General features: G+C 44.5%; 2 protein-coding genes across 2 annotated transcripts; both read right to left on the reverse strand.

The window, feature by feature from the left end:
• Positions 1-16,273: 16,273 nt before the first annotated feature.
• LOC133764169 (pepsin II-4-like) lies at positions 16,274-24,605 on the reverse strand. Its single transcript, XM_062197845.1, has 9 exons — positions 24,550-24,605; positions 23,993-24,152; positions 22,126-22,243; positions 21,520-21,638; positions 20,581-20,780; positions 18,111-18,227; positions 17,478-17,622; positions 17,275-17,373; positions 16,274-16,423 (listed from the first exon to the last, which is right to left on the reverse strand). Exons 1-9 carry the CDS (start codon positions 24,603-24,605, stop codon positions 16,274-16,276), a joined length of 1,164 nt encoding a protein of 387 aa, XP_062053829.1.
• Positions 24,606-46,674: 22,069 nt separating this feature from the next.
• LOC133764171 (pepsin-3) lies at positions 46,675-54,334 on the reverse strand. Its single transcript, XM_062197846.1, has 9 exons — positions 54,279-54,334; positions 53,770-53,929; positions 51,798-51,915; positions 50,942-51,060; positions 50,077-50,276; positions 48,592-48,708; positions 47,929-48,073; positions 47,729-47,827; positions 46,675-46,824 (listed from the first exon to the last, which is right to left on the reverse strand). The coding sequence occupies exons 1-9, from the start codon at positions 54,332-54,334 to the stop codon at positions 46,675-46,677; spliced, it is 1,164 nt and encodes a 387-aa protein (XP_062053830.1).
• Positions 54,335-71,246: the final 16,912 nt, after the last annotated feature.

A 71,246-nucleotide genomic window follows, 5' to 3' on the forward strand; every position in this document is an offset into this window, starting at 1 on the left:
GTGAGCATTTGGTTATTTGGGGATCAGGACACACATCCCTGTCTTGATGACTTCATTTGGATGTGATATTATGGGACCTGAGTATATGTGAATACATTTGGTTTCTGCTCCCTGGTTCCTAGTTCATCACTAACTTCTCAAGGCACAGAATCTTGACTTTTTCTTCCCCTGGTGGGTCATAGTAACTCTAATCTCACTGCCTTTTGCCAGCCATAATGAAATTCTCTGCTATGTGATTGTAACACAGTAGGTGCTAAGACCCACCTCATTCTAGAGGGTTCCTGTGGCTTGGGTGGAGGGAGTTTGAAGAATCCATGCTGAGATGTCCACTCTGCCTACCAATAATGAAGCCAATGAAGACCCAAAAACTTCCCCAAATATAGTGTTTCAGGGTTCTGGACAATGGCTTATTAGGAGTATGTGAATGTAAACAGAAAGTTATCCCCCTGCTGGGAGGGGGTTCCCCAATCCACATGATTGGGCCTTGGGCCCCTTCCAGTCCTTGCCTTCTCCATCTTCTCATCTGGCTGCCTATTTTTATCCTTTTAGGCCCATGAGCCAATGATCAAATTACTGAACCTGAGGAAGAGGCTGTGAGAACACAAATTTGTAGCTTGTCAATCCTCAGCCTAGCTCTGAAGTTGGGCTGGCTGGTGCCTTGACCCTACTCATTGGATCCTATGCACTCATTGGAAGATGAGGGTGGAACTGAATCCGCTTGAATGGGAGGTCACCCAGATTGTGTCAGCTGCTGCAGAACTGGTTTTGGGGGTGTGGAGGATGTCTCTGTACATCTGGCTTCACTGTGAGCTGTGTCTAGAGAAAGCTCTAGGAAAAACCAATTTGAGATCTTGCGAGGGTCTTTTGTGGGCATTGTCTGTACACAGTTGACGTCAGTAGAGGGGTCTACAAGACTGGCCTTGACTCAAAAAGACTAAGGGTTTGGGAGGTCAGAAGGTAGGGGGAGGAACATGTGGTTTCTGGGTTGCCACACACTCACATCGGGTTTGGCAGCAGTTCTGTCTCAGCAATTTCTGGATGTCAATCTTATTGGAATTTTATGGTGGAACCAATCCTTGCAGAGCTGGTTCACTGGATGTGGAAGAAAGTGCAAACCTAAAAACAAAACAAAACAATTCTGCACCATCCTATGTTTATTAATCTCTGTAGTAGATCAGAATAACAGGTAAGAGACTCATGTTTCACAGGTCACTCATATTCCTATGGCCTAGCTGGACACCACTCACAGTCCTTGGAAGAGCTTGCCCCAGAGAAACAGGCTCCACCCCAGTGTCCTCATCACATTTCCCTGACTCTGAGTCAGCCATGAGGAAGACAGAGAACCACACACCTGTGTTCATTGTGGATGTTGAGGCCAACAAACACCAGTTCACACTGGCTATGAAGAAGCTGGACTGTGACACTGGTGTGCCAAGGTCAACATCCTCATGAGGTCTGATAAAAGGAAGAGTGCACAGATTCCACTGGTGATGATTATGATATTTTTATGTTGCCAACATAATTGGCATCATCTAAATGGAGCTCTGCTGGCTTATGATAAATACATGTTGTTTCCCTGTAAATCAATGGTTTTAGAGCAACACTAGATGGCTAGAAGTCCCCAAGGGAACTCTTACAGGTCATCTGACATGTGCACCTGTGATAGGACATGGGATGTGCAGTTTTCAGACAAGCTTTAGATGAAGTTGTTTCCTTTACCTCAAGTTGTTATGGGAGCAGATATGATATCTGTCTGGGGAACAAGCCCTTCCCTTATGTGGCATTGTTACCCAGAACTTGGTGATGAAGTTCTGCTGGAGGCTGTGGCCAGTAATGTGCAGGTTGCTGGAATCAGAACAGGCTCCCTGCAAAGTGGCCACCTGACTTTGGTTGACTATGTTATGGGATGGATGTTGGTTCTGACTCTCTAATGTCCCTTACATTGTGTTCTAAATCAGGAGGCAGGGAAATCTGCTCTTCCAGAGATTCCACTGGAGGTACCACCTGGGAGCCAGAAACTTTCCTTGAGCCCACAGAGTGTGGCTGAAGTGCTGTGCTGGAGGAATACCCTCCCTGTGTGTTGTTTCCATGTGCAGCCTCAGCTGGAGCTAGAGGCAACAGCATAGGAGCAGCTCCAAGCACCTTGTTGTGGGTTTTGACGGAAGCTACCACTGTGACTATTACTGAGGAACCTGAATGATCTTGACTCCTAAAATGCTCTAAATGTCCAGGATGATGTCAGGGAATCTATAATACGGTGGCCAGGAACAGAAGGTCTATAGTAATGTGGACATGCTTTGTACAAGGTCAGGCTATAGTGGTAAATGTATGGAAATCTTTACTTTTATAGAGTTGGTCTTCTGTATATAAAGATAAGTAAAATGAATCTTAGTGAAGAATGGGATGGGAAAGGGAGTAGGAGGTGGGATGGGAGAAGGGGTGAGAAGGTGGGTATGGGGGAGAGAACTGCTATGTTCCTAAAGCTGTACCTATGAAATTTGTATTCATTAAATAAAAGCTTTCTAAAAAAATAAGTAAATTACTGTTTCTGCTGTATCACCATCTTGTAGTTGAGGGGATAGTTGGTCAGAGCAGGTTCTCATAACCAAGTGTGAAACTGTCAGGACTGGACCCTGGGTCTCCGAAGAGCTCTGTCCTTGGAAGAATGTCCCATCTGGTCTGCCCCCAGGTTAGAATGTATTTGGGCATTATGTGATGACCACACCAGGAGCACCCAGAGAAGCTGTCTCCATGGTCCTCTTACTTGAAATCTTGGGAGACAGAGAGGAATCCTGATTCTGGGCCATCTGATTCACCTCCAGGGTTGATCTAGTGTTGGTAGCAAAAAAACCACCCAATCTCACTGTACCAGGCTGGCCCAGCAAAGAGATAAGACAAGAAAGTTTACCTTGCCATTAGCCCTGCCTGGCACTCAGTGTGCCAGTGCCATTCCTGGCCTTTGGAGCACTGAGGCTAGAGTTTCTAATACAGGCCACCAATGCCAACATCCCATGTGCTCAGCAATGTTCCATGAATGTTTCAGGTTACGCAAAGGAATGAGGTTGAACAAATCATTCCTGGCAAGGCTGAGATGGAGTCTTGTGACAGGTACTATGGAACTTAAGTGATTGGCATTGCAACAGCTGGTCCCTGGCACTTTCCATCATGTGCTGAGCCCAGGGCATGGTCTTCCAAACACACAGGAGCACTGTGTTCTCTACTTCTCAGCCCCAAACCTTCTGCTCTTACAGAGATGCAGGCAGGTGTTATGATTCCATTACAGGGCCATTTGCTTTGGTTCAAGTGTGCACATAACATGAAGGGACTTCTACTAGTTCATGGAAAAATAGAAGTAAAGATATATTTATGCCAGTCAAAAAATTTTGAGTTATGTGTATAGTTTTTCATAATACAGTTTTCCAATAATATGTTTTATTGATAAATAAAAATTGGGGGAGCAGATGTTTGAAGCAATGTTTAAGATGCTGCTTGGGATGCCCAGACCCCATATTGCAGTGCTTGGGTTCCAGTTCTTGTACTCTCAATTCCAGTCTCCTGAAAGTGCACAGCCTGAGAGCCATTTGGTGATGCATCAAGCCCTTTGGTCTTGCCACCAGTGTGGGAGTCTCTGATTTCTGGGTTGCTGTCTGCAACCACACTCTGTGAACCAATAGAAGAAGGCTCTCTCTCTCTCTCTCTCTCTCTCTCTCTCTTGCTCTCTCTCTCTCCATGTGTGTGTGTGTGTGCGTGTGTATGTGTTTCTCAAAACGACTCTTTTTGAATAATTAAAATATATTTAGCACCAATGCTGTGACATAGTGGGTAAATCTGCCACCTGCAGTGCTGGTATTCCATATGGGAATTGGTTCGAGTTCTAGCTGCTCCACTTTGGCTACTACTCTCTTTTATGGTCTGGGAAAGCAGTGGAAGATGGCCCAAGTACTTGGGCCCCTGAGTCTGCCTGGGAGACCCAGAAGAAGGTCTTGGCTCCTGAATTCAGATCAGCTCAGCTCCAGCCATTATGGCCATTTGGGGAGTGAACCAGCAAATGGAAGACCTCTCTCTCTGTCTCTCTGCCTCTGCCTCTCTGAAACTCTGCCTTGGACAAATATCATATGTTCTCCCTGAGGGGTGACAACTAACCAAGCACAAAAAAGCAAACCTGTTGAAGTGAAAGGGACACTACGAGAAACAGTCAGAACTTGTCCTGACTGTTGATGAACAATTTAATACTTTATCCCTTTGAGTATTTTTTTTGATCTTCTTAATACTATTGGTTGAACTCTGTAATTAACACAGAATTATTCTTCAGTGTTTAAATTTAACTGAAACGTGATCCCTGTTAAATATAAGAGTGGGAATAAGAGAGGGAGGAGATGTACAATTTGGGACATGCTCAATCAGACTTGCCCCAATGGATGGAGTTAGAAATGTGTCAGGGGATTCGAATTCAAACCCATCAAGGTGTCATGTACCAATGCCATCTCACTAGTCCAAGTGATCAATTTCAGTTCACAATTGATCATACCGATAGGTCTAAGAGTCAAAAGGATCACATGAACAGGACTAGTGTCTGCTAATGCTAACTGATAGAATCAAAAAGGGAGAGAACGATCCAACATGGGAAGCGGGATACACAGCAGACTCATAGATTGGCAGATGTCCTAAACAGCACTCTGGCCTCAGAATCAGCCCTTAAGGCATTCGGATCTGGCTCAAGAGCCCATGAGAGTATTGTAGGCATGGAAAGCCAAGACACTCTGGAAAAAAAAAAACCTAAATGAAAGATCTCTGTGAGTGAGATCCCAGTAGAAGGAATGGGCCATCAAAGAAGGAGGTACCTTTCTCTGAAGGGAGGAGAGAACTTCCACTTTGACTATGACCTTGTCAGAATAAGATCGAAGTTGGCGAACTCTAAAGGCTTCCATAGCCTTGGCAACTCACGACTAGAGCCTAGGGAGATTACAGACGCCATAAACAAGAGTGTCAAATTGTTAAGTCAACAACAGGAGTCACTGTGTACTTACTCCCCATGTAGAATCTCTGTCCTTAATGTGTTGTTCAATGTGAATTAATGCTACAACTAGTACTGAAACAGTATTTTACACTTTATGTTCTGTGTGGGTGCTAACTGATGAAATCTTTACTTAATATATGCTAAATCGGTCTTCTGTATATAAATATAATTGAAAATGAATTTGATGTGAATGGAATGGGAGAGGGAGCAGGAGATGGGAGGGTTGCGGGTGGGAGGGAAGTTATGGGGGGGGGGAAAGCCATTGTAATCCATAAACTGTACTTTGGAAATTTATATTTACTAAACAAAAGTTTAAAATAAAATAATAAATAAAATTTGAAAATATATTTAAAATATCTTTTTAATAAATCCATTAAAATTTATTTTCTCAGAATTCTGTCAGTGATCAAAAATCTAGGGGAGCTTAATTTGTGTTCTTCAGTTCAAAGATGAAATCAAGTTGTCAGCAGTCCTAGGCTCTTATCTGGAGGCTGTGTGTTTGTGTGTATGGGAGAATCACTACATGCTCACTAGTTCTGTGTAGCATGGCTGTGGTCTCTGTTTCCTTCCTGGTTTTCAGACTGTTAGCTCCTTAAGGTACTGTATTGCTCCTCCCCATACTCCTTTCATCTTCAAGCCAACTATGGTGCCTTTTATAGTCTTTCTCATGATCTGAATACCTTTTTTCCACAGAAAACTTTTATTTAAGGAATACAGGCTTTCATGTATTTCATAACTACAACTTTAGGAACATGGTGATTCCTCCCACCATACCAGCCCTACCACCCATGTACCCACCCCACTTTCTCCTCCCTCTCCTATTCCCATTCATACTGTTTACTAAGGCCTATTTTCTTTTTTTAAAGATTTATTTATTTATTGGTTTTATTAAAAACTTTTATTTAATAAATATAAATTTCAAAAGTACAGCTTTTGGATTATAGAGGTTTACCCTCCATAACCAGTCCCCCACCTGCAAACCATCCCATTCCTTCTCCCTCTCCCATCCCATTCTTCATTAAGATTCATTTTTAGGGACTGGAGCTGTGGCACAGCAGGTTAAAGCCCTGGCCTGAAGAGCCCCCATCCCATATGGGCGCCGGTTCTAGTCCTGGCTGCTCCTCTTCCGATCCAGCTCTCTGCTATGACCTGGGAAAGCATAGAAGATGGCCCAAGCCCTTGGGTACCTGAACCCACGTGAGAGACCTGGAGGAATCTCCTATCTCCTGGCTTCTATCAGTGCAGCTCTGGGCGTTATGGCTAACTGGGGAGTGAACCAGCGGATGGAAGACCTCTCTCTGCTCCCTAACTCTCTGTGTAACTCTTTCAAATAAATAAAATAATACTTTAAAAAAATAAAAAATAATAAATAAAAAGATTCATTTTTAATTATATTTATATAAAGATGGTCAATTTTGTATATACTAACAAAGATTACAACAGATTGCACCCACACAGGCACACAAAGTATAAAGTACTGCTTGAAGACGAGTTTTACCGTTAATTCACATAGTACAGCACATTAAGGACAGAGATCCTACATGGGGAGTAAGTGCACAGTGACTCCTGTTGTTGATTTAACAATTGACACTCTTATTTATGACATCGGTGATCACACGAGGCTCTTGACATGAGCTTCCAAGGCTATGGAAGCCTTTAGAGTTCGCCAACTTCGATCTTATTCCGACAAGGTCATAGTCAAAGTGGAAGTTCTCTCCTCCCTTCAGAGAAAGATACCTCCTTCTTTGATGGCCCATTCCTTCTACTGGGATCTCACTCACAGAGATCTTTCATTTAGGTTTTTTTTTTCCAGAGTGTCTTGGCTTTCCATGCCTACAATACTCTCATGGGCTCTTGAGCCAGATCCGAATGCCTTAAGGGCTGATTCTGAGGCCAGAGTGCTGTTTAGGACATCTGCCAATCTATGAGTCTGCTGTGTATCCCGCTTCCCATGTTGGATCGTTCTCTCCCTTTTTGATTCTATCAGTTAGCATTAGCAGACACTAGTACTGTTTATGTGATCCTTTTGACTCTTAGACCTATCGGTATGATCAATTGTGAACTGAAATTGATCACTTGGACTAGTGAGATGGCATTGGTACATGACACCTTGATGGGTTTGAATTCGAATCCCCTGACACATTTCTAACTCCATCCATTGGGGCAAGTCTGATTGAGCATGTCCCAAATTGTACATCTCCTCCCTCTCTTATTCCCACTCTTATATTTAACAGGGATCACGTTTCAGTTAAATTTAAACACTGAAGAATAATTCTGTGTTAATTACAGAGTTCAACCAATAGTATTAAGAAGATCAAAAAAATACTCAAAGGGATAAAGTATTAAATTGTTCATCAACAGTCAGGACAAGGGCTGATCAAGTCACTGTTTCTCGTAGTGTCCCTTTCACTTCAACAGGTTTGCTTTTTTGTGCTTGGTTAGTTGTCACCCCTCAGGGAGAACACATGATATTTGTCCCTTTGGGACTGGCTTACTTCACTCAGCATGATGATGTTCCAGATTCCTCCATTTTGTTGCAAATGACCAGATTTCATTGTTTTTGACTGCTGTATAGTATTCTATACAGTACATAACCCATAATTTGTTTATCCAGTCCACTGTTGATGGGCATTTGGGTTGATTCCAGGTCCTAGCTATTGTGAATTGAGATGCAATAAACATTAAGTTGCAGACAGCTTTTTTGTTTGCCAATTTAATTTCCTTTGGGTAAATTCCAAGGAGTGGGATGGCTGGGTTGTATGGTAGGGTTATGTTCAGGTTTCTGAGGAATCTCCAGACTGACTTCCATAGTGGCTTAACCAGTTTGCATTCCCACCAACAGTGGGTTAGTGTCCCTTTTTCCCCACATCCTCTCCAGCATCTGTTGTTGGTAGATTTCTGAAGTGAACCATTCTAACCGGGGTGAGGTGAAACCTCATTGTGGTTTTGATTTGCATTTCTCTGATGGCTAGTGATCCTGAACATTTGTTCATGTGCCTGTTGGCCATTTGGATTTCCTCTTTCGAAAAAAGTCTATTGAGGTCCTTGGCCCATCTCTTAAATGGGTTGTTGAATTTTGTGCATTGATTTTATATCCTGCTACTTTGCCAAACTCTTCTATGAGTTCCAATAGTCTCTTAGTAGAGTTCTTTGATTCCCCTAAATAAAGAATCATTACATCTGCAAAGAGGGATAGTTTGAGTTCTTCCTTCCCAATTTGTATCCCTTTAATTTCTTTTTCTTGCCTAGTAGCTCTGGCTAAAACTTCCAGAACTACGTTAAATAGCAGTGGTGAGAGTGGGCATCCCTGTGTGGTACCAGATCTCAGCGGAAATACTTCCAACTTTTCCCCATTCAATAGGATGTTGGCCGTGGGTTTTTCATATATTGCCTTGATTGTGTTGAGGAATGTTCCTTCCATACCCAGTTTGCTTAGAGTTTTCATCATGAAAGGGTGTTGTATTTTATCAAATGCTTTCTCTGCGTCTATTGCGAGAATCATATGGTTTTTCTTCTGCAGTCTGTTAATGTGGTGTATCACGTTGATTGATTTGCGAACCATCCCTGCATACCGGGGATAAATCCCACTTGGTCTGGGTGGATGATCTTTCTGATGTGTTATTGCATTCTATTGGCCAGAATTTTATTGAGGTTTTTGCATCTATGTATATCAGGGATATTGGTCTGTAATTTTCTTTCAATGCTGCATCTTTTTCCGGCTTAGGAATTAAGGTGATGCTGGCTTCATAGAATTTGGGAAGATTCCCTCTTTTTTGATTGTGCTGAATAGTTTGAGAAGAATTGGAGTTAGTTCTTCTTTAAATGTCTGGTAGAATTCAGCAGTGAATCCATCTGGTCCTGAGCTTTTCTTTGTTGGGAGGGCCTTTGTTGCTGATTCAGTTTCTGTCTCAGTTATGGGTCTGTTTAGGTTTTCTATGTCTTCCTGGCTCAATTTAGGTAGGTTGTATGTGCCCAGGAATCTATCCATTTCTGATAGATTTCCCTGTTTGCTGGCTACAAGTCCTTGTAGTAATTTCTGATGATTCTTTTTATTTCTGTAGATTCTGTTGTTCCATTTCCTTTTCATCTCTGGTTTTATTGATTTGGGTCTTTTCTCTTCTTTTTTTAGTTAGTTGGGCCAATGGGGTGTCGATTTTGTTTATTTTTTCAAAAAACCTGCTCTTCGTTTGGCTGATTTTTTGTAATGTTTTTTTTTATTCCATCCTATTGATTTCTTCTCTGATTTTAATTATTTCTCTTCTACTACTAGATTTGGGTCTGGTTTGCTTCAATTTTTCTAGATCCTTGAGGTGCATTGAAAGCTCATTTATTTGGTGCCTTTCCAATTTCTTGATGTAGTCACCTATTGCTATAAACTTTCCTCTTAACACTGCTTTTACTGTATCCCATAAGTTTTGATATGTTGTGCTGTTCTCCTCATTTACTTCCAGGAAGTTTTTGATTTCTCTTTTAATTTCTTCTATGACCCAGTGTTCATTCAGGAGCATGTTGTTCAATCTCCATCTGTTTGCATATGCTCTAGGGATTCCTGAGTTGCTAATTTCCAACTACATTCCTCTATGGTCTGAGAATCTGCATCGTGTGATTCTCATTCTTTTGAATTTGCTGAGACTTGCTTTATGGCCTAGTACATGGTCAATACTAGAGTAGGTTCCATGTACTGCTGAGAAGAATGTAAATACTTTAAGTGTAGGATGAAAAGTTCTGTAGATATCTGTTATATCCATTTGGGCTATAGTGTCATTTAAATCTACTGTTTCCTTGTTGATCTTCTGTCTGGTTGTTCTGTCTATTTCTTAGAGTGGAGTATTGAAGTCCCCCAGTACTATAGTGTTGGAGTCTAAGTCTCCCTTTAAGTTCCTTAACATATCTTTCAAATAAACTGGTGCCCTGTAATTAGGTGCATATACATTGATAAGCATTATGTCTTCCTGTTGAATTGATCCCTTAATCATTATATAGTGCTCCTCTTTGTCTCTCGGAACAGTTTTTGTGTTAAAGTTTATTTTGTCTGATATTACGATGGCCACGCCCTCTCTTTTTTCATTTCTGATGGCATGGAATATCTTTTTCCAGCCTTTCACTTTCAGTCTGCATGCATCTTTGTTGGAACGATGTGTTTCTCGTAAGCAGCAAATAGATGGTTTTTGTTCCTTAACCCAATCAGCCAATCGGTGTCTTTTAACTGGAGAGTTGAGGTCATTAACATTCAATGTGACTATTGGTAAGTCGTAACTTTGCCCTGCCATTTTCCCAAAGAAATTTTCTAATGTATGCTTTGAACTTCCTGTGATCTTTTGCTGTGAGGTTTCCTTCCTTTACCTTCTTTCATAGTGATGACCGTGTTTCTGTGTTTCTGTGTGTAGCACATCTTTAAGCATCTTTTGCAGGGCTGGACAAGTGGCGACAAATTCTTTCAATTTCTGTTTGCTGTGAAAGGTCTTTCTTTCACCTTCATTCACAAATGAGAACTTTGCATGATATAATATTCTGGGCTGGTGGTTTTTCTCTCTTAGTACCTGGGCTATGTCTCGCCATTCCCTCCTAGCCTCTAGGGTTTCTGATGAGAAGTCTGCTGTGAGTCTAATTGGAGATCCGCTGAGAGTAATCTGACGTTTCTCTCTTGCACATTTTAGAATCTTTTCTTTATGCTTCACTGTGGTGAGTTTGATTACAATGTGTCGTGGTGAGGATCTCTTTTGGTCATGTTTACTAGGGGTTCTATGAGCTTCCTGTACTAGGATATCTCTGTCCTTCTCCAAACCCGGGAAGTTCTCTGCTAGTATCTCACTAAAAAGGCCTTCTAATCCATTCTCTCTCTCCATGCCTTCAGGAACTCCTAGAACCCGAATGTTGGGTTTTTAAAATAGTATCCTGTAGATTCCCAACAATATTTTTTAGATTTCTAATTTCCTCTTCTTTTCTTTGGTTTGCCTGTTTCCTTTCCTGTGCTCTGTCTTCTAAGTCTGATATTCTCTCTTCTGCTTCACTGACTCTGTTTTTAAGGCTCTCTAATGTATTTGTCATTTGATCTATTGAGTTCTTCATTTAATTTTGATTTCTCTTCACTATCACACTTTCCTGTTCTACTAGTGTCTGTGTTTCATTTTGACTCCTCCTTAAGATTTCATTTTCACAAGAGAGATTTTCTATCCTGTCCAGTAAGGATTTCTGTAGTTCAAGGATTTGTTTTTGAAAACCTCTAAATTTTCTTATAATAAATTTATTGAAATCCATATCTTGCATTTCTTCCATCTCATCATCTTCATAATCTTGGTTTGGGGTGTCTTGTTCATTCGGGGGCATCATAATGTCTTCCTTGTTCTTGTTTCCTCAGTTTCTGCGTTTGTTGCTTGGCATTGTGGAGATATTCTTTGGATTCTTCTTCCCTCGCTGTGGTGTTTTTCTTGTAATACTATGACTGTATTAAGTGGACTGTCTGCTTTTAATGGAGCCTTAGAGGCTTGAGATGGGTGTGGCCTGAGAGTTCTGTTTGGTTCCTCAGGGTTAAGGGTGTGCCAAAGGTGACACTCCCAGGTTAGGCGTGGTAAATCTCTCTTTCTTTTTTTGATTTAGAAGGGAAGTAATTCTGCACAGCTGAGTGGAATTGAAGGTCGTCAGCTTCTGATCTCTGTCTCCTGTGGGTATAACATTAGCTTGCTCTTTCCCAATGGCGACACAAAGTATCTGTGCTGCCCTCAGTGTGGGCTAAAATTCTCCTGCAGTCTCCCACTGGGTTGCCAAGGTTACCAAATTGTAGCTTCTCTGGAGAGTACTCACGTGAATTCCGTGAGTTCTCTCCCCCACCGTCTCTTTGCTCAGTCTCAGTTCATTAGCTCCACACATTCACTAGGTCCTAACCTCCTGTTATTTCACCCCCCCAGAGTCAGGTTTTTCTGCTTGGTTGAGGGCGGGCACAGCTCTGAGGTTGCGCAGCTTTTACGTATGTCCAAAATGGTGCCTGCTCTTTGTCTTGCTCGTGTTTGAGAGGTGAGTGGAGAGAGAGATACTCGTGTCCATACCAGTCCCTTTTTTTTCCTTTCTCCTCTAGGTAGCCTGGTGAACTTTCCCCCACTGGGCTGAAGCCTCGTTCCTTCTAGGCTCCTCCTTCACTTTCCCGCTAGTGTCTCGGGCTACTGAGGTTCAGCTCACCTTGCGTTCCAGTGCTGGTGGGTAGATTCCATGGCTGGTGTCCTGAGCCATGGGCTCCCGCACCCTCCACTCAGGTCCACCCTGAATCACTAGTTCTGGAAGAGTTTCCTCTGCAGTTTCTTCCCCTACTCTTCCTTGATCCTGCAGTATCTCCACTTTTATTAAACTGTCTCTTCCCAGACTATCAGTGTGCTCCCTTCCTATTCCGCCATCTTGAACTTAGCCTATTTTTTTTTTTGACAGGCAGAGTGGACAGTGAGAGTGGACAGTGAGAGAGAGAGACAGAGAGAAAGGTCTTTCTTTTCCATTGGTTCACCCCCCAATGGCCACTGCGGCTGGTGCACCGTGCTGATCTGAAGCCAGGAGCCAGGTGCTTCTGCTGGTCTCCCATGTGGGTGCAGGGCCCAAGCACTTGGGCCATCCTCCACTGCACTCCTGGGCCACAGCAGAGAGCTGGACTGGAAGAGGAGCAACCGGGACAGAATCTGGCACCCCAACCGGGAGTAGAACCCAGTGTGCCGGTGCTGCAGGCAGAGAATTAGCCTATTGAGCCATGGTGCCGGCCAGCTCAGCATGATTTTTGCACATATGACTAACTCTATACTAAGAAAAGAGTTCAAAAATTGTATAAGAGAAAAAACTGTTCCTTGATAGTTGAGACAAGAGTTGTTGAAAGTCATTGCATCTGGAAGTGTTAATTTCATTTCCATAGACTACCTTTCAGGTGCGCTGTTAGTTATCACAGATCAGAGAGAACATATGGTATTTGGCCTTTTGGTACTGGCTTATTTCACTAAGTATATTGTTTCCAGTTTCATGCATTTTTTTTTGCAAATGATAGGATTTCTTTTTTTCTACTGTGTAGTATTTCATGGTGTACATATCCTATAGTTTCTTTATCTAGTCTTCAGTTGATAGGCATTTTGGTTGATTCCATGTATTAACTATTGAGAATTGAGCTGCAATAAAGATGGGGGTAAAGATAACTCTTTCATATGCAGATTTCATTTCCCTAGGGTAAATTCCCAGGATTGTGAAGTCTGGGTCATATGGTAGGTCTATATTAAGATTTCTGAGGTATCTCCATAATGTGTTCAACAGTGACTGTACCAGTTTACATTCCCACCTACACTGGATTAGGGATACTTTTCCCCACATCTTTGCCAGCATTTCTTGTTTGTTGATTTCTGTATGAAAGCCATTCTAATGGGGGTGAGGAGAAACCTCTTTGTAGTTCTGATTTGCATTTCCCTGAGGGCTAGTGATCCTGAGCATTTTTTCATGTGTTTGTTGGCCATTTGGATTTCCTCTTTGGAAGAATGCCTTTTTAAGTCCATTGCCCATTTCTCAAGTGGGTTGTTTGTTTTGTTGTTGTTGAATTTCTTGATCTCTTTATATATTCTCATTATTAATCCTTTATCAGTTGCATGATTTGCAAAAAATTTCTCCTATTCTTTTGGGTGAATATTTCTTTTGTAGTGCAGAGGCTTCTCAATTTGATATAATCCCATTTGTGAATTTTGACTTTGATTGTCTGTGCCTCTGGGGTCTTTTTTTTTTTAACAGAGTGGATAGTGAGAGAGAGAGACAGAGAGAAAGGTCTTCCTTTTTGCCGTTGGTTCACCCTCCAATGGCCACCGTGGCCAGCACACCACGCTGATCCAAAGCATGTAAGGTGTAAGGTAGGGGTCCTGCTTCTTACTTTTGCATGTGGAGATCCAGTTTTCCCAGCTCCATTTGTAGAAGAAACTGTCCTTGTTCCAGGGATTGGGTTTAAATCCTTGGTCGAATATAAGTTGGTTGTAAATGCTTGGATTGATTCCTGGTGTTTCTGTTCTGTTCCATTGGTCTATCCATCTGTTTTGTTTTACCAGTACCAAGCTGTTTTGATTGTAACAATCTTGTGGTATGCCTGGATATCTGGTATGGTGATGCATCCAACTTCTTTTGTTGCTGTATAAAATTGCTGTAGCTATTCGAGGTCTCCTGTGTTTCCATATGAATCTTGACATCATTTTTTCTATATCTGAGAAGAATGTCCTTGGCATTTGATTGGTATCACATTGAATCTGTTTCTTCCAATCCATGAACATACAAGATTTTTCCATTTTTTGTGTCTTCTTCTATTTTTTTCTTTAATGTTTTGTAATTCCCATAGTAGAGATATTTTGACATCCTTGGTTAAATGTATTCCAAGGTATTTGAATTTTTTTGTAGCTACTGTGTTGGGATTGGTCTTAGAAATTTTTTTCAGCCAGGTATTGTCTGTATACAAAGGCTATAGATGTTTGTGTATTGATTTTATATCCTTCCACGTTACCAAACTTTATATGAGTTCCAATAGTCTCTTAGTGGAGCCTTTGGATCCCCTATCTACAGAATCATGTCATCTGCCAATAGGGATAGTTTGACTTCCTCCTTCCCAATTTGTATCTCTTTGATTTCTTTTTCTTGCCTAATGGCTCTGGCATCCTTGTCTGGTTCCAGTTTTCTGTGGGTATGCTTCCAGCTTTTCCCAATTCAGTAGGATTCTGGCCATGGGTTTTTCATAAATTGCCTTGATTATGTTGAGGAGTGTTCCTTCTAGACCAAATTTGCTTAAAGTTTTCATCATGAAAGGGTGTTGTATTTTATCAAATGCTTTCTCCGCATTTATTGAGATAATCATATGATTTTTATTGTGCGGTTTGTTAATGTGACTTGTCACATTTATTGATATGCAAATGTTGAACCATCCTTGCATTATAGTGATCGATCCCACTTGGTCCAGGTGAATGATCTTTCTGATGTGTTGTTGGATGCGATTGGCTAGTATTTTATTGATGATATTTGCCTCTATGTTCATCAGGGAAATTGTTCTGCAGTTCTCTTTCTCTGCTATATATTTTTCAGGTTTAGGAATTAAAGTGATGCTGACTTCACAGGAGTTTGAGAGGATTCCATCCCTTTCAATTGTTTTGAATAGCTTGAGATGAGACACTTATGCTAATGGACATCACTCTAAAACCAAAAAAACCTACCCAGGAGTGGAATCATCTGCTTTATGTTTTTTCTTCCTACTTTTCTTCCTGTTGTTTGAAGGATTGGAGAGAGAGAGAGAGACAGCTACAGAGAGAGACTGAGCTGAAGATACAGAGACATATATTCCATCTGCAGGGTCCCTCCCCAAATGCCTGCAATAGCTGAGGATCTTCCAGAAGGAAACCTGAAGCCTGGACCTCAGTCTGGTTCTCCCCTCTGCGTGCCTGGGACCCAAGCACTAGAATCACTACCCGGTACCTCCCAAGGTGTGCATTCGGAGGAAGCAGCAACTAAAATCATAGCTGTGTTTTGGACAGGCACTCCGCTAGGGGATGCTGTATTGCAAGAGGCATCTTACTATTGTACCAACTACTCACCACAAACTGTCTTCCTAAATTACAGATGAGAAAATGATGAGTTTGTGGTCTTAGACCTGGAATCTTAGAGGTTCTCAGTTGTTCTCAGTGCTCATTTCAAAGTGTAGCCTGGAAGATCTTGAGTGTCAGCTCCTATACTTTCCTGTATATGTCTAAAAGACAGCACAGCCTCCTCCTGCCTCACGGGGAACATCACCATTGTAGCTCCTCCCCTGACTTTCCACTTTTCCTCATGGTGTCTGGTGTCTCTGTGAGAATAAGCTGACTCCCACATGCACAGGCGTACGTGCTCTCCTCTATGTGCAGAAAATGAGCCCAGGCTTTCTGGTTCCCAGGTCTTTTTCTGACACTCCCAGCAGGACCAGCTAATGCCCACTTGTCGTCCTCCCCTGGTATGAAATGTCACTGTGGTTGACCATGTCTAGTGGACCTGTTTGTTTCTGCATGTCTGACTGGTGTAGTGACCTCAGTGATGTGAAGGAGACGTACTAATGAGGAGGGGTCACACCCACATTTTCACTAGCTGTTTTTATTCTACTTGATGGGAATGGGTGGGAACAGGGTCAAGCATCTACTATAATGAAGGTGACTGTGTTTCCGGAAGGGCAATCAGGAGAATTCTGTCCATCTAAGGGGCGCAGGGCTGGGGCCAGATGTCTCTGGATGCGGCTTCAAAGCTGGAGGCTTAGACTGCGGCAGCCAGGCCCAGCTGGTTGTTGGCCCGGTCAAAGACAGTGAAGTACTGGCGGATGAAGACGTCGCCCAGGATCCAGAGCTCGCCAGTGGAGGTGTCGACGTTCATGCCTTCCAAGCCACTGGTGCAGTCGTCATCTTCCTGCAGAACAGAGACAGCACAGTAGTCAAGAGGGAGGGTCAGGAACAGGGGCTGGGTATTAAACAGCATGGCCTCCCTGGTCTGACTGCAAGGCCGAGGCAAAGGAGGGCTTCCCGGCTCAGTGTCCCGGGCTGTGGTTGTTGCAGACCTGGGGTGTAGCAGCAGCAGCTGCTTACTGCACTACTGGTGCGCATGGATTGCTGGATGTTATCTGGTGCCTTTGGAAGACACAAAATCTCTGACCTTAGTAAAGGAGTTTAGGGAGAAGTCAGATTCTGCTAAGGTTGTTTGTGAACACTGATGATGCGGCTGCTTCTCAGCATTCTCCTCCTGGCCAGAATGGCCTGGGGAGAGGCCTGCTGGTGAGTCCTTCTCACTCAGGCGAGGCAGTTCACTGGGAGGACTGGCTTTGCATGTCACGGTAGAGTGGATGGCAAGGAGAATTCCTGTGGCTCGTTGGATTACAACGTGGTCACTCTCATGCAATTACTGCAATTGCCCTAACCACACTGTGAGGGTGGACTGAGCTGACATCGCTAGTTTTAGATGAGGAAATGAAGGATGAGAGATGTTGCAACCTCAGAAATAATGGACTAGACATTGAGACTCAGGGTTCATACACAGTTTTGTAGGTGGCCATAGTCTTTTTTTCATGCCGTCCTCTTGTGCCTTGGGTTTCCTTAAGAGGCTTTATCAAAATTATTCATGTATTGCTTGTGAATACACTGTTTCACACTTCAGGCCATGTTTTGCAGGTATTACTCTGCCTCTTGGCTTTCTCTCATACAGAATGGCAGTGTGTGTGCACCTGGAGGTGGGCCACTCCTGGGGCTGGCCCAGGGCCACCTTACCTTCAGGATGTAGGCACTGGCAGGCAGAGGGTACTGGATTCCGTTGATGGTGAAGACAATGTCAGGCAGGGAGCTGATGGCTGAGCAGCTGATGACATTCTGAAAGGTGGGGGGGTGGGGGTGGGAGGGTTACCAGGGGTTCTTTCTGCTGCATGGTACTCCTACCACTTGATCTAGAGAAGAACATTTTAGACTTGACTTGCCTCGCCCAATAAGTTCTTGGAAGCTCCAATGTAGCTCTGGATGTTGGAAATGGCACTGGTGGGTCCAGCCAGCAGAGAGGTGCCTGTATCCACAATGGCCTGGCAGCTATCAGCACAAGCGATGGTCTCTCCATTGATGCTGACGCTGAGGGAGAGATGCAAGGAAGCGTCCCCTGAGTCCCCAGGAGTTACACCTGTGACCTGGATTGTCACTCCTCAGAGGACAAAGCAGTTGGGAAGTCAGACTACAACAGGGCCTGGCAGATGGTCATTTGTTCCTAATCCTAGTCTGCACTGACATTCTTCCTAGAGAGTGACGTTGTGTGATGCTTCATAGGTTCCCTAAATGCTGAGATGTATGGATATATGGGTTTGCTAAGCCTCCCCATGGGTGCTGGGGCCTGCCTCCTGGACCAAAACAAAATGGCTGTGTGGTCCTCATAGGAGAACTGGGCATCTGGTCAGCCCTCTCTCTCTTCTCCTTCCAGAGGTGACTTTCCTGGGCTCTCTCTGGCTTGTCCAATTTCCAGCTTCCTCCTGTGCTGGATATTCCAAGCAAATCCAGACAGGGCCTCACCTATAAAGAATGGGACTAGACCCAGGACTGGATGTCATGCAGCAGTGTGGTCTCACCTGTCCATGGTGATCTGCCAGTAGCCCTCATAAGAAACAGGCACCCAGTTCAGACTTCCAGTGTAGTAAGACGAATCAATGCCTCCAAACATCACCACACTGCCCTTCTCATCATCACTGTGGAAAGTAGAGGGAGACAGACAGGAATGCACTCATTCATGGTTTGCATATCTCTTATGTACAGCCTAGGAGCTACCCTGGATGAGACACTCATCAGTGCCAGGAGCTGTGCTGAATGTTCACAGACATGGGTTCCTTTCAGGTTATACCAAGTCCACACAGTGGTCAGTATTATTATTTGCACTTTACAAAGACTCTGAGGGTCAAAGACATAAGGAACCTTGCTCAGGTTCACACAGAGGGGTACGGCATCCAAAAGCAGAGCCTAGAAACTGTGATTCCCAAATGTATAGTTTGTACCTGGATACCCACTTTACTTCCCATGGGGACCACCACAGAAATGAATACAGCATAATACCCTGTTCACACCCAGGGCTGATGTTTCAAATGTCTGGACAAATTTCTTATTGTCATGGTTGTGTGGGAGTAGAGAGGTTACTGTAAGGGGGCATGGTCAGGGTCAGGGATCTGCCACACACTGTAAACAGAGCATAGGTCAGCCTGGACAATGCTCTGAGCCAAAATGTCCATTTTGCTGAGCTGGAGCAGCCTTTGTCTGATGGGAGATTCACTGACCCACAAGAAATAATTTAGCCCTCATGGAAGCAGGTGATATTTAAGAGAAACTTGAATACTGAGTGTCCTAGAGCCACAAAGAATAAAAGAGCCCTCATATTGGAGGCTTTGTTCCCACAAAATTAATTTTCTAAATGTCCACCATTTCAGAGTAGATCAGGATGCAAATATAGAGGTAATACGAAATTAGTCAACGACTGGCCACTTATGAAACACAATCCCACTGACTTTAACCCACTGAGCTGTGCTGTAAACACGTGAGCATGTAGTCAGCATGTAGCAGATTAGTTACTACCTGAAGGAAAACATGAATGGTGGCCAACAGTGTCAAGAGGAGACTGTGAGTGGTAGAGAAAGTTGTTGACAGCCTTGAGTCCTGCGTAAAAGTCTACTCAGCCAAAACCTACCTGGTCTATTCTTTGTTCATTCTTTGACCTACATTTGGATAATAAAAAAGAAATTTGCTGCATTACTTTACAATTTCTTTGTTCAAGATATACGAGAGTGCATCAAAAAGTTCTCAGGGGGCAGCTCTGTGGTGTAGTGGGCTAAGCCCCTGCTTGAGGTGCCAGCATCCCATATGGTGGCCAGTACATGTCCCAACTGCTCCTCTTCCAAACCAGCTCTCTGCTTATGTCCTGGGAAAGCAGTAAAAGATGGCCTGAGTTTTGGGGTCCCTGCATCGATGTGGGAGACCTGGAAGAAACTCCTGACTCCTGGCATTGGATTATCCCAACTCTGGCTGTTGTGGCCACCTGGGAGTGAAACAGGGAATAGAACATCTTTCTTTCTGTCTCTTCCTCTGTTGGTCCATAACTACCTCTCAAGTAAATAAATAAAATTAAAATTAAAACTCCTAGAAAAAATAATATTAAAATACTCTATATCAGTGCAAAGGAATTTAGAATCTGTTCACCCAAGGGGTCTGCATAATATTCAAGAAAACTGGTGTTATAAAAAACACTATGCAGTGGTTTCAGAATATTTGTGCCAAAGTTAACTTTTTTGATTTGAATGTCAGACTGTTAGGGAGAGACTTGACAAGGATCATCCACTTGTTCAGTCCCCAGTGTCCCCAACTGCACACATTCGCTCAGGTGGAAACCAAGACACCAGGGCTCAATCTGAGTCTTCCAGGTTGGAGGCAGAGATCTGAGCCCTTGAGTCATCACATACTGCTACCCAGGTGGGCAGTAGGAGGAAGCTGAAGCCCAAGCAATGGACTCTGGACTCACACCAGGTACTCGATATGGAATGTCCCCAAAAGCAGTGACATAACCACTGGAACTAACACCGACTCTCTAAATGCATCTTTGAGTTTCATTTTCCATAATTTTTGAAATCCTAAGTTGCAATCAAGTCTTGGTATATTTCGCTGTGAATCTTGAGCCCTGTGTTAGGTGGATTCACTCTACTTCACATCTTTTGAAGACCAATGATGAGGGAACCAATACCAGAGAGCAACTGGCTATGACACTAGAGTTCAGTAAGTCCAGGGACAAGGATATATGCTGGTAAATAACAATGAATGAAGACGGTTTGAGAAAGAATGAGAGCAAGAGCAAGAGTGAGAGAGAGAGAGAGTGAGAATGAGAGCAAGAACACATGTGGGCACAAAATTTCTGCATAAAGCCAACTTTCTCCAGACTTTGGGGTTGACTTTGGAACATCTTATTCATCTAAGAGCCTCCCCAGCCCACTCAGCCCTGGACAAGTTCCTTGCTAGGCCATTGAAATTGGTCCATGTGGGAGAAGCCCCAGATAGCCAACCTACGAGCTCAGGTAGACGGAGAAGAGGTCCTGGGACACCAGGCCCTCATTCCACATGTTGTCAAAGACGGGCGTGGCATCAGAGGAGGAAATGCTGGGGTAGGCCAGACCCAGGATGCCATCGAAGGGAGCAAACAAGAAGGTGAGGCCGGGCTCTGTCTTGCTCAGGCCAAAGATCTGGTTGGTGTCTTCGATGCTTCCGACCTGTATAAGGGGGACAGAGAAGATGTCCACCATGAGAGCCTGTCCATGGAGCTCTGCTGGAACCATAGCCATCCTGCTTCATTTCTTGGAAGAGTCAACATTCAAGGCATCAGGATGGAAAGCAGGGAGAGGAACTTTCCCCTGGAATGCTTGAGGCTCCCCACTGGAGGGGTCCTGGGAACTGATGTCCAGATAGCCTCAGTGTGTGACTTGCTGTGAGAGGCTTCTACAAGATGAATGGTGACTGAGAATTTGCTCATCATTAGATGAGCAGATGCAAAGCAGACCCTAGCAATTAGGGCCTGTGACCATTTTGCCTGCCCTGTAGGGTTTGCGGAACTCATGTGACCAGTGAGAGGTGGTGGAAGAGGAGAAGATAACAGGCATTTTAGCCTTTCTGTCACCATCCCTGTTCCTTCCACGACATTCAGCGCTGAGATTTGCAGAGGTCTCCAGATACCACTCCCTTTATGCACAGAAGGTTCAGCCCACATAGTGGGCGACAGCTTTGCCATGGCACTCCTTGTACCACTTAGTTAGCCTGTGTGATCTCTTAACCCATCCTGCTGAAATGAATTTGCTCTGGGGATTCACTGTGGTTCTCCATGTCCTGGAAACTGGGCCTAGGACTGGGCAGTGTGAGGGGGCAGGGACTGCAGGTGCTCACTGGTCCCCAAAGTCCCTGGAAGCTCCCCCTAGGACTGGGCAGTGTGAGGGGGCAGAGACCACAGGTGCTCACTTTCACAGTATCATATCCCAGGATGCCAGTCATGCTGCCGGTGCCATAGGTGATAGAGAGAGTCTCACTGGTGGCCTGGTAGGTGGAGGAGTCCTCAGGGTTGAACCGCTTGTGGAGGGCTGCAAAGGCAAGAAGCCACATCATTAACCTCCAAAGGACAAGCAAGCAAAGTGGGCAGGTAATGTCTTCTTTGCATTGTGTTTCTTGGCTCTGTTTGGGGTTTTGGAGCAGAAAGGTGACCTTTGCCCCAACAGGACCTTTAGAACCCTGGTCCTCTCCTGACTTTGTTGTCAGCACCATATCATGGTGGACAGTCCCAGGCTACTCCATGTCCTTCAGAGATTCGTCCAGCAAACTCTGAGTACAGCAGCCAGTACTGTCAAATCCATCTGAGCACATCTATTCACCCTTTCATCCCACAGAGCACATGTCCCAAACACTTTGACCCTAGTATCTGCCCAGAGAAGGCATCTTGTGTGAATGTCTGAATGGCTGCAACAGGCTGAAGTTGGAGCTGTGAGAAGTCCCTGAGTGGTCAGGGTTCCCAGTGTCAGCTGGTGCTTTGCAGCAAAGGGAAGGGCAGGCCAGGCAGGCCCAGGTACTCACCACAGGCAAGACTGGAGCAGTAGGTGGAGGGCACCCACAGGTTGGAGGAGCCGGTGTCAAAGATGACAGTGAAGTCCTGAGGGGGGGTTCCGATGCTGATGGTGCCAAAGTACTCAGCCTGCAGGGGTCAGGACAACACAGCTCAAGCACCTGGTCACCCCATCCATCCTCCCTGGGGGCCAGCTCCTCAGTCAAACTCTCCATCATCTCCTCTATTCTAACCTCCTCATCCAGTGCACTCTCCTTCAAAGCCCAGTCCTGGCCTCCATTCCCTCCTTGAAGTCTTCTCTGGTTGCTCCCTGATTGCCTCTGACTGTTCTCTGCTAAAGCACATTTGCACCCTCTTAGCCGGTGCCCTGCCTGTGTCATTCTGAACCTTCTAGAGAGTAGATCTTCCTAGAAGATGAGGCGTTCCCTGTGGACACCCAGCCAGTCAGGCCTCACATGCTTGCTCATTAACTTGCTGATAGGGAGACACACAGTCACTTAAACACGAGAACCAATGGGAATCTCTTGGACCTGTCAGTGTTTTTGTTCTCAATGTCTGCACATTCCCCCTGGCTAGCTCTGCTCTAGTTACCCTGGTCTTTGTGCCTTTCATGGACAAGAACAAGCTCCTTCCCATCCTAGGGCTTTTGCACTGACAATTCTTTAGTAGAAAAATTTTTTTCTGGATCATCCCCTTAGCCTCCTCCTTAATCATGAGGCACTCTCCTCCAATGTCAGCTCTGTCATGAAGCCGTCCCCACCACTTCATCCAAATAAACACACACCCCATGTTTCTGAGCCATAATCACATAATATATTATACTAAATATTATACTTCATGACTTGGCTTCATCTCATGAGCTGGTTTGTTGTCTTCCTCTCTTGTATAAAGGACTCAGGCCCTTGGCTTGTTCACTGTTGTGACCTCAGAGTGCACTAGCCTCTAGCACTTAGCAGGTGCTGGGAAGTACTTGTGAAATGAATACTGAGCTGATGTTTATGAGCGCAGTTTAGTTCCTGCCAGGCCCTGTGCTAAGGACTCCGAGCAGCTCTATGCTGTTAATGACTTGCAGCCACCAGTTGCAGTGAATGATGGCTGTGAGTGGGTCAGTTCTCTAGACCAGCACCTTGGGGCTCAGAAAATGTGAATGACTTGCTCAGGATCAAAAGGAACAGAAGCATTACAGCCCCCATTCGCAGCAGGTCTAGTGGCTCTTGGGGCTGAAGCCCTGACCACTGGTAAGGGTATTTCTACCCTTGGCTGTGTGCCATTCTGAGAGAGGTCACATGGTGTCCACTGGTGGTCACTATATGTGAAGCATACCAAATAAAAAAAGAGAAAAAAAAAGAGGTCTTGAGATTAAAATCTGATTGCACTTCCCCACTGATTGAGATCAACTGTGGCAGTTAAACTTCTTGTATTCTTGAGCCCTGGCCTCTCTGTGGTCTGCCCCACCCATGGCCCCTCACATTCACTTGAACCACCCTCCTTTCATCTCCATCCTTTTCATGCACTCTGCTCTTTCTTCAAATGCAATTGGCTCCTGTGCCCAAGGTGGGCATGAGCCCTCCTGCTCTCTGGAGGCCCCTCAACCTCTTGGAAACCCCTTTTCTTCTTTCACTGCTCCTGGGAGTCATCTCTGCCATTCAAGGTGCTGGTTCACTGAGTGACACCTTCACTTGGTGTCCCACATCCTAGTCTTGCTTCTCATCTGATGCTGAGACCAAGTGAGGTCGTCTTTCTCCCATGCCCAACAATGACTTTATTTACTATTGTCCCTCTGAGACCATGTGTCAATCTCTGGCTGTCATCCAAGCTGCCTGTTCATGCTCTGGCTCAGTCCTTGGGGCTGCCCCTTCCACCTGCCCATGCACTCACATCCAGGTAGTTCTCCAGGCTCTCGGTGGACACTGTGGCGAAGGTCTCTTTGGGGAAGTACTTGGTGGCCGGGTTGGGGGTGTGAGTCCTCAGGTAGTCCTGCAGCAAGCCCTTCTCAATCAGGTTCTTCCTCAAGGACTTCTTTCTGACCAGGGGGACCCTGGGGCAGAGCATTGGTGCAGGCATGGTTAGGGGAGGAGATATAACTTGGGCAAGGAATCTGCTCAGAGGATGCTACAGAAACCCAAGAAAGGTGAGGAACAATCTGGTTCAACAGAAGTGAAAGAAGGAAGGGGGCAGAGGATCCTATCTCTTACTTTATAGTACACACAGGGAGGCAACTGCTGGCCAGGGGCAGGCTGAAACCAAACCCTGGCTGCACTCAGAGCCTGGGCTGTAATGATGCTTCAGTGTGGCCTCCCCATAAAGGCAGAGAGAGATACCAGGAAGACTCAAGAAGTTGGGTCCCAGGGAAGAATGAAGGAGATTCGGGACAGACAGGAGGCTGGGAAGTTGCCCTTTGAGATACTCTCACCACTGCCCAACCCCAGACTCACTTGTGTACAATGCACTCGGAGAGTGCCAGCAGGCTGAGCAGCAGCAGCCACTTCATGGTTCTTCCTGGCTCCCAAGTCAGTGGGGAAGGCAGGACAAGTGGGAAGTGTACAGTAGCAGGCAAGAGCCACTGCTTATATACTCATGGTCAAATTCCGACTATAATAGCTCTTATCAGTCTCTCAATGCCACCTGGATCACACTCCCAAACATAGCAGTTCCTGATAAGACAATCCCGCCTGGAGTCACGTTCTGAGAAGTTGCCTGTTGAGTAGCTCTCCACTAACATGGCATCCATCAGTTGGAGTGCACCTGCCAAGGACCTGCAAGACGTTGAGTATTGGCTATGACTTTCAGTTTAAGAAGGGTCCTTGCATGACTTTCAAAGCTCAGTGTTTTCACAGAATTGGTCACAAGTGCACAGAATACAGCATTGAACTGATGTTGCAAGAGTTCATTGTATTCCGATTTGGCCCAGTGCCACTGATCATTGGGGTTCTTGGAGATTAGCTACTAAACCTGGCCATCAATTCCATTTCTGTATCTGCCACCCCTGAGCAGGTGGGCAGTCAGTGGTTTGGGGGGCAGGACCCACTTCCCTGTGTAAATGGCTTCAGGCAGATATGACAGTAGGGGACCCGTGTATGTGCAGGTTATTTGGTTTCTGTCCTCTTTCCTGGCTCATCACTTCTTCCTCAAGGAATAGAAATAAGAATTTTCTTCTCCAAGGTGATTCTTAGGAACTCCAGTCTCCCTGCCTTCAGTTGGCCCTATTGAAATTCTCAGCTATGCAATTGTCCTATAGTAGGTTCTCACCACACAAGGGTCCTGTGCACCCACAGCTGGAAGGGAGGCTGAAGAATCAATACTGGCACTCCTACCAAGTTTATCAGCAATCATGGCCATGAAGTGAAGTCCCTACACACCTCCCACAAACACAAGGATCACAGGGCTCCTGGACAGTGGGGCAGGAGGACATCAAATAAACACAAACAGGAAGTTATCCACATGCTGGGAGTGAGACCCCAGCTCCTGAGGACAGAGTCCATGTTTTCAGGGCCCTTCCAGCCCTCACTCTCCACATCTCCTCATCTGGCTGCCTATTTCTGTCCTTTAAAATGAACCACAAAGGCTGTTTCCCTGACACTCAGCCAATTAACTGAACCTAAGGACTAGTCCATGGGAACCCAAATTTGTAGCCTGTCGGCCTTGTATCTGCCTCAGAAGTAGGATAGTACTATGGACTTGGCCTTACTAGTGTGATTTTATGCTCTCTCCAGGGACACAAATAAAGGAGAATTCACCCAGCTCATGTCAGCTACTGTAGAATTGGTTGTTGGGAGTGGGCAAAGTCCACACACATCAGAAACACATCAGATGTGAGCTGTATGAGAAACCGAGTCTGTGGCTGTGTGAGTGTGTGTGGCCCTTGTCTACTGATGATAGTCCTTCAGTTTTGTGGCTTTAGAATTTTATTTACTTGAGAAGCAGAGAGAGAGAACTCCTATCCACTGGTTCACTCCACAAATGCTTGCAATGGCCAGGGCTGAGCCAAAGCTGGACCATAACCATCATTAAAGCTGGTAATACAATCCAGTCTCCCATATAGGTGGAAGGAACCCAACTAATTCAGCTATCAGTGCTGCCTCCCATGGTTGGCCTTAGACAGAAAGCTGCAGTCAGGAGTAGAGCTGGGACTTGAATCCAAGTCCTCTGATGGGAGACATCAGCATTGAACCTGTGAAGTGTCAGTGTCAGTGAAGTGGGACCTAGTAGAATGGCCCTGACTCAAGAGCTTCAGGGTTTGGGAGGGGAAAGAGTCAGAAGCTGAAGGATCGTGGCTACATGATCATCTCTGGTGTGGGCAGCAGTACTGTTTCAGTCAGTTGCTGGAGGTCAAAATCCCATTGGAATTTAGGGGTGGAACCAATCTCTAGAGAGCTGGTTGCCTGGATGAGGAAAGGAGTGAAAACTTACAGGACCAAAAGCAAAATGCACCCTCACATGGTTATCGCCCTCTGTGGAAGCTCAAGAAAAGAGGAAAGGGCTGATGGCAATGCATTACACACCCGTGTGTTGCCCAAGACTCTGTGACTCTGGAGACTGCCCAAACATCCCTGGATGTCTGCCCCTGGGAAAAAAACCTGGACCTGGACCTGGGCCATGATGCCCTCAGCAAGTTCCCCTTGACCCTGACAGTCATGATGAAGATAGAGAACCACATGCCTTTGTTCCTTGTGATTGTCAAGGCCAGCAAGTACCAAATCAAACAGACTATGAAGTAGCTTCTCTGTGACATTGATGTGACAAGGTCAACCCCCTGATGAGGTTTGATGGAAGGAAAAGGGTCCAGTTTCCATTGTCTCCTGATTGTAATGTTTTGATGTCACCAATACTATTGACATCATCTGAACTGATTCCACATGGATTACTCTAAATGCATATTCTTTCCCCATTACCATGGTTTTAACAACACTGCAAGGCAGGATGGACCCAAGGAAGTCTTTTCAGTTCACCTAACTTTAAACACATCCAATCAAGGGTGCTGCATGTTGTAGGAGATACAGGAATGAATTTAGAACATGAAGATTACACTGAGAAATCTGCTCTGACATGCTCTTGTAAAGCCACTAGGCAGATTAATCAAAGCAACAATGGACAGATTTGCTAGAGTCTCTTGGCTTTCAATGAGGGTGGAGAAATCTATGGGACTGGAACATACACAAGAGTGTTGGTTAGGACATGGAAGGTGGAGTATTCAGACTGGCTATAGGTGAAGAAGTTGGGTTTCCTTTAGCTGAAGACCTGATGGGAAGGATATGAGGTCCAGCTGTGGAACAATTCACTTCCCAAACTCAGTGTTGTAACACAGAACCTGGTGATGAAGTCCTACTGGAGGCTGCAGACTGGAAAGTGAGTGTTGATGGCATAAGGTAAAATTCTAAGAAGACATTAGGGCATGCTGCCTGTGAAGCAGTTGCATGACTTTCCCCTTGTTGTGTTCTAGGATGAATGTCAGATCTGATTGGGGAATGTTCTTCCACCCCATGTTGAAAACAGTAGGCACAAGAATATTCTCTTCTAGTGATTTCATTTGGACGTGCTACCTGGGAGTCATGAACTTTGCTTGAATCCACTGAGTGTGGAATAGAGGGAGCAGCACTGGGGTACAGGGCATCTTCTCTGTGGGTTGGCCCCATGTGCATCCTAGCCTGAGCCTGGGACAGTAGCCTGATCCCCCTCCAAGAAACATCTACTGGGACTGGAGAATTACCCACTGAGGGCATTTACTACTTGTTGTGAATCCCTGACTGAACATACCACTGTGACTGGAGGTCCTGAAATGATCCTGACCCCTAAAATATCCAAAATGTCTAAGATGATGTCAGAGAAACTCTCCCATGTGGCTGTTAGGCAAGAAGGGTTCATAATAGTGTGGACATGGTTTGTACAGGGTCTGGTTTTAGTGGTAACTCAAGGCAGAGAAATGTGCAGGGAATCCATTCGCCTCCAAGATGGTCTCTGTGTCTGTGTAGGGAGCCACAGGGTTCTAAACTGCATACAAAAGAGCTCAGGAGAGGGTAGTGTGGGGAGAGGGAGGGGCAATCTTGAATTCACACCTTCAGGGGCTGAGGATCACACTGAGGGACACTCTTGGATCAGAAAGACAATTAAGTCTTCCCAGTGAGAGATTTTGACTTCCAGAGGGAGGCTGGCATGCTTAGGGTTACAATTCCAGGAGCAGGGCAGAGTTTCTCTAGGATGGCCATGAAATGACTTGAATAACCCTTGGCTACTGAATACCCCCTAACTCCCATGTGTTCTATGCTGGTCCCCAAGGTGGTGCTATTGCGAGGAGGTGGAACCATTAGGAGTGAGGCTTGGTAGGAGGTCCTTGGTCACTGGGTTCATGCCCATGGAAATCATTCCTCAGGATAGAGCTACTGTAAGCCTGAGTTTCAACCTGGCCACTCTCTCTGGAATCTGGGTCACCTTTTTATCCTTCTGCACTCACTTCACCATCCACTGTGGGCCCCTCACCAGGACCCAGTTCTCCCAGTGTCAATGGGACTTTGAATAATTAACACATGAGCTAAATAAATCTCTGCCTCATAAGAGGCTTGGCTAAAATATTTTGTTATAGTAGTGAGAATCTGACTACCACCACCCTGGTTATCCTTTCAATGTGTATTGATGCATCTGTGAAATCCACTCCCATTGAACATGGGCAGGACACTTGCTTGCTTCTAAACAACAGAAAAAAGCAAAACAGGTAAGACATCATCCTGGAGTTGTGTCCTGTAGGATCAAAACTTCTTTTATGAACTTTCTCTCTGGTGGCTCTGTCCACACATCAAGTCATTGAGGGTGTCCTCATGGAATAGCCAGAGAAACTGAGGGCCCTGGTCTCACAATCCACAAGGAACTGAATTCTCCCCACACCTGGTAAGCATGGAGGTAGATCCTTCACCAGTTAAACTGCAGATGAGACCATAGCCTTGGCTGACTGATGTTCGCAGCCCTTTGAGATCCTGACGGAGTGAACCCATCTTCTGGGCCTGGATTCCTGAGCACAGAAACTGTGAGATGTGAGGTGTTATGACGTGTTAATTTGTCATCAGCAATTAACCTCCTAAGAAGTCTAGCAAGGGCCAGCAACCTCCTGAGATGTCTGTGAAGACCCACCTGGATGCCTTGCAGTCTTCCCCCTTGGGGCCATTTCCAGAGCATGTGAGCATTCTGAGAACAGGGAGGTGACATCATCGGTGGCTTATCTGTGCACCTTCTTGAACATAATATTTGAATTTCATTGACCCTTTCTGCTTTTCTGAATACTTTGATATCTGTGTTATTTTCCCATTTAGATCACCATGGCTCTATCACCATTGATGCAGTTGAGTGGTTAGTTCTTCAGTGAAGGTTCTCATAACCAAGCAGTGACACTGCAGGACTGGACCCTGGATTTCAGAGAGTTCTGTCCTTGGAAGGCTCTTGTGCCACCTGGTTTCTGTCCTGGGTTACAGTGTACTTGCGCATTCTGTGATGCCCAACTCAGGGGTGCCAAGAAAAGCTGTCCTCATGTCCCCTTTACCTAAACTCTTGAGAGACTGAGGGGAATCCTGACTCTGGGCCATCTGATCAGCAGCCAGGGCTGATCCAGTGCTGGTAGCAAAGAAGCTATGTAATCTCACCGTACCAGGCTGGCCAAGCAAAGAGATAAGACAAAAACATTTACAATGCCATTAGCCCTGCCTGGCACTCAGTGTGCCAGCGCCTGGTCTTGTGGTGCACTGGGCGTAGAGTCTAATGCAGGCCTCCCATGCCAAGGTCCCAGGTGTTCAGCAATGTTCCATGAACATATCAGATTATTCAAAGGAATGAGGTTGAACAAACCATTCCTGGCAAGCCAGAGATGGAGCATGTAAGTGTGACAGGTGCTATGGAGCTGATAGGCCTTGCAACACCATCACCCAGAGCTTTCCATCAAGGTCTTAGCTCAAGGCATGGTCATCCAACCACACAGGAGCACTGTGTTCTCTGCTTCTCAGCCCCAAACCCTCTACTCCTGCAGAGACACAGGCAGGTGTTATGATTCCATTTATAGGTCCATTTGTTTTGGTTCAATTGTGCACATAACATGAGGGGACTTCAACTAGTTCATGGAAAAATAGAATAAATAGACATCTGTTTCACTACAAAATGTTTCAAAATATGTGCATAGTTTTTTATAATACACTTTTCCATGAATGTGTTGAAGTACTCTCCTACATGACTAGTGTAGGTTTTTTATAGGTAAATAAAAATTTGGGATCAGAGCCCATGAGAGTATTTCAGGCATGGAAAGCCAAGACACTCTGGCAAAAAAAAATGACCTAAATGAAAGATCTCTGCGAGTGCAATCCCAGTAGAAAGAATGGGCCATCAAAGAAGGAGATACCTTTCTCTGAAGGGAGGAGAGAACTTCCACTTTGACTGTGACCTTGTCTAAATATGATCGGAGTTTAATAGATAGTCAATTTCTATCATAAATCCAAAAGAGTTTTACAGACTGATAAGATGAACAAAGATAACTGAGTTGAAAAATGGGCTACACCAGATTATTATCAAGCCCCTTCTATCAGGTTCTATTTGCCTCTCAATCAGAAAACTTAATGGTAGCTTAGACAGCACCTTTCTTAGCTCCTCTAATAATGACTCTGTCCTTTGTTCTAGGCCCTGTCTAGTGCACTTGGGCCTCATTCCTTTGTAATCATAACCTCTACTCTACCACCAATGGCTCTACTCCCAACCTGTGTGTACTGATGGTCCTCTTCCCCACTTAATGCTGTATAATTGTTCAAACCTGGTAAATGCCACTCTTAGGATCATTGGTTACTATCCTCACTCTGTCTTTTATGACCTTGTCTAAATATGATCAGAGTCGGTAAACTTGGAAGGCTTCCATAGCCTTGGCAACTCATGACGACAGCCTAGGATGGTTACTGGCGCCATAAACTAGAGTGTCAATGTGTTGGGTCAACAACAGGAGTCACTGTGCACTTGCTCCTCATGTGGGATCTCTGTCCTTAATGTGCTGTACATTGTGATTTAATGCTATAACTAGTACTCAAACAGTATGTTTCACTTTGTGTTGCTATGTGGGTGCAAACTGTTGAAATCTTTATACTAAATTGATCTTCTGTATATAAAGAGAATTGAAAATGAATCTTGATGCAAATGGAAGGGGAGAGGGAGCGGGAGAGGGGAGGGTTGCGGGTGGGAGGGAAGTTATGGGAGGGGGAAGCCATTGTAATCCATAAGCTGTACACTGGAAATTTATATTCATTAAATAAAAGTTAAAAAAAAAAGAAAAGAAAAATGGGCTAAAACATGAAAAGGAAATTCAAAAGCAAGACATATATAGATGTTGATTCTCTGTATTAGTTAGGAAATGCAAATCAAAATAATAATAAGATGCCATTATTTTATTCACAGAATTGGCAAAAGTTGATGCACTTTTTCATTTCTTTGGTTCTTGTAGATTTTTTTAAGGTTTTTATTTAATGAATATCGATTTCATATGTACGGCTTTTAGGGTTATAGTCTTTCTTCCCCCCATTCCTGCTCTCCCAACCCCACTCTCATCCCACCTCCTACTCCCTCTCCCATTCCATTTTCCATTAAGATTCATTTTTATTTATTTATTTATTTATTTTGACAGGCAGAGTGGATAGTGAGAGAGAGAGAGACAGAGAGAAAGGTCTTCCTTTTTGTCGTTGGTTTACCCTCCAATAGCTGCTGCGGCCGGTGCATCGCGCTGATCCGAAGCCAGGAGCCAGGTGCTTCTCATGGTCTCCCATGCGGGTGCAGGGCCCAAGCACTTGGGCCATCCTCCACTGCCTTCCCGGGCCACAGCAGAGAGCTGGCCTGGAAGAGGGGCAACCGGGATAGAATCCGGCACCCCAACCAGGACTAGAACCTGGTGTGCTGGCGCTGCAAGTCGGAGGATTAGCCTGTTGAGCCATGGCGCCGGCCCTAATATTCATTTTTAATTGACTTATATACAGAAGACGAACTCTATACTAAGTAAAGATTTCAACTGTTTGCACCCACACAGACACACAAAGTATAAAGTACTGTTTGAGTAGTAGTTTTACCATTTATTCTTATAGTGCAACTCATTAAGGACAGAGGTCCTACATGGGGAGTAAGTGCAGAGTGACTCTTGTTGTTAATTTAACAATTAACACTCTTGCTTTTTGACATCAACACCAAAGGCTCTTGACATGAGCTGTCAAGGCTGTGGAAGCCTTTTGAGTCCACAAACTCCGTCGGTATTTAGACAGGGCCATATGCCAAGTGGAAGCTTTCTCCCCCCTTCAGAGAAAAAGTACATCCTTCTTTGATGGCTGCTTCTTTCCACTGGGGTCTCACTCACAGAGATATTTCATGCAGAACCATTTTTGCCACAGTGTCTGGCTTTCCATGCCTGAAATGCACTCATGGTATTTTCAGTCACATACGAATGCCTTAGGGGCTTATTCTGAGTTCATAGTGCTATTTAGGGTGTTTGTCATTCTATGAGTCTGCTGTGTGGACTGCTTCCCATGTTGAAACTTTATCTCCTTTGTAATTATATCTATTATTATTACTAGACACTTGGTCTTATTAATGTGATCCTTTTGACTTTTGGCACTATCTATATAATCAGTTCCACACTTAATATGATCACTTTATTACATAAGATGGGATAAGTGCCATCCAGCTAAAAGGGATTTGGAGTCCCCTGGCAAGTTTTTAGCTTCACCATTAGGAGTAAGTTTGTGGGAATGTGTGCTTCTCTGTACAGCTCCTCTCTCTCTCACTCCCACTATTATTTTTAACTGGAATCTATTTTCAATTGACTTAATACATCTATGATTAATTCTATGTCAAGTAATGAGTTCAACCAATGATATTAAGTAGAGAAAAAAGAATTTAAAAAAAATGAAATAATAACTGTTCCTTGGCAGTCAAGACAAGGACTGTTCAAGTAATTGCTTCTTGTAGTGTCAGTTTCACTTCTACAGGTTTCCTTTTAGGTGCTCTGTTAGTTATCACAGATCAGGGAGAACATATGGTATTTGTCCCTTTGGGACTGGCTTATTTCACTAAGTATGATGTTTTTCAGATTCATCCATTTAATTTCAAATGACCAGATTTCATTTTTAACTGCTGTGTGTAGTATTCCATAGAGTTCATATCCCATAATTTCTTTATCCAGTCTTCTGTTAATGGGCATTTAGGTTGATTCTGTGTCTTGGCTCTTGTGAATTGAGCTGCAATAAACATAGAGGTGCAGATGACTCTTTTATTTGCTGATTTCATTTCCTTTGGGTAAGTTCCAAGAAGTGGGATGCTGAGTCATATGGAAGGACTATATTCAGATTTCTGTGCTATCTCCAAATTGTCTTCCACAGTTGCTTTACCAGTTTGCATTCCCACCTACACTAGATTAGGGTATCTTTTGCTCCATTCCCCGCAGCATTTGTTGTTTGTTGATTTCTGTATGAAAGTCATTCTAACTGGGGTGAGGTGAAACCTCATTGTGGTTTTGATTTGTATCTCCCTGATGGCTAGTGATCCTGTGCATTTTTTCATGTGTCTTTAGGCCATTTGGATTTCCTTTTTTGAGAAATTTCTGTTTAAGTTCTTTGCTGGTTTCTTAACTGGGTTGTTTATTTTGTTGTTCTGGAGTTTCTTGATCTCTTTATATATTCTTGTTATTAAGCCTTTATCAGTTGCATGGTTTGCAAATAATTTCTCCCATCCTGTTGGTTGCCTCTTTACTTTCCTGTTTATTTTGCTGTACAGAAGCTTCTCCGCTTGTTGTAATCCCACTTGTTAATCTTGGTTTTTACTGCCTGTGCCTCTGGGGTCTTTTCCAGGAACTTTGTGCCTAGGCGGATGTCTTGCAGAGTTTCTCCAATGCTCTCTAGTACTTTGATGGTATTCGGTTGTAGATTTAGGTCTTTTTAATTTTAAACATTTTTTAATATATTTATTTGACAGGTAGAGTTACAGACAATGAGAGAGATAGACAGAGAGAAAGGTCTTCCATCCGATGGTTCACCCCCCAAATGGCCGCAACGGCTGTAGCTATGCTGATCCGAAGCCAGGAGCCAGGTGCCTCTTCCTGGTCTCCCATGTGGGTGCAGGGACCCAACCACTTGGGCCATCCTCCACTGCTTTCCTGGACCACAGCAGAAAGCTGGACTGGAAGAGGAGCAACCAGTAATAGAACCTGGTGCCCATATGGGATGCCATAGCTGCAGGTGGAGGATTAAGCTAGTGTGCCATGGCACAGGCCCCATAGATTTAGGTTTGTAATATATTTGAAAGATTTTTGTGTAAGGTGTAAGGTGTAAGGTAGTAGTCTTGCTTCATACTTCTGCATGTGGAAATACAGTTTTCCCAGCACCATTTGTTGTATAGACTGTCCTTGCTCCAGGGAATGGTTTTAGCTGCTTTCTCAAATATAAGTTGCTTGTAGGTGGTTGGATTGATTTCTGGCATTTCTATTCTGCTCCATTGGTCTATCCATCAGTTTTTGTACCAGTACCAGGCTTTTTCATTAGGCTTTTTCATTATAACTTCCTTGTAGTATGTCTTGAAATCTGGTATTGTAATGCATTTGGCTTTATTTTTGTTGTATAAGATTGTTTTAGCTATCCTCGGTCTCTTGTGTTTCCAAATGGATTTCAGCATCATTTTTTCTAGATCTGAGAAGAATGTCTTTGGTATTTTAATTGGTATTACATTGAATTTGTAAATTATTTTCAGAAGAATGGAGATTTTGATGATATTCTTCTGATCCATGAACATGAAAGTTTTGTCCATTTTTTATGTATTCTATTTCTTTCTTTAGAGTTTTATAATTCTCATCGTAGAGATCTTTGACCTCCTTGGTTAAATTTATTCCAAGTTATTTAATTTTTTAGGCTATTGTGAATGGGACTGATGTTAGAAGTTCATTCTCAAGGCCGGTGCCGCGGCTCAGTAGGCTAATCCTCCACCTTGCGGCGCCGGCACACCGGGTTCTAGTCCTGGTCGGGGCACCAATCCTGTCCCGGTTGCCCCTCTTCCAGGCCAGCTCTCTGCTGTGGCCAGGGAGTGCAGTGGAGGATGGCCCAAGTGCTTGGGCCCTGTACCCCGTGGGAGACCAGGATAAGCACCTGGCTCCTGCCATCGGAACAGCGCAGTGTGCCGGCCGCAGTGCGCCTATCGCGGCGGCCATTGGAGGGTGAACCAACGGCAAAAAGGAAGACCTTTCTCTCTGTCTCTCTCTCACTGTCCACTCTGCCTGTCAAAAATTAAAAAAAAAAAGAAGTTCATTCTCAGCCATTGCATTGTCTTTATATACAAAGGCTGTTGTTTTCTGTGTGTTGATTTTATATCCTGCTATTCACCAAACTCTTTTATGAGTTCCAGTAATCTCCTAGTGGAGTCTTTTGGTTCCCCTAATTATATAATCATATCATCTGTAAATAGGGATAGTTTGACTTCATTCTTACCAACCTGAAATTCTTTGATTTCTCTTTCTTGCCTGATGGCTCTGGCTAAAACTATTAGGACTATATTGAAGAGCAATGGAGGAATGGGCATCCTTGTCTGGTTCCAGATTTCAAAGGGAATGCTTCCAGCTTTTCCTCATTCAATAGGATACTTGCCATGGTTTTTCATAAATTGTCTTGATTATCTTGAGGAATGTTCCTTCTAGATCGAATTTGCTTTGAGTTTTCATCATGAAAGGGGGTTGTATTTTATCAAATGCCTTCTCTTCATCTATTGGGATAACCATATGGATTTTCTTCTGCAGTTTGTTAATGTCGTGTATTGCAGGGTCTTTGTCCACCCGTACAGGACGGACTGGGCCCAAGGAAAGGTAAGTGCACCACTCGCCCGTTTCCCAGCCTCCCAATCTCGGAGACAATCAGACGCAGCGGGGAGTCAAGTCAAGCAGGAACCCGTTTATCTCGCGGGTAGCAAAGCCTTTGAAAGCACAAAACTGCGGAGTCATTGGGGCAGGGCATAAGGACCAACCAATCACTTAAAAGGTCATTTTACAGGGCAATTTTCATAGGACTAGACATATGTCTATATACTTGTTATCAGTTGTCGTCACTTCCCCTGATGTTGCACAGCCAATTAGCTTTGGTGGTAAACAACTTTGAGTTCTGCCCACCTTACTTCCTCTTGGCACCATCTTTGAATTGCCTCGTGTAACTAATTTCCTCACTTATTCCCCCTTTTTTGTTTTTAGCCAATCGCCCACCTCATTTGAGGCTCGAGCATGCCCACCTTGTTTGAGGTTCAAGCATATGGACACCTCCATTAGGAAGTACGTCCCAGCTACACGGAAGGTTTTTTTTTTTAGTTTTTTATTTTTTTTTTTATTTTGTCATAAAGATGAAGCTCCTAGTATGTGGGGGATGGGTCACTAGCATATAGGAATCATTGCTGTGTACCAATACCCCTATCAAAATACAAGGTGTGAGTCTTGTAGCCCTGCGTAACCAAAACATCCCTCCCTTCTGAGGTGCCACCCATTGGCCTAAGGTCTCATTAACAATTTGACATCCATTCCAGACTTTTTCCTGAGACCCTTCTGACAAATCCAATGACCCATCCCCGTAGTCTCACACCCCCATCGAGATGGGGGCTGGTCCCCCCTTTTTGTTTTAAAAATTGTTCCTTTAGGCCAGCCTCTTGGCCAGGCTGCTGGTGCTAGGCTCCTCGACGTGGAAGGTTAGCTGGAGCCATCGGAGACCCAGAACAGGGTACTGAAGAGGGGGCTCTCTTCCCAGTCCACTGGTGTGGCTGCCACCACACTGGGCACAAGGGCACTGAGGACAGATGGGCTGACATAGAAGCCGTGGTTGGGGTCAGGAGTGTACTTGGTCCACTTGAGCAGGGCCCACTCCAACTGGATGGAGACCTTGGTGACCGAGCTGGCAGGCAGCTGAATGAGCATCTCCAGGAGGTGGGGCTGCAGGCGGTCCTGTGCAGGCTGGTCTCCTTGCCCTTGGACGTGATGGTGAGCGTGTGCACGTGGACCAGGGCACAGTGTCCAGCAGCAGTACAGGGAAGGCGCGGTACGGATGGGAGTTGTACAGCAGGGTGCTCAACCCTCTCCCAGCCTGTGCAGCAGGAGGGCCGGGAACAGGTATCTCCTTGGGGTGCGCCCGCTCGCCGTGCTCCAAACTGGTGCCCGCGCAGTTCCACAACTCGGCACACACCGCCCTCCGCCTCCAGCTGGGTTCAGCAAGTGCTCGGGTGCGTGGTGTGTGCGGATCTCAGGCGGCCAGGCCGGGCCCGGGCCTCAGGCGGCCATGGAGCACCCCATACCCGGCGGGAGCGGCATGGGGCTGCAAGGCACGTGCTTGCTTGGCGCCGTCGGGTCGGGGTCCACGGCCGGCCGGTGTCCACTTCGCGGCCTCTCGGGGAGCTGCCCGGGCGCTCCTCGCCTGGCCCCGTGACCCCTGCTTTGTCCGGCGGTGGAGAGAGGGGCCCAGAGCTGCAGCCCTCCCCCGCACCATGTCGGGGCTCCTGCCCGGGCCGCCAACCCCAGCGGCTTACCGCCATCGTCGTTCTCCCGGTCCGCGCCGCTGCTCGACTCAGCGGGCGGCAGCTGTCAGCACCGTGCTGAGGCCTCTGCTGGCCCAGGGCTGCCCCTGCCGCTCCAGCTCCTGTGGTCCCCGCCGGGCTCCCTGTGCTGCGTTGCGGGGTGCAGCGCAGTATGCGCACTGCATCGTCCAGGAGCGGCTTGGCCAGGCCAAGCAGCTGCGTGAGTGCCAGGTGGCTCCTTGCACAGCTCTGACAGCCACCGCATGGGGTCCAGACTGGCCAGGTGCGTGGCCAGCATGCAACAGCCCTCGGAGGGGTATGCAAGGCAGTGCAACAGCCATGCCCAGGGGTCCTAGAAGGTGGCGGCCACATCCCCGGAAGGCAGCGGGGTGATCCTCCCGCAGGGAGCATGGGAGATCTGCCTGGCCCCAGCCACCTGGTCCCAGGAACAGCAGCACCAGCAGAGCGAGCGGCATGGTGGCCATGCCAGCAGCTGCTCCCGCATAGATCTTCTCATTTCTCCTCCCTCCTCCCGGGCAACCACAATGGTCCGGATCACTTAGCTCCCTCCGTGGCTCTACATAGGGGGAGGCCGCCTCTGCCCCAGGGAGGTATGGGGGTGGTCCCAGCCCTGCTAGGGTGGATGGGCTAGGCGGGGTGACTTTTACTTTCATTTTTACTTTATGATTAAACTTAGCCCATTCTCTTTCCCAGCCATCTTCCTCTGAGTCTCTGGGCTCTCCCAAGTCCTGTAAGGCCTTTAAGGCCGTGTCCACATTGGACGAAATTGCATTACCCATACTAGGGTTTCACTTACCCTGAGAGACCGCTTAGCCTCGGCCGAAAAGTAACTGCTCGTGCCCCACATTGGGTGCCAGATGAAGGGTCTTAGTCCACCCGTACAGGATGGACCGGGCCGAGGAAAGGTAAGTGCGCTGCTCGCCCGTTTCCCAGCCTCCCGATCCTGGAGACAATCCTGGAGACCATCAGACACAGCAGGGGGTCAAGTCAAGCAGGAACCCGTTTATTTCGTGCATAACAAAGCCTTTTAAAGCACAAAACTGCACAGTCATTGGGGCAGGGCATAAGGACCAACCAATCACTTAAAAGGTCATTTTACAGGGCAATTTTCATAGGACTAGACATATGTCTATATATTTGCTATCAGTTGTCGTCACCTCCTCTGATATTGCGCAGCCAATTAGCTTTGGTGGTAAACAACTTTGAGTTCCACCCAACTTACTTCCTCTCGGCGCCATCTTTGAATTGCCTTGTGTAACTAATTTCCCCACAGTGTATCACATTGATTGATTTGTGAAGGCTGAACCATCCCTGCATACCAGGGATAAATCCCACTTGGTCTGGGTGAATGATCTTCCTGATGTGTTCTTGAATTCAGTTTGGCCAGGATTTTTGCATCTATGTTCATCAGGGAAATTGGTCTATAGTTTTCTATCTCTGTTGCATCTTTTCCAGATTTAGGAATTAAGGTGATTCTGGTTTCATAGAATGAGTTTGAGAGGATTCCCTCCCTTTCAATTGTTTTGAATAGATTGAGAAGAATTCAAGTTAGTTCTTCTTTAAATGTCTGGTAGAATTCAGCAGTGAAGCCATCCAGTCCTGGGTTTTTCTTTGTAGGTAGGGCTCTTATTACTGACGCAGTTTTTGTCTCGGTTATGGGTCTGTTTAGATTTTCTATGTCTTCATGGCTCAATTTAGGTAGTTGGTATGTCTCCAAGAATCTGTCCATTTCTTCTAGGTTTCCCAGTTTGTTGGCATCCAGCTATTTGTAGTAATTTCTGATACTTCTTTTTATTTCTGTGGTGTCTGTTTTACATTTCCTTTTTCATCTCTAATTTTATTGATTTTGGTCTTGTCTCTCCTTTTTTTGGTTAGTTGGCCCAATGATGTATCAATTTGTTTATTGTTTTCAAAAAACCAACTCTTCATTTTGCTGATCTTTTGTATTTTTTTGTTTCAATTTTGTTGATTTCTTCTCTAATTTTAATTATTCCTTTCCTTCTACTGGTTTTGGGTTTAGTTTTCTGATTGTTTTTTAGATCCTTGTGTTGTGTAGATAATTCATTTATTTGGTGCCTTTCCAGTTTCTTGATGTAGGTACCAATCGCTATAAAATTTTCCTCTTACACTGCTTTTTCTGTATCCCACAAATTTTGGTATGTTGTATTGTCATTTTTGTTTCATTTTTTGATCTATCTTTGTATTTCTTCTATGATCCACTGTTCATTCAGTAACATGTTGTTCATTCTCCATGTATTTGCATATGATGTAGGGATTCTTGAGTTGTTGATTTCTAGCTTCATTGCATTGTGATTCTAGAAGATATATGGTGTGACTTTGATTTTTTTTAATTTGGTGAAACTTGCTTTATGGCCTAGCAATGTGGTCAATGCTAGAGAAAGTTCCATATACCAGAGAGAAATATGTGTATTCTTTGGTTGTAGGTTGGAAGGTTCTGTAGATATCTGCCAGGTCTGTTGGTCTATGGTGTTGTTTCCTTACTGATTGTTTCCTTACTGATTTTCTGTTTAATTGATCTCTCCATTGTTGAGATTGGGGTAGCAAAGTCCCCCATCTCTATTGTATTTGGATCTTAATCTCACTTTAAATCCTTTAACATTCCTTTTAAATAGCCAGGTTCCCTGTGGTTGGGTGCATATACATTTCTAATGGTCACATCTTTCTGTTGAATTGATCCTTTGATCATTATATAGTGTTCTTCTTTGTCTCTCTTGATGGTTTTTGTATTAAAGTCTATCTTGTCTGATATTAGGTTGGCCACACCAGCTCTTTTTTTGTTTCTTTTAGCATGGATTATCTTTTTCCATCCTTTCACTTTCAGTCTGAGAGCATCTTTGTGAGTAAGATGTGTTTCTTTTACGCAGCAAATAGACAGGTTTTCTTTCTTAATCCATTCAACCAGTCTGTGTCTTTTAACTGAGGAATCAAGACCATTTACATCCAGTGTTACTATTGTTAAGTACCGACTTTGCCCTGCCATATTACTGTAAATAGTTCTGTTTATGTACTTTGGATTTCATTTTTTATTTTGCTGGGTAATTATCTACTTTTCCAGTGATGTTCCTGTTTCTGTGTTTCTGTGTGTAGCATCTGTTTGAGCATGTTTCCTAGGGCTGGGTGAGTACTTACAAATTCTTTCAATTTCTGTTTGCTATGGAAGGTCTTTATTTCTCCTTCATTCATAAATGAGAGTTTTGCAGGGTACAGTGATCTGGGTTGACAATTTTTTCTCTTAGGATGAAGAGTATGTCTCGCCATTCTCTCCTTGCCTGTAGGGTTTGTGGTGAGAAGTCTGGGGTGAGCTTAATCAGGTTTCTTCTGAATGTGATTTGGCTTTCTCTCCAGCACATTTTAGGATCTTTTCTTTATGTGTTACTGAGGAGAGCTTTGTCACTCTGTGTCGAGGTGAGGATCTTTTCTGGTCGGTCTGTTGGGAGTTCTGTGTACTTCTTGAACTTGAATGTCTCTTTCTTTTCCAGAGGGGGGAAGTGCTCTGCTATTATTTCATTAAAAAGGCCTTCTAATCCTTTCTCTCTTTCAATGCCTACTGGAATTCCTAGGATCCATAGGTTGGATTGTTTGATAGAATCTTGCGGATCTCCAACTTGTTTTTTAATTTTCTGATTTCTTCTTCTTGTGTTTGGTCTGACTGTGTTATTTGCAGAAATTTGTCTTGTAGTTCTCATATTTGTTCTTCTGTTTCATTTATTCTATTTTTGAGACTATCCATTGTATTTTTATTTGTTCTATTGAATTCTTCATATCTAGAATTTCATTCTGATTTCTCAATTTCTTGGGAATACTTTTCATTTCAGTCGTGATTTTGTTTCTGATTGCTTCTAAGTAATCTGACGATTAATTTTCTGAATTCCATTTCTGGCATATCCTCAATCTCTTCTTCTTCTGCTTCTATTATTGAAGAGCTGATGTAGTAGTCCATTCTTGGGCTAATACTGTCTTCCTTAGTCTTATTCAAAATTTTCCCCTTGTTTTTCAGCATTTCTGGTTCTTTTTATCTTTAATATGTGTCTTAGTGCCTGTGGCAAGATTTCCCTCTGCTATGAGTTGCTACGTGTCTGTGCATTGCCAATGGGAATACATAGCCCCACCTCTGGAAGACCTGCTCACTTCTGGATGATGATGGGGGCAGATAGGAGAGCTCTGGTACACTAAGCCCCTCACACTTGGGCCAGGCTTCTGTATGAAATGAGATAGGGATTTCAGTGTTCAGAATTTCTCTCCATTAAAAAGAGAGGGAGGAGATGTACAAATTGGGACATGCTCAAACGGAATGCCCCAAATGGTGGAGTTAGAAACGTGCCAGGGGATTCCAATACAATCCCATCAAGGTGGCATGTACCAATGCCATCTCACTAGTCCAAGTGATCAATTTCAGCTCACAATTGATCACTCTGATAGGTCTAAGAGTCAAAGAGATCACACAAACAAGACTAGTGTCTGCTAATACTAACTGCTAGAATCAAAAAGGGAGAGAAGGATCCAACATGGGAAGCGGGAGACACAGCAGACTCATAGAATGGCAGATGTCCTAAATAGCACTCTGGCCTCAGAATCAGCCCTTAAGGCATTCGGATCTGGCTGAAGAGCCCATGAGAGTATTTCAGGCATGGAAAGCCAAGACACTCTGGAAAAAAAAAAAGAAGACCTAAATGAAAGATCTCTGCGAGTGAGATCCCAGTGGAAAGAACGGGGCCATCAAAGAAGGAGGTACCTTTCTCTGAAGGGAGGAGAGAACCTCCACTTTGACTATGAACCTATCAGAATAAGATCAAAGTCGGCGAACCCTAAAGGCTTCCATAGCCTTGGCAACTCATGACTAGAGCCTAGGGAGATTACTGACGCCATAAACAAGAGTGTCAAATTGTTAAGTCAACAACAGGAGTCACTATGTACTTACATCTCATGTGAGATCTGTCCTTAATGTGTTGTCCAATGTGAAGTGATGCTATAACTAGTACTAAGACAGTATTTTTACACTTTGTGTTCCTGTGTGGGTGCAAACTGATGAAATCTTTACTTAGTATATACTAAATTGATCTTCTGTATATAAAGATAATTGGAAATGAAAAAAAACCTGGTGTTAAATTGGAAATTGCATAGAAAATTAATTAATTTTTAAAAAAATATCATGTAGGATCTCTGTCTTTAATGTGCTGTACACTGTTATTTAATGCTATAACTAGTACTCCAACAGTATTTTTTCACTTTGTGTTGCTATGTGGGGGCAAACTGTTGAAATCTTTACTTAATATATACTAAACTGATCTTCTGTATATAAAGAGAGTTGAAAATGAATCTTGATGTGAATGGAAGGGGAGAGGGAGCGGGAAAGGAGGGTTGTGGGTGGGAGGGAAGTTATGTGGGGGAAGCCATTGTAATCCATAAGCTGTACTTTGGAAATTTATATTCATTAAATAAAAGTTAAAAAAAAGAATTTCTCCCCATTGTACAGTTTGTGTGGTGTTTTGGGGAAATTACTCTGAAATGTTGTCATCCTTGTTTCTGGGTAGCGGGGTGTGTGGTGAAGTGGCCCCCACAATTGATGGGCGTACACATGAGCAGCAAATGCAGTAGCACCCTGTTTACATTTGGAGATGTGAACAGAGAATATGGGCTGGCAACGTGGCTCATAAGCTAATCTTCCACCTGCAGCACTAGCACCCCAGGTTCTAGTCGCAATTGGGGCGCCAGATTCTGTCCCGGTTGCTCCTCTTCCAGGCCAGCTCTCTGCTGTGGCCCGGGAAGGCAGTGGAGGATGGCCCAAGTGCTTGGGCCCTGCACCCGCAGGGGAGACCAGGAGAAGCACCTGGCTCCTGGCTTCGGATCAGCATGGTGCGCTGGCCACAGCACGCCAGCCGCAGTGGCCATTGAGGGGTTAATCAACGGAAAAGGAAGACCTTTCTCTCTGTCTCTCTCTCTCACTGTCCACTCTGCCTGTAAAAAAAAAAAATAAAATAGAAAACAGAGAATATGGCTTCTCCCAGCCAGCTGCAGGTCCAGTTGAGGGGAAGGAGAAGCATGGATGGGCAGAGGTGTAACTGAACTTTTCGAAGTCCCATCATGCATCTCTGACTCCTAAGCTGGACTGCCACTCAGAATGAAGAAGCATATTAGGCAGCATTATAATTTTTAATTGGAAAAATGAAAACAGATTCTTGTTCCCTGCTGTGGTGAAACTGGCAATGCAGACGCCGCACCTGTCCAGGCGTCTGGAGCTTCAGCTGCCTACATGCTGGAAGGGACCAGGTCCACAGAGAGACTGAGAACCACAGGGCACTCATGAACATAGCCTCTAAGGGGCCAGCTGTATTTTGGCCCTGTTGGTTTTCAGCCAAATGCTTTTTCCTGCCCTCTTTCTCCTGGGTATTTGGTGCTTAATTTTCCTGGGCAGTTCATACATGTGTTCCACAGGCACCTGCTGATAGGGGACATCACAGACAAGGCCAGGACCCTGCACTCATGGGACGTGTGTGCCAGTGAGAAGATGGATCTCACTGGTTGACGTCTGCACCCTGTATACCTGTCTCCCCTGACATTGGCTGCTCTGACAGGCACCCGTTGGCTCCCTGAGTGCCCATAAGCTGCCATGAGCAAAGACCTTGTGCCTTTTCCATGTCCTCACCTGGACTCAGAAGCCTGTTTACACATAGATAGCCTCGTCACCTGCTCCTACCCTTTCTATCCCAACAGGCAGTGCTGCCCAGTGTGCTGGGGTGAATGTGAGCAGAGTAAGACCAGCTGCCCCTGTCCAAGGCTCCTGGATAGGCCACAGCGCTCATCATCCCCATGTCCTATGCCTCTGCTGGATGCAACTATGAGGGCAGGAAGGTGGTGGCCAGCCAGTACTCACCTGGACCATGTGGGTATAGGGCAGTGACAGGGACGTCAGGAGCAGTTCCTTGAGCCCATAGCACAGTCCCAGATGGGCTCCTAGGGAAGAGGAAACTCCTGAGTGGCACCCCTTCCCCATGTGCCAATCATGCTAGGATTTCTTTTTATTATTATTATTATTATTATTAATTTATTTATTTAACAGAGAGAGAGAGAGAGAGAGAGAGAGAGAGAAAGGTCTTCTTTCCGTTGGTTCACTCCCCAGTGGCCACTATGGCTGGAGATATGCCAATCCATAGCCAGGAGCCAAATGCTTCCTCCTGGTCTCCCATGTGGGTGCAGGGGCCCAAGCACTTGGGCCACCCTCCACTGCCCTCCTGGGGCACCGCAGAGAGCTGGTGTGGAAGAGGAGCAACCAGGACTAGAACCCAGTGCACATAAGGGATGCTGGCACCGCAGGCAGAAGATTAACCAAGTGAGCCACGGTGCCAGCCTCAGAGCTAGAATTTCAACTCTTCCCATTTGCTATGTGTATAAAGTGCCTTCAGTGTGGCTGATTTTACACTTTGTAAACTTTTAGGAAAACGGTGAATTTTTTCTTTGGTAGCTGGAATTGGTTCTTAGAAAAATTGTCCATTTAAATTCCACTGATATCTGAAAGGTGTGTTCTGTCTGTGGGCAACTCTGCAGCTCTGTGGGTGATGGACTTATGTTAGTGCTGTTGGGCTGGAAAACCACCAATGAATCCAGAAATCCATTAGGTTAAAAAGGATTAGACACTGCTTTGTTGTAACAGGTGAACATGCCAATGCAAGTTGGTCATTGTCATTGCCCCAGAGTTTTTGAGACGAGCTGGTGCTGCGTATACCAAGCATTGTACATGTGTTATATCACTCAAAAACTCTCAGCAGTGTCTAGGCACAGAAGTTGCTACTCTGTCTATTTGCAGGTGGGCAAACACAGGCTCCGATGATGGGCAGGGTTGGGCTGAAGCCCAGGCTTCTGTCTTTCTTATTCCTGACCTGGTACTCTTTTGTGCTCTGCTTTCCACCAAGTTGGGAAACTGAGGCCCAAAGAGAGGACTTAGAGAGTGGTACTGTGCCATAGTGGGTTAAGCCTCTGCCTGTGGTGCTGGCATCCCATATGGGCACCAGTTCAAGTCCCAGCTGCTCCACTTCCAGTCTGGCTCCCTCCCTGCTGATGGCCTGGGAGGGCAGTGTAAGATGGCGCAAGTGCTTGGGCCCCTGAACCTGCGTGGGAAACACAGAAGAAAGCTCTTGGCTCCTGGCTTCCGATTAGCCAAGCTCCAGCTGTTGTAGCTATTTGGCTATTAAACCTGTGGATGGAAGACCTCTCTCTGTCTCTCCCAGTCCCTGTTACTCTGCCTCTAAAATAAATAAGTAAATTTTTATAAAAGAGAGGGGGGAGAGAGAGACTTTCAGAGCCTAGCTCCATTCCCTGGAACACACTGCTTAGGCTGTGTTTATTGCATGCTTCTTTCTAACAAGAGCTCCCTTTAAGGAAAAGCAACTTTTTATTGACATAGAATCATACCTGTTTACTTCTCATTAATGAAAATTATATATATATATATATATATATATATATATATATAGAGAGAGAGAGAGAGAGAGAGAGAGAGAGAGAGAGAGAGAGTTTTTCTGAGCTAGGATTCCTATGTCATACCCTTTAGTTTAGCCTATTTATGGAATTTGCAACCAGCCTCTCAAAGGTGTTATGAATAGAATCATTCCAGCTTTTGAATACTCCCAATGGCATCTGTGTCCCGTTCACCCCTTCCCTGTCCTTTTTCTCACTCTGCCTCTCACTCAATTGCTTCTGGCCCAGTTACTAAATGTCACTGTGTTTGCTGCTGTCCAAGGAGACATGATCATTTCTGCTTGTCTGCCTGGTGTTCTGACCCCAGCAATGGGAGGAGACATACTAGTGAGGAGAAGGAGCCACAAACATGTTTTCATCAGCTGTTTTTATTCTACATTATGGGTGTGAGTGGGAACAGGGCCAACCAACTACTTCTATTGGAAGGTGACTGTGTTTCCAGAAGAACAATCAGGAGAAGTCCGTCCACCTACAGGAGGTGCAGGAGTAGGCCAAATCTGTTGGGAAGTGGTTTCAAAGCTGCAGGCTTAAGCTGCAGCAGCCAAGCCCAGCTGATTGTTAGCCCGGTCGAAGACAGTGAAGTACTGGCGGATGAAGACATCACCCAGGATCCAGAGCTCGCCAGTGTAGGTGTCGAGGTTCATGCCCTCGAAGCCACTAATGCAGGCGTCATCTTCCTGTAGAGCAGAAAATAGCACAGGAGATGGGGAACAGAGTGAGGGTTACAAGCACTGGGTGATAACCATGAATGGCTCCCCAATCTGGCTGCAGGTGTCATGCCAAGGGGGGATTTGTGGCTCATTTTCCAGGGATGTGGCTGTTGTTGGGCTCGAATCAGCTTGCAGGAGCTGCTCCCTGCACTCTTGATGGGACAGATTGCCAGGCTTGTATGCTGCCATTGGCAGACACAGGAACCCTGACCTCAGCATTGGGGTTTAGGCAGAAGTTAAAGTTGGATCTGGGAAGGAGATTTGGATTCCCTGAGGGTGTAGCCACTTCTCATTATTTCTGTCGCCACCGTGGCACAGCTGACAGCCAGGGGTTCCTCCTCCTCCCTGTGTTACTCTGCTCAGCCTGGGCTGCAAGGCTGCACTTGCCTAGAGAAGGCACCAGGTGTGAATATTTCTCCCAGAGTAAGGTCAGCCCTTGTAGAAGGAACCAAGGAGTTTCTTGAAGGTCGTTGGACTGAATTGTGCTCGTCTTACCAAAGCCCCCTAAGTGCACACACGGTGGGATGAGCTGCCACCTCTGGTTCTAGTGAGGAAATGAATGCTAAGAGAACATGCACCTTGCTCAGAAATGATTGACAGGACATTGAGACCAGGGAGTCAGATGCAGGTCTAAATATCAGAATCCCCTTTTCACACCATCATCTTTTGCCTCACTTTTCCTTTAGAGGCTTCCTCCAATTCTCATTCCTGCATGGCTGTGATAGGCTCTTTTTGTCTGCTGGCCATGCAGAGCCGGGGTCAGTCTGCCTCTTGGCTTCAGCAGGGAGAAGAGTGAATTCCCCCTTGTAGAGGGCAGTGTGCAGCCTCCTTTTGTGTGGCCCCATCCGTGCCTGGCCGAGTGGTCCCTTACCTCCAGGATGTAGGCACTGGCGGGCACAGGGTACTGGACTCCATTGATGGTGAAGACAATGTTGGGCAGGGAGTACATGGATGAGCAGCTGACGATCATCTGGAAGGTGCGAGTGTGGGGGTTAGAAGGGGCTCATCCCTTGTGCATGGTACTCCCCCCCGCCCCAGTGTCTAGCAGAGAGCATTTGAGGCTGGACTTGCCTCGCCTTCAGAGTTCTCAGAAGCTCCAATGTAGCTCTGGATGTTGGAAATGGCACTGGTGGGGCCAGCCAGCAGGGAGGTGCCCGTGTCCACGATGGCCTGGCAGCCATCAGCACAAGCGATGGTCTCTCCATCCATGGTGATGCTGAGGGTGAGATGCAAGGAAAGGACCTTGAGTTCTCAGGGTTACACATGTGACCCTAGTTGGGCCCTCCACAGGGGCAGAACAACTGGAATTCAGGCTTCAAAGGCCAGGGCATGCTTGGTCTGTGAAAATTTTTCAGTCATTTCACCCTAATACTAGACAACCAAATGCAGTCTTGCTATAACGGCAGATTGTGTGCTGCTTTCCAGGTTCCCTAAATACGGAGAGGTATGGAGGTAGGTTTGTTAACCTTTCCTGGGTGTGCTGTAATGTGATCATCACACATTACAGCACAAGGAAGTGGTTGTCCCATCGTTGCTGAGGAGCTGGGCTCCCAGACAGCCCTCTCCTCCACGTCAAGTATCGTGCCTTTTGAAAGCTCTCAGTAGCTTGACCAGTTTCCAGCTCTCCCCTGTATTGGCTGTTCCAGGTAGATTTGGACATCAGATCAACAACAAGTCCATAAAGAAGTGGGATCAGGGCTCAGCCCAGGATCACATGCAGTGGTGCTGTCTCACCTGTCCACAGTGATCTGCCAGTAGCCCTCATAAGAAACAGGCACCCAGTTCAGGCTTCCAGTGTAGTAAGAAGAATCAATGCCACCAAACATCACAACACTGCCACTCTCATCATCACTGTGGAAAAAGGAGGGGTAGGGGAGAAGACAGGAATTCATTAATTCATGGTTTGCATATCTGCTATGTACAGCCCAAGAGCTACCCTCGATGGGGTACTTTTCAGTGCCAGGAGCTGTGCTGAATGTGTGACTGTTGTGGATTCTTTCAATGTAACACCAGGTCCACACAGTGGTCTGTATTATTATTTCGACTCTACAAGACACTGTGTCTCAGAGAAGGAAGGCAACTTGCTGGAGTTCACATAGTTGTGTAGTTGTGGTCAAGCATAGAACCTAGAAATTTGGGTTCCCTGCTGTATGGTTTGCACCCTGATATTCATTAAGTTTCCCTGGGGTTTACAAGTGAATTGAATTCAGGCAGTTTGGGCATTTAAGGACTTAATGGTGGAGATCACTCTTTCTCGTTCAGGGCTAGTGTGGCCAATATCCAGAGACATTTCTGATTATTGTTGTTGGGTGGAGGCAGGGGTGCTACTGAGGTGCAATAGGTCAGGGTCGGGGACCTACTACACAAACTACAGTCCATGGGACTGCCCAACAACATGCAACTACCTGCCCTAAAAAGTCCATAGGGCTGATTTCTAGAATCTTTATGTAGCTGGGGAGATGCAGTGACCCACAAAAGATACTTAAGCACTCATGAAAGCACGTTATGTTTAAGAGGCACCTGAAGATTGAGTGGCCAAGGGTACGAAGGATAAAAGAACTCTCACAAAGGATTCTTTGATATTGCAGAGTCCATTGGCTAAATCTGATGTTTCAGGTTAGATAGAAAGCAGGTATAGATGGTAACAAGAAATTAGTAAAAAAAAAAAAATACTGACCATTTCTAAGACTCAACCTCAATCACATTTACTCACCCAGTTTACAGTGAACATGTTAGTGCACAGTGCAGCACCTAGCAGAATATTAATGCCTGAAGCAAAATATGACCGTTGGCCAATGGTGTCATGGGGAGGATATGAGAAACAGAGGAAAGTTGCAGACAGCCTTGGCTACAATTGGGTAAAAGTCTACACAGCAAAACCCACCTGAGTTATTCTTCTATCATTTTTAGAACTAACTCAATAAGAAGAACCTTGCTTTCATTAGTTTGAAATGTCATTGTTCAAGATATATGAGGGTATTTCAAAATTTTCCCAGAAAAATAAAATTCAAGAGAATTTATATTGGTGCAAAATATTTTGCAATCTGTACATACAAGGAGTTTGTAAAATGTTCTTGGAAAATGCACACAATTTGACAGTGAGTTTGCAAATCTCATTCTTCTAAGATCCTCCCAGCCCACCCAACCCTAGTTAGGTCCCTGGCTGGACCAGGTGAAAATGGTCCGTGTGGGAAAGGCCCCAGGTTAGCCAAAACCTACGAGCTCAAGTAGACGGAGAAGAGGTCCTGGGACACGAGACCCTGGTCCCACATGTTGTCAAAGACGGGCGTGGCATCGGAGGAGGAAATGCTGGGGTAGGCCAGACCCAGGATACCATCGAAGGGAGCGTAGTACAGGAAGGAACCGGGCTCCGACTCACTCAGCCCAAAGATCTGGTTGGTGTCCTCGATGTTTCCAACCTGTGAAGGGGCACAGAGAAGAGGTCCACAATGAGCACCTGTTCATGGAGCACTTCTGGGCTCCAGCCCTGGACTCAGAGTGACCCTGCTTCATTTCCCGGAGGACTTAGCTTCCAGGGAATAAGGCAGAAAGCAGGAAGAGGACTATCCCTGAAATTCTTGACTCCCCATTGGGCAGAACCTTGGCAGCTGCTGTCAGGTGGCCACAGTGTGTGACTCACTGTGAGATATTGCTGCAGGATGGATAGTCACTGTGCATTTGGATTTCGGTTGGGCAGATGGAAGGCAGGCTCCAGCAACCTAGAGCACTTTACCCCTGCCATGCCTGGAGATTTGTGGAGCTCATGTGACTAAAGGGAGGAGGAGGGTGTGGAGGAGATGCTAAAAGAGAATTGAGCAACTGTCCCCCCACTTCCTCCATTCAGCACTGAGCATGGCTGAGTTTCCCAGGCACTACTCCTACAATGCTCTTATGGCTTAACCCCTGAGTGTGTGTGACAGCTCTGCCACATCCTCCCTGCACTGCCTGTTAGATTTCTTGTGTGATCTCTGAGATCCATACTGTTAGCGTGAACTTGCTTTGGGAACTCACTGTGGTCCCCAAGTCCTTGGAAACTGGCTCAAAGCTCAGACAGTGTGAGGGTGTATAGCCCCCAAGTGCTTACCTGCACAGTGTCGTATCCCAGGAAGCCTGTCATGCTGCCAGTGCCATAGGCGATGGAGAGAGACTCGCTGGTGGCCTGGAAGGTGGAGGAGTCCTCAGGGTTGAACTGTTTATGGACGCCTGCAAAGGCAAGAAGTGACATTATTAAACTCCAAAGGAAAGACAGTGGTGGTAAGATGTGCCTTTCTTCTTGGTTTGGAGTTTCTTGTGGAGGAGAGAGATGACCTTTGCTACAGTGTGACCTTAAGATGGTCTTTGGATTGCAGAAATTTCAGGTTCCAATCGCAAGTTTTTGGCAGTCAGCACCACCTCACTGGTGGATGATCCCAGCCTACCATAATTCCTCCCAAGGCACCCAAGCAAACCCTGAGCACATCAGTGTGGCTGTCCATGGTGCTGAGTACTATCACAGACCCTGCACAACCAAGGCTTCAGTTAGGACACCGCTGATTCCTGGCACCTCCTCTTAATTGAAGCTCAGCCCCAACAGTAAGAGGTTGGAGCTTGAAACAGTGTGGTGACTTCCAATGACAATGACATTGACATGTTCAATTGCAATGTCTCCTTCATTAGCAAAGCAATGATTAGTCTCCATGGGTTTTATCCGTGCCTCAATTTGAACTACTACAGGCTTTCTCCTCCATGAATCCATCTGCCCATTTCCAAGTCATACCTTTATCTCCTGATCATCTTTGCCCAATGATGGCTCCTAGAGCTGCCTGGAGAAACTTGTCCCCAAGTGACTCCTTCAGGTTTGAAGTGGGAGCTGTGAGAAGTCTCTAAGTGGTCAATGGACCCAACATCAGCTTTTGCTGGACAGCATAGGACAAACAGGACTGGGCATGGCAGGCACTCACTGCAGGCAGCACTGGAGCAGTAGACAGAGGGCACCCACAGGTTGGAGGAGCCGGTGTCAAAGATGACTGTGAAGTCCTGAGGGGGGGTTCCAATGCCGATGGTGCCAAAGTACTCAGTCTGCAGGGGCCAGGACAGCACAGTTCAAAGACCTGTAACTCCTCATCTGAGCCTCCCTCCAGAGCAGTTCCTTATCCAAGACTCCATCGTCTCTTCTTCTCTTCTCACTTCCCCATGAAGTGCACACTCCTTCAAATCCCAGCCATGCTCACACCTCCTTGATGTCTTCTCTGACTGCTCCCTGATTGCCTCTGGCTGTTCCCTGCTAAGCAAATTCATAACCGAGGCAGATCTGCTATCCTCTCTCAGCAAGGCATGTCAGTCTCGCCCTCCTGGGGAGCACACCTCAGAGGGTAGGGTGTAACGTCTGGCACCCAACCAGTTAGGCCTCAGGTGCTTGTCCATTAACTTGCTGATCTGGAGACATGCACGTCAGTTAAACAAGGGAACCCATGGGAATCTCTCATTCCCAAACCTCAGTGTGGACAGCAGATTTTAAGAAAGGAAACTCAGGGTTTTTATTCTCAATGCCAACACTTTCCCCTTGGTAGATTGTCCCCAGTTTCCATATTTCTATACTATTCTTGGACAATGACAAGCTCCATCCCACCCCAGGGCCTTTGCTCTGGCTGTTTGTTGTGTTGTGGAAATGTATGTTCCCGGACCGTTCCTTGGCTGACTCCTTCAGCATCCAGAGCTCTTGTCCAGTGTCACTTTTGCCAAGAAGCCTTTCCTGACTACATTAACCAAAGTGCCCCATATCTTCTTCTCCTGTTCCCACCATTTAATTAAATTTTTATGCTTTATGACCCCTCTCATGATCATAATTCATCTCACATGCTGGTTTGTTTGTCTTCCTTTCTTGAATATAGGCCCTCAAACTTTGGCTTTCTTTCCACAGCAAATGTCAAGCCTCTGGAATTTAGTATGTCTTCATAAATATTTGCACAATAAATGGGATGGTGTTTCTGAGTTCCACCAAGAACCAGCTGGGGCCTATGTGAACCACAACCAAAAGCTCTATGGTGGTAATGACTTGCAACCACCCATGGGTGGTGACTGTGAGTGGGTCAGTTCTGTAGACGAGGATGCTGAGGCTCAGAGAACATGAACCACTTACCCAAGTCACTAGGTCTGTATGGATTAGAGCCCCCTTTTGTAGTGGGTCTTATGTATCTCAGAAGGGAAGCCCTTGACCACAGGAAAGGCAATGTGTATTAAAGACCAGAGTATGTCATTGGTTCCAAGTAAGAGTCTGAGTGTACCACTCCAGTGTTTTGGATCAATCTGTGGCAATTAGGGACCAGGCTATGTCAGTCCCTGGCCTCTGTGTGACCGATTCCACTCAAGGCCCCTAACCTTACTTGGCACACCCTCCTTTCTTCTCCACTGTTCTCACACACTCTTTTATTCCTTCCTCAAATGCACATAGCTCACTATGGCAACAGGCTGAGCACAAGCCCTCCTGCTCTAGAACTTCCTCCCTCCTCTTGGAGATACCTGTTATTCTTTGACAGCTCCCAGGAGGACTTACTGTCCTCCAGGAACCACTCACTCAACAAGTAACACCTTCCTTTGGTGGACCTCTTCCTAACCGTGATTGTCACTAGGTGTTCATGCTCGGTGAGGTCATCCTTCTCCCACTATGGAACTGTGACTTTGCTCCCTGCTGCCCCCTGGACCAGTCGCAAGGCCTGACGCCTATCAAGGCATTCAGGATAAATAAACATTGAACGAACAAATGAATGAATGATGAACAAATGACAGCAACAGTTATGATTGCGAGTGTCCTCGACTGCCATGGGGTGCTGAGATCCAGGGAGCATTCCTTGCTGTCATTCATGTCCCCCAGACACCCTTTCTATTACTGGCTCAGTCCTTGGGGCTGCCCCTCCCCCCTGCCCATGCACTCACATCCAGGTAGTTCTCCAGACTCTCAGTGGGCACTGAGTCGAAGGCAGCTTTGGGCAAGTACTTGGTGGCCAGGTTGGGGGTGTGAGTCTTCAGGTATTCCTTCAGCAAGCCCTTCTCAATCAGGTTCTTCCTCAAGGACTTCTTTCTGACCAGGGGGACCCTGGGGCACAGCATTGGTGCATGCAAGGTTAGAGAAGGTGAGGTTAATGGGCAAGGATCCAGCTCAGGAGATTCTAAAGAAGCCAGAGAAGGACAAGGAAACTGGTTTAGGAGAAGTGAAGGAAGGAGGAGGAGAGAAGCTCCGTACAGCACAGAGGCGAGGTTACAGATCACCATGATATGGTTGAAACCAAACCACGGCTGCCTCCCCATGAGAGCAGAAGGAGAGACAAGGAAGGGAGACTGCATATGAGAAGAAGGGAAGGTGAAATATGACAGACAGGCAGGCAGCAGAGGGCTGGGAAGTTGCCCCTTGAGGCATTCTTCCCATTGCTGGTCACCAGACTCACTTGTGAATGATGCACTCAGAGAGTGCCAGCAGCCCGAGCAGCAGCAGCCACTTCATGGTTCTTCCTGGCTCCCAAGTCAGTGGAGAAGGCAGGACAGGTGGAAGGTGTGCAGAAGCAGGCAAGAGCTGCCGCTTATATATGGCCCTTGTCCTGACTGTGATAGCCCTTATCAGCCTGTAAATGCTACCTATTATCACAATCTCAAACAGAACTGTTCCTGATAAGATTGTTCTGCTCAGAGTCACGTTCTGAGAAGTTGCTAGTTGAGTAGCTTTCCACTAACACTGCATCGCGCAGTTGGAGTGCACCTGGCAAGAGCTAGACATCCATGAAGTGGTGGCTGAGCCTAATGGAATGGGAGGGTCCATGTACAACTTCCCAAGCTCAGTGTTGTGGCAAAATTGGTCAGCAGTGCTCTGAGCACAGCATTGATGATGTTGCTGGCTGGTTGGGGTTCTTTGAGCGCAGCTGCCCACTTAGCAATGGTTTGGGTTGCTCTATCTACCACTCCAGATCTTGTGAGCATTTGGTTATTTGGGGATCAGGACACACATCCCTGTCTTGATGACTTCATTTGGATGTGATATTATGGGACCTGAGTATATGTGAATACATTTGGTTTCTGCTCCCTGGTTCCTAGTTCATCACTAACTTCTCAAGGCACAGAATCTTGACTTTTTCTTCCCCTGGTGGGTCATAGTAACTCTAATCTCACTGCCTTTTGCCAGCCATAATGAAATTCTCTGCTATGTGATTGTAACACAGTAGGTGCTAAGACCCACCTCATTCTAGAGGGTTCCTGTGGCTTGGGTGGAGGGAGTTTGAAGAATCCATGCTGAGATGTCCACTCTGCCTACCAATAATGAAGCCAATGAAGACCCAAAAACTTCCCCAAATATAGTGTTTCAGGGTTCTGGACAATGGCTTATTAGGAGTATGTGAATGTAAACAGAAAGTTATCCCCCTGCTGGGAGGGGGTTCCCCAATCCACATGATTGGGCCTTGGGCCCCTTCCAGTCCTTGCCTTCTCCATCTTCTCATCTGGCTGCCTATTTTTATCCTTTTAGGCCCATGAGCCAATGATCAAATTACTGAACCTGAGGAAGAGGCTGTGAGAACACAAATTTGTAGCTTGTCAATCCTCAGCCTAGCTCTGAAGTTGGGCTGGCTGGTGCCTTGACCCTACTCATTGGATCCTATGCACTCATTGGAAGATGAGGGTGGAACTGAATCCGCTTGAATGGGAGGTCACCCAGATTGTGTCAGCTGCTGCAGAATTGGTTTTGGGGGTGTGGAGGATGTCTCTGTACATCTGGCTTCACTGTGAGCTGTGTCTAGAGAAAGCTCTAGGAAAAACCAATTTGAGATCTTGCGAGGGTCTTTTGTGGGCATTGTCTGTACACAGTTGATGTCAGTAGAGGGGTCTACAAGACTGGCCTTGACTCAAAAAGACTAAGGGTTTGGGAGGTCAGAAGGTAGGGGGAGGAACATGTGGTTTCTGGGTTGCCACACACTCACATCGGGTTTGGCAGCAGTTCTGTCTCAGCAATTTCTGGATGTCAATCTTATTGGAATTTTATGGTGGAACCAATCCTTGCAGAGCTGGTTCACTGGATGTGGAAGAAAGTGCAAACCTAAAAACAAAACAAAACAATTCTGCACCATCCTATGTTTATTAATCTCTGTAGTAGATCAGAATAACAGGTAAGAGACTCATGTTTCACAGGTCACTCATATTCCTATGGCCTAGCTGGACACCACTCACAGTCCTTGGAAGAGCTTGCTCCAGAGAAACAGGCTCCACCCCAGTGTCCTCATCACATTTCCCTGACCCTGAGTCAGCCATGAGGAAGACAGAGAACCACACACCTGTGTTCATTGTGGATGTTGAGGCCAACAAACACCAGTTCACACTGGCTATGAAGAAGCTGCACTGTGACACTGGTGTGCCAAGGTCAACACCCTCATGAGGTCTGATAAAAGGAAGAGTGCACAGATTCCACTGGTGATGATTATGATATTTTTATGTTGCCAACATAATTGGCATCATCTAAATGGAGCACTGCTGGCTTATGATAAATACATGTTGTTTCCCTGTAAATCAATGGTTTTAGAGCAACACTAGATGGCTAGAAATCCCCAAGGGAACTCTTACAGGTCATCTGACATGTGCACCTGTGATAGGACATGGGATGTGCAGTTTTCAGACAAGCTTTAGATGAAGTTGTTTCCTTTACCTCAAGTTGTTATGGGAGCAGATATGATATCTGTCTGGGGAACAAGCCCTTCCCTTATGTGGCATTGTTACCCAGAACTTGGTGATGAAGTTCTGCTGGAGGCTGCGGCCAGTAATGTGCAGGTTGCTGGAATCAGAACAGGCTCCCTGCAAAGTGGCCACCTGACTTTGGTTGACTATGTTATGGGATGGATGTTGGTTCTGACTCTCTAATGTCCCTTACATTGTGTTCTAAATCAGGAGGCAGGGAAATCTGTTCTTCCAGAGATTCCACTGGAGGTACCACCTGGGAGCCAGAAACTTTCCTTGAGCCCACAGAGTGTGGCTGAAGTTCTGTGCTGGAGGAATACCCTCCCTGTGTGTTGTTTCCATGTGCAGCCTCAACTGGAGCTAGAGGCAACAGCATAGGAGCAGCTCCAAGCACCTTGTTGTGGGTTTTGACGGAAGCTACCACTGTGACTATTACTGAGGAACCTGAAATGATCTTGACTCCTAAAATGCTCTAAATGTCCAGGATGATGTCAGGGAATCTATAATACGGTGGCCAGGAACAGAAGGTCTATAGTAATGTGGACATGCTTTGTACAAGGTCAGGCTATAGTGGTAAATGTATAGAAATCTTTACTTTTATAGAGTTGGTCTTCTGTATATAAAGATAAGTAAAATGAATCTTAGTGAAGAATGGGATGGGAAAGGGAGTAGGAGGTGGGATGGGAGAAGGGGTGAGAAGGTGGGTATGGGGGAGAGAACTGCTATGTTCCTAAAGCTGTACCTATGAAATTTGTATTCATTAAATAAAAGCTTTCTAAAAAAATAAGTAAATTACTGTTTCTGCTGTATCACCATCTTGTAGTTGAGGGGATAGTTGGTCAGAGCAGGTTCTCATAACCAAGTGTGAAACTGTCAGGACTGGACCCTGGGTCTCAGAAGAGCTCTGTCCTTGGAAGAATGTCCCATCTGGTCTGCCCCCAGGTTAGAATGTATTTGGGCATTATGTGATGACCACACCAGGAGCACCCAGAGAAGCTGTCTCCATGGTCCTCTTACTTGAAATCTTGGGAGACAGAGAGGAATCCTGATTCTGGGCCATCTGATTCACCTCCAGGGTTGATCTAGTGTTGGTAGCAAAAAAACCACCCAATCTCACTGTACCAGGCTGGCCCAGCAAAGAGATAAGACAAGAAAGTTTACCTTGCCATTAGCCCTGCCTGGCACTCAGTGTGCCAGTGCCATTCCTGGCCTTTGGAGCACTGAGGCTAGAGTTTCTAATACAGGCCACCAATGCCAACATCCCATGTGCTCAGCAATGTTCCATGAATGTTTCAGGTTACGCAAAGGAATGAGGTTGAACAAATCATTCCTGGCAAGGCTGAGATGAAGTCTTGTGACAGGTACTATGGAACTTAAGTGATTGGCATTGCAACAGCTGGTTCCTGGCACTTTCCATCATGTGCTGAGCCCAGGGCATGGTCTTCCAAACACACAGGAGCACTGTGTTCTCTACTTCTCAGCCCCAAACCTTCTGCTCTTACAGAGATGCAGGCAGGTGTTATGATTCCATTACAGGCCCATTTGCTTTGGTTCAAGTGTGCACATAACATGAAGGGACTTCAACTAGTTCATGGAAAAATAGAAGTAAAGATATATTTATGCCAGTCAAAAAATTTTCAGTTATGTGTATAGTTTTTCATAATACAGTTTTCCAATAATATGTTTTATTGATAAATAAAAATTGGGGGAGCAGATGTTTGAAGCAATGTTTAAGATGCTGCTTGGGATGCCCAGACCCCATATTGCAGTGCTTGGGTTCCAGTTCTTGTACTCTCAATTCCAGTCTCCTGAAAGTGCACAGCCTGAGAGCCATTTGGTGATGCATCAAGCCCTTTGGTCTTGCCACCAGTGTGGGAGTCTCTGATTTCTGGGTTGCTGTCTTCAACCACACTCTGTGAACCAATAGAAGAAGGCTCTCTCTCTCGCTCTCGCTCTCGCTCTTGCTCTCTCTCTCTCCGTGTGTGTGTGTGTGTGTGCGTGTGTATGTGTTTCTCAAAACGACTCTTTTTGAATAATTAAAATATATTTAGCACCAATGCTGTGACATAGTGGGTAAATCTGCCACCTGCAGTGCTGGTATTCCATATGGGCATTGGTTCGAGTTCTGGCTGCTCCACTTTGGCTACTACTCTCTTTTATGGTCTGGGAAAGCAGTGGAAGATGGCCCAAGTACTTGGGCCCCTGAGTCTGCCTGGGAGACCCAGAAGAAGGTCTTGGCTCCTGAATTCAGATCAGCTCAGCTCCAGCCATTATAGCCATTTGGGGAGTGAACCAGCAAATGGAAGACCTCTCTCTCTGTCTCTCTGCCTCTGCCTCTCTGAAACTCTGCCTTGGACAAATATCATATGTTCTCCCTGAGGGGTGACAACTAACCAAGCACAAAAAAGCAAACCTGTTGAAGTGAAAGGGACACTACGAGAAACAGTCAGAACTTGTCCTGACTGTTGATGAACAATTTAATACTTTATCCCTTTGAGTATTTTTTTGATCTTCTTAATACTATTGGTTGAACTCTGTAATTAACACAGAATTATTCTTCAGTGTTTAAATTTACCTGAAACGTGATCCCTGTTAAATATAAGAGTGGGAATAAGAGAGGGAGGAGATGTACAATTTGGGACATGCTCAAGCTGACTTGCCCCAATGGATGGAGTTAGAAATGTGTCAGGGGATTCGAATTCAAACCCATCAAGGTGTCATGTACCAATGCCATCTCACTAGTCCAAGTGATCAATTTCAGTTCACAATTGATCATACCGATAGGTCTAAGAGTCAAAAGGATCACATAAACAGGACTAGTGTCTGCTAATGCTAACTGATAGAATCAAAAAGGGAGAGAACGATCCAACATGGGAAGCGGGATACACAGCAGACTCATAGATTGGCAGATGTCCTAAACAGCACTCTGGCCTCAGAATCAGCCCTTAAGGCATTTGGATCTGGCTCAAGAGCCCATGAGAGTATTTCAGGCATGGAAAGCCAAGACACTCTGGAAAAAAAAAAAAACCTAAATGAAAGATCTCTGTGAGTGAGATCCCAGTAGAAGGAATGGGCCATCAAAGAAGGAGGTACCTTTCTCTGAAGGGAGGAGAGAACTTCCACTTTGACTATGACCTTGTCAGAATAAGATCGAAGTTGGCGAACTCAAAAGGCTTCCACAGCCTTGGCAACTCACGACTAGAGCCTAGGGAGATTACAGACGCCATAAAGAAGAGTGTCAAATTGTTAAGTCAACAACAGGAGTCACTGTGTACTTACTCCCCATGTAGAATCTCTGTCCTTAATGTGTTGTTCAATGTGAATTAATGCTACAACTAGTACTGAAACAGTATTTTACACTTTATGTTCTGTGTGGGTGCTAACTGATGAAATCTTTACTTAATATATGCTAAATCGGTCTTCTATATATAAATATAATTGAAAATGAATTTGATGTGAATGGAATGGGAGAGGGAGCAAGAGATGGGAGGGTTGCGGGTGGGAGGGAAGTTATGGGGGGGAAAGCCATTGTAATCCATAAACTGTACTTTGGAAATTTATATTTACTAAACAGAAGTTTAAAATAAAATAAAATAATAAATAAAACTTGAAAATATATTTAAAATATCTTTTTAATAAATCCATTAAAATTTATTTTCTCAGAATTCTGTCAGTGATCAAAAATCTAGGGGAGCTTAATTGATTTGTGTTCTTCAGTTCAAAGATGAAATCAAGTTGTCAGCAGTCCTAGGCTCTTATCTGGAGCTGTGTGTTTGTGTGTATGGGAGAATCATTACATGCTCACTAGTTCTGTGTAGCATGGCTGTGGTCTCTGTTTCCTTCCTGGTTTTCAGACTGTCTGTTAGCTCCTTAAGGTACTGTATTGCTCCTCCCCATACTCCTTTCATCTTCAAGCCAACTATGGTGCCTTTTATAGTCTTTCTCATGATCTGAATACCTTTTTTCCACAGAAAACTTTTATTTAAGGAATACAGGCTTTCATGTATTTCATAACTACAACTTTAGGAACATGGTGATTCCTCCCACCATACCTGCCCTACCACCCATGTACCCACCCCACTGTCTCCTCCCCCTCCTATTCCCATTCATACTGTTTACTAAGGCCTATTTTCTTTTTTTTAAAGATTTATTTATTTATTGGTTTTATTAAAAACTTTTATTTAATAAATATAAATTTCAAAAGTACAGCTTTTGGATTATAGAGGTTTACCCTCCATAACCAGTCCCCCACCTGCAAACCATCCCATTCCTTCTCCCTCTCCCATCCCATTCTTCATTAAGATTCATTTTTAGGGACTGGAGCTGTGGCACAGCAGGTTAAAGCCCTGGCCTGAAGAGCCCCCATCCCATATGGGCGTCGGTTCTAGTCCTGGCTGCTCCTCTTCCGATCCAGCTCTCTGCTATGACCTGGGAAAGCATAGAAGATGGCCCAAGCCCTTGGGTACCTGAACCCACGTGAGAGACCTGGAGGAATCTCCTATCTCCTGGCTTCTATCAGTGCAGCTCTGGGCGTTATGGCTAACTGGGGAGTGAACCAGCAGATGGAAGACCTCTCTCTGCTCCCTAACTCTCTGTGTAACTCTTTCAAATAAATAAAATAATACTTTAAAAAAATAAAAAATAATAAATAAAAAAGATTCATTTTTAATTATCTTTATATAAAGATGGTCAATTTTGTATATACTAACAAAGATTACAACAGATTGCACCCACACAGGCACACAAAGTATAAAGTACTGCTTGAAGACGAGTTTTACCGTTAATTCACATAGTACAGCACATTAAGGACAGAGATCCTACATGGGGAGTAAGTGCACAGTGACTCCTGTTGTTGATTTAACAATTGACACTCTTATTTATGACATCGGTGATCACACGAGGCTCTTGACATGAGCTTCCAAGGCTATGGAAGCCTTTAGAGTTCGCCAACTTCGATCTTATTCCGACAAGGTCATAATCAAAGTGGAAGTTCTCTCCTCCCTTCAGAGAAAGGTACCTCCTTCTTTGATGGCCCATTCCTTCTACTGGGATCTCACTCACAGAGATCTTTCATTTAGGTTTTTTTTTTCCAGAGTGTCTTGGCTTTCCATGCCTGAAATACTCTCATGGGCTCTTGAGCCAGATCCAAATGCCTTAAGGGCTGGTTCTGAGGCCAGAGTGCTGTTTAGGACATCTGCCAATCTATGAGTCTGCTGTGTATCCCGCTTCCCATGTTGGATCGTTCTCTCCCTTTTTGATTCTATCAGTTAGTATTAGCAGACACTAGTCCTGTTTATGTGATCCTTTTGACTCTTAGACCTATCGGTATGATCAATTGTGAACTGAAATTGATCACTTGGACTAGTGAGATGGCATTGGTACATGACACCTTGATGGGTTTGAATTCGAATCCCCTGACACATTTCTAACTCCATCCATTGGGGCAAGTCAGCTTGAGCATGTCCCAAATTGTACATCTCCTCCCCCTCTTATTCCCACTCTTATATTTAACAGGGATCACGTTTCAGTTAAATTTAAACACTGAAGAATAATTCTGTGTTAATTACAGAGTTCAACCAATAGTATTAAGAAGATCAAAAAAATACTCAAAGGGATAAAGTATTAAATTGTTCATCAACAGTCAGGACAAGGGCTGATCAAGTCACTGTTTCTCGTAGTGTCCCTTTCACTTCAACAGGTTTGCTTTTTTGTGCTTGGTTAGTTGTCACCCCTCAGGGAGAACACATGATATTTGTCCCTTTGGGACTGGCTTACTTCACTCAGCATGATGATGTTCCAGATTCCTCCATTTTGTTGCAAATGACCAGATTTCATTGTTTTTGACTACTGTATAGTATTCTATAGAGTACATAACCCATAATTTGTTTATCCAGTCCACTGTTGATGGGCATTTGGGTTGATTCCAGGTCCTAGCTATTGTGAATTGAGATGCAATAAACATTAAGTTGCAGACAGCTTTTTTGTTTGCCAATTTAATTTCCTTTGGGTAAATTCCAAGGAGTGGGATGGCTGGGTTGTATGGTAGGGTTATGTTCCGGTTTCTGAGGAATCTCCAGACTGACTTCCATAGTGGCTTAACCAGTTTGCATTCCCACCAACAGTGGGTTAGTGTCCCTTTTTCCCCACATCCTCTCCAGCATCTGTTGTTGGTAGATTTCTGAAGTGAGCCATTCTAACCGGGGTGAGGTGAAACCTCATTGTGGTTTTGATTTGCATTTCCCTGATTGCTAGTGATCCTGAACATTTTTCATGTGCCTGTTGGCCATTTGGATTTCCTCTTTTGAAAAAAGTCTATTGAGGTCCTTGGCCCATCTCTTAAGTGGGTTGTTGAATTTTGTGCATTGATTTTATATCCTGCTACTTTGCCAAACTCTTCTATGAGTTCCAATAGTCTCTTAGTAGAGTTCTTTGATTCTCCTAAATAAAGAATCATTACATCTGCAAAGAGGGATAGTTTGAGTTCTTCCTTCCCAATTTGTATCCCTTTAATTTCTTTTTCTTGCCTAGTAGCTCTGGCTAAAACTTCCAGAACTACGTTAAATAGCAGTGGTGAGAGTGGGCATCCCTCTCTGGTACCAGATCTCAGCGAAAATGCTTCCAACTTTTCCCCATTCAATAGGATACTGGCCATGGGTTTTTCATAAATTGCCTTGATTGTGTTGAGGAATGTTCCTTCCATACCCAGTTTGCTTAGAGTTTTCAACATGAAAGGGTGTTGTATTTTATCAAATGCTTTCTCTGCGTCTATTGCGACAATCATATGGTTTTTCTTCAGCAATTTGTTAATGTGGTGTATCACGTTGATTGATTTGCGAACCATCCCTGCATACCAGGGATAAATCCCACTTGGTCTGGGTGGATGATCTTTCTGATGTGTTGTTGCATTCTATTGGCCAGAATTTTATTGAGGTTTTTGCATCTATGTATATCAGGGATATTGGTCTGTAATTCTCTTTCAATGCTGCATCTTTTTCCGGCTTAGGAATTAAGGTGATGCTGGCTTCATAGAATTTGGGAAGATTCCCTCTTTTTTGATTGTGCTGAATAGTTTGAGAAGAATTGGAGTTAGTTCTTCTCTAAATGTCTGGTAGAATTCAGCAGTGAATCCATCTGGTCCTGAGCTTTTCTTTGTTGGGAGGGCCTTTGTTGCTGATTCAGTTTCTGTCTCAGTTATGGGTCTGTTTAGGTTTTCTATGTCTTCCTGGCTCAATTTAGGTAGGTTGCATGTGCCCAGGAATCTATCCATTTCTGATAGATTTCCCTGTTTGCTGGCTACAAGTCCTTGTAGTAGTTTCTGATGATTCTTTTTATTTCTGTAGATTCTGTTGTTCCATTTCCTTTTCATCTCTGGTTTTATTGATTTGGGTCTTTTCTCTTCTTTTTTTAGTTAGTTGGGCCAATGGGGTGTCGATTTTGTTTATTTTTTCAAAAAACCTGCTCTTCGTTTGGCTGATTTTTGTAATGTTTTTTATTCCATCCTATTGATTTCTTCTCTGATTTTAATTATTTCTCTTCTACTACTAGATTTGGGTCTGGTTTGCTTCAATTTTTCTAGATCCTTGAGGTGCATTGAAAGCTCATTTATTTGGTGCCTTTCCAATTTCTTGATGTAGTCACCTATTGCTATAAACTTTCCTCTTAACACTGCTTTTACTGTATCCCATAAGTTTTGATATGTTGTGCTGTTCTCCTCATTTACTTCCAGGAAGTTTTTGATTTCTCTTTTAATTTCTTCTATGACCCATTGTTCATTCAGGAGCATGTTGTTCAATCTCCATCTGTTTGCATATGCTCTAGGGATTCCTGAGTTGCTAATTTCCAACTACTTTCCTCTATGGTCTGAGAATCTGCATCGTGTGATTCTCATTCTTTTGAATTTGCTGAGACTTGCTTTATGGCCTAGTACATGGTCAATACTAGAGTAGGTTCCATGTACTGCTGAGAAGAATGTAAATACTTTAAGTGTAGGATGAAAAGTTCTGTAGATATCTGTTATATCCATTTGGACTATAGTGTCATTTAAATCTACTGTTTCCTTGTTGATCTTCTGTCTGGTTGTTCTGTCTATTTCTTAGAGTGGAGTATTGAAGTCCCCCAGTACTATAGTGTTGGAGTCTAAGTCTCCCTTTAAGTTCCTTAACATATCTTTCAAATAAACTGGTGCCCTGTAATTAGGTGCATATACATTGATAAGCATTATGTCTTCCTGTTGAATTGATCCCTTAATCATTATATAGTGCTCCTCTTTGTCTCTCTTAACAGTTTTTGTGTTAAAGTTTATTTTGTCTGATATTAAGATGGCCACGCCCTCTCTTTTTTCTTTTCTGTTGGCATGGTATATCTTTTTTCCAGCCTTTCACTTTCAGTCTGTATGCATCTTTGTTGGAACGATGTGTTTCTCATAAGCAGCAAATAGATGGGTTTTGTTCCTTAACCCAATCAGCCAATCGGTGTCTTTTAACTGGAGAGTTGAGGTCATTAACATTCAATGTGACTATTGGTAAGTCATAACTTTGCCCTGCCATTTTCCCAAAGAAATTTTCTAATATATGCTTTAAACTTCCTGTGATCTTTTGCTGTGAGGTTTCCTTCCTTTACCTTCTTTCATAGTGATGACCGTGTTTCTGTGTTTCTGTGTGTAGCACATCTTTAAGCATCTTTTGCAGGGCTGGACAAGTGGCGACAAATTCTTTCAATTTCTGTTTGCTGTGAAAGGTCTTTATTTCACCTTCATTCACAAATGAGAGCTTTGCAGGATATAATATTCTGGGCTGGCGGTTTTTCTCTCTTAGTACCTGGGCTATGTCTCGCCATTCCCTCCTAGCCTCTAGGGTTTCTGATGAGAAGTCTGCTGTGAGTCTTTGGAGATTCTCTGAGAGTAATCTGACGTTTCTCTCTTGCACATTTTAGAATCTTTTCTTTATGCTTCATTGTGGTGAGTTTGATTACAATGTGTTGTGGTGAGGATCTCTTTTGGTCATGTTTCTTAGGGGTTCTATGAGCTTCCTGTACTAGGATGTCTCTGTCCTTCTCCAAACCCGGGAAGTTCTCTGCTAGTATCTCACTAAAAAGCCTTCTAATCCATTCTCTCTCTCCATGCCTTCAGGAACTCCTAGAACCCGAATGTTGGGTTTTTAAATAGTATCCTGTAGATTCCCAACAATATTTTTTAGATTTCTAATTTCCTCTTCTTTTCTTTGGTTTGCCTGTTTCCTTTCCTGTGCTCTGTTTTCTAAGTCTGATATTCTCTCTTCTGCTTCACTGACTCTGTTTTTAAGGCTCTCTAATGTATTTGTCATTTGATCTATTGAGTTCTTCATTTAATTTTGATTTCTCTTCACTATCACACTTTCCTGTTCTACTAGTTTCTGTGTTTAATTTTAATTCCTCCTTAAGATTTCATTTTCACAAGAGAGATTTCCTATCCTATCCAGTAAGGATTTCTGTAGTTCAAGAATTTGTTTTTGAAAACCTCTAGGCTCATTGGCGGCAAGATGGCGGAATAGGCAGGGAGCACACTATTAGTCAGGGGGGAGAGAAAATTTAATATAAGTGGAGATACTGCAGGGTAAAGCAAGAGTAGGGGATGAAACAGCAGAGGAAACTCTTCCGGAACTAGTGATTCACAGTGGACCTGCGTGGAGAGCGTGGGAGCCCAAGTTTGGGACACCAGCGGCATACTCAACACACCAGCGCTGGAACGCGAGGTGAGCCGAACCTCAATAGCCCGAGATACCATTGGAAAGTGGAAAGAGGATGCTAGAGGAAACGAGGCTTGAAACTCCGTGGGGAAAAGTTCACCAGGCTAACTAGAAGAGAGAGAGGAAAAAAAAAAGTGACCGATACAGACACAAGTTTCTCTCTCCCCACTCACCTCTCAAAGGCGAGCAAGACAGAGCAGGTGCCATTTTGGACATACGTCATAAGCAGGGCGACCTCAGGTCTGCACCAGCCCTGAGCCTAGCAGAAAAACCTGACTCTTGGGGAAGGGGTAAAATAACAGGAGATTAGAATCTAACTTGGCAACCAAGTGGGAGACTGCAGGAGAATTGGAGCCCACACTGAGGGCAGCACAGATTCCCTGTGTGGTCCTTGGGAAAGAGCTTCTGATCTCTGGCTCCTGTGGGTATATCATTTGCCTGCTAACTACCTCCAATTACGTTCAGCTGTGCGGAATTACTTCCCTTTTGAATCAAAAAAGAGAGAGAATTACCATACCTAACCTGGGAGTGTCATCTTTGACACACCCTCAACCCTGAGGAACCAAACACAGCTCTCAGTCCACACTCATCTCAAGCCCCTAAGGCTCCACTGAAAGCAGACAGTCCACTTAATATAGAGCCATAGTGTAACAAGAAAAAACACCACAGTGAAGAAACCAAATATCTCCAACATGCCAAACAACAAACGCAAAAACCGAGCTAACAAGAACAAGGAAGACACTATGACGCCCCCAAATGAAAAAGACACCCCAATTCAAGATTATGAAGATGATGAGATCGAAGAAATGCAAGAAGCGGATCTCAAAAAATTGATAAGAACATTAAGAAGTTCTCAAAAACAAATTCTTGAACTACAGAAATCCTTAATGGACAAGATAGAAAATCTCTCGTGAAAGTGAAATATTAAGGAGGAATCAAAATGAAATGAAACAACTAGTGGAACAAGAAACTCTGATAGTGACTAGAAATCATAATGAGATGAAGAATTCAGTAGATCAAATGACAAACACATTAGAGAGCCTTAAAAACAGAATGGGCGAAGCAGAAGAGAGAATATCAGACTTAGAAGACAGAGAACAGGAAAGGAAACAGGCAAACCAAAGAAAAGAAGAAGAAATTAGAATTCTAAAAAATATTGTCGGGAATCTACAGGATATTATTAAAAAACCCAACATTCGGGTTCTAGGAGTTCCTGAAGGCATGGAGAGAGAGAAAGGATTAGAAGGCATTTTCAGTGAGATACTAGCAGAAAATTTCCCAGGTTTGGAGAAGGACAGAGGCATCTTAGTACAGGAAGCTTATAGAACCCCTAATAAACATGACCAAAAGAGATCCTCACCACGACATGTTGTAATCAAACTCACCACAGTGAAACATAAAGAAAAGATCCTAAAATGTGCAAGAGAGAAACGTCAGATTACTCTTAGAGGATCTCCAATTAGACTCACAGCAGACTTCTCATCAGAAACCCTAGAGGCTAGGAGGGAATGGCGAGACATAGCCCAGGTACTAAGAGAGAAAAACTGCCAGCACAGAATACTATATCCTGCAAAGCTCTCATTTGTGAATGAAGGTGAAATTAAGACTTTTCATAGCAAACAGAAATTGAAAGAATTTGTTGCCACTCATCCTGCCCTGCAAAAGATGCTTAAAGATGTGTTACACACAGAAACACAGAAACATGGTCACCAATATGAAAGAAGGTAAAGGAAGGAAACCTCACAGCAAAAGATCACAGGAAGCTCAATTTCTCTTTGACAGAATTAAACTCTGATGCTCTGTTAAAGCAATGTGTTAAAGAAATCTATTATGTTCTCTTGATGTCTGTTAAATTCTAATTGTTCAAAAACAGCTGAATTTTTATTAAGAGCTATGGGTTATTTAAATCTGTGCTTTTTTCAAAAATTTGAATAATCACCTTGTAACAATGATCAAATTTGGTCTATGTTATGTCATGATTTTAAGAAATCTTATTTCAACCAGATATTTTGGATTTTGAGCCTTCTTGGCATTCTTGACAGGCATTCAAAAAATCAAAGTTTCAAACAATCTGGTCTCTAAAATTTCCAGTAAATCCTGGACTTTGGTTTTTCCAGTTTGGGCCCAACTGAAAAAATCGAAGGACCTATGTCTCTCATCTTATAGAGACACCAACTAATCAGTCTATTTGGATTATATTAGAAGGACTGTCAAGATGTGATGTGGTACCAGACTTTAAGTTTCTATAATGGAAAATGCTATTAATACAAATGTTTGAGAATTAAAAAGTCTAATGATCTTGTGTTACTAGACATGATAGTTATCTTAATGAGAAAGCCCCAGAGGCCTAAAGGGTTAAATACTTGTAAAATCCTACAGGTGCTTTCAAAAATACTGTGAAGTAAGCAAGTGCCTCTTGTTGGTTGATGAGTTTATAATTTTAAACATGGCGACTTAAAGTCTTTTGTCATCCACAGTTATATATGATGTGCTGCTCATAAAACTAAAGCGTTGTTGGTTCTGTGTTTAGCTGTCCTCCTATAGGTTCCTATGGACTTTTTCCAGCCACTTTTATTGTATTCAGTACTTTGGGATGGCTCTGTAAACAGATGAAGCCAATAATGTATTAACAGTACCAACTGAGAGAAAGTATGGTTAACTGAGGTTACTAAAAAGAAAAAGCAATTCAAATCAATTGGCAATCTACAAAAAGAGTTAAAGATTTTAAAAGCTATTATTAAAATTGCTATATTGGTCTATTATGCTATATTATATGTGTGTACATATTGTATGTCCACATGGGGAAATTTTATTAAGAATTTTATTTTAAATGGCTTATAGATAAGATTGTCCATAAGTTTAAGCTGCTAAAATCAATCAAAGATACATTTTAATTTGTATGACCTGAATCTGTGTATCATATGTTTTAAACGTGTTGGTAGAAAGAAACTAAAAACATTTTAGATGGTTGTGCTTAAGTTTACTGGTTAAACAAACTACACCATGTTAGATATTTAAGAGGTGTTTTCAAATACATGATTCTTAAAATTTATAGAAGGCATTGGACCTTCTGGTAAATGTTTTCTTAAGTTGTTATCTAATGGTTGAAACGGTTTGCTAAGTATTCATGTGATATTGCTATTGTCAGCAAGCGATCTAGGACTTGCTCCCTCATTTCTCTATTCTAAGCCCAACTTGTTCTTTCATTTCTCTATTCTCTTCAAGGTAGGAAACTAATTCTATTATGAAGGAATCTGTAGGATGCACAATTTAATCTTTAGACCTTATAAAAGAGATGGCTAACATTTTTCTGCAATAGCATAGCCAAAATAAGAACTTAAATAATAATCTCATAGCTAGATTCACTTCGTCATCAGCGAAGTATACAGTAAGTAGAAAAAACCTCCCTTTCAGACCAAAGGGAAAGAAAGTTTTAAAGTGAGAATATAATTTTCCTCATGGGCATTGTCTACCTTAGAAAAACTACTACAGAACATGCCTGTGACTATAGACTTGTAGTTCTGGCCACCGAAGATTAGAGATGGGACACAGGCACTCCCTTGACTTGCATCCTCTGGTCTGCTTTAACACAAACCAGGAGGAAAAGAGAGCTAGGCATCAGAAGCAATGGGTGGCAGGCCTATTAATGGCTGATCTGTACAGTGATCTGCCCTCAAGGAGACCCAACAGGCCAGTCCACTGCAGTGGCTTTCAATGTGGTAAGCCTGGGCTTCAGCAGAAGTCAGCTTGTGAAGAGCCCTGGCAGCTCTGCCAAGAGTTGGATCACTGGAAATGGACCTGCCCTGGAGTCGAAGGATGCCCAGGTCAGAGCCACAGATCTTATTGGCTCCAAGCTGAAAAGCCCTTCACTCAGCCCAACTTCCAAAGTGACCACTGCAGCTGAGGGGATGGTCAAGTAGGGTCAGCAACATTGCAGGCAGAACTGTAAATTTCTTGTTAGTGATGCCACCTGCCTTTACCTGGCCAGCTCTCCTCCCAGGCCAGCCAAGTAATGAAAGTCAACAGAGTGCCTTCCCCTAGGAGGTTCACACCTCCCTTAGGATATACCCCATGTGAAGAGATAGATAGGTCTTGGCCTCTGAATTTACAAGGCCTAAAGCCCACCAGATTATTATCAAGCCCCTTCTATCAGGTTCTATTTGCCTCTCAATCAGAAAACTTAATTGTAGCTTAGACAGCACCTTTCTTAGCTCCTCTAATAATGACTCTGTCCTTTGTTCTAGGCCCTGTCTAGTGCACTTGGGCCTCATTCCTTTGTAATCATAACCTCTACCCTACCACCAATGGCTTTACTCCCAACCCGTGTGTACTGATGGTCCTCTTCCCCACTTAATGCTGTATAGTTGTTCAAACCTGGTAAATGCCACTCTTAGGATCATTGGTTACTATCCTCACTCTGTCTTTTATGACCTCGTCTAAATATGATCAGAGTCGGCAAACTTGGAAGGCTTCTATAGCCTTGGCAACTCATGACGACAGCCTAGGATGGTTACTGGCGCCATAAACTAGAGTGTCAATTTGTTGGGTCAACAACAGGAGCCACTGTGCACTTGCTCCTCATGTGGGATCTCTGTCCTTAATGTGCTGTACATTGTGATTTAATGCTATAACTAGTACTCAAACAGTATGTTTCACTTTGTGTTTCTATGTGGGTGCAAACTGTTGAAATCTTTATACTAAATTGATCTTCTGTATATAAAGAGAATTGAAAATGAATCTTGATGCAAATGGAAGGGGAGAGGGAGCAGGAGAGGGGAGGGTTGCGGGTGGGAGGGAAGTTATGGGAGGGGGAAGCCATTGTAATCCATAAGCTGTACACTGGAAATTTATATTCATTAAATAAAAGTTAAAAAAAAAGAAAACCTCTAAATTTTCTTATAATAAATTTATTGAAATCCATATCTTGCATTTCTTCCATCTCATCATCTTCATAATCTTGGCTTGGGTTGTCTTGTTCAT

The sequence above is a fragment of the Lepus europaeus genome, chromosome 7 (genome assembly GCF_033115175.1).
Source record: "Lepus europaeus isolate LE1 chromosome 7, mLepTim1.pri, whole genome shotgun sequence".
Lineage (NCBI taxonomy): Eukaryota > Metazoa > Chordata > Mammalia > Lagomorpha > Leporidae > Lepus > Lepus europaeus.

Coding starts and splice junctions, on each gene's coding strand:
- LOC133764169 (XM_062197845.1), bottom strand. CDS start 24,605: ATGAAGTGGCTGCTGCTGCTCAGCCTGCTGGCACTCTCCGAGTGCATT. Junction 18,228..20,580: donor TTCTCCGTCTACCTGAGCTC/GTAGGTTGGCTA, acceptor TACTTTCCACAG/TGATGATGAGAAGGGCAGTG. Junction 17,374..17,477: donor CCAAGAACTTATTGGGCGAG/GCAAGTCAAGTC, acceptor CCCACCTTTCAG/AATGTCATCAGCTGCTCAGC.
- LOC133764171 (XM_062197846.1), bottom strand. CDS start 54,334: ATGAAGTGGCTGCTGCTGCTCGGGCTGCTGGCACTCTCTGAGTGCATC. Junction 48,074..48,591: donor TGGCAGATCACTGTGGACAG/GTGAGACAGCAC, acceptor TCTCACCCTCAG/CATCACCATGGATGGAGAGA. Junction 47,828..47,928: donor CTGAGAACTCTGAAGGCGAG/GCAAGTCCAGCC, acceptor CGCACCTTCCAG/ATGATCGTCAGCTGCTCATC.